The following is a 72,089-nucleotide window of genomic DNA, read 5'->3' on the forward strand; positions in this document are numbered from 1 at the left end:
ATCTGAGCTATACATGAGACATGTTGAATACTGTTCAGGCTTCCGCATGGAACTTCAAGCCTAAATACTATTCCAGGGAGTAAGGCTTGAGGACTCCAATGAGAACCTGGAAGGATCACAGATGCTGAGGTTCTAGGACTAATCCAAAACCCAGCAAAACCAAAGGATGCCTTTCCACTGTCCTTAGCGGCCTTTGGAGCATCATCCGCTAAATGTGCAATCCAGTACCAGGTTATGCACGTTCCCTTTAAATTTGGAAGACTCTTTTTGAATTGTAGAGTTGCACTGGGAACAAATGCATATGGTTGTATAATATTGATCCTGAATATATAAATGTTGGCCATCACGCAGAAATATATGCGTGGCAAATAATCATGTGATCTTTCTCTTAATAAAAATCTGATTTTTGAAAGTAGCATAATGGGCACCTAGTTCCCTTGGGGCTAGTCTACACTTACCAGCCGGGTCGACGCAGTGAGTTCGACTTCTCTGAGTTCGAACTATCGCGTCTAATCTGGACGCGATAGTTCGAACTCCGGAAGCGCCGCAGTCGACTCCGGTACTCCACCACTGCAAAAGGCGGTGGCGGAGTCGACCTTGGAGCCGCGGACTTCGATTCCACGGCGTCTGGACGGGTGAGTAGTTCGAACTAGGGTACTTCGAATTCAGCTACGCTATTCACGTAGCTGAACTTGCGTACCCTAGTTCAACCCCCGCCCTTAGTGTAGACCTGCCCTTGGATTCGTTTGTAAATCCCAACCGCAGGTGCTAAAAGTTGTATCCTGACTCCACCCAGCTGTATATGTATTCTAGAGACTAGCTCAGTCTCTGTCAGGTACTTATGGGGTCCCCCATGAATATAGGACCGCCTCATTCCACCCACTGTGGGATAAGGAAGCGCGATTATCCAAGTTTTATAGCTGGACACCAGAGAGACGGTGTCATTTGCTTCCAAGAGTTGTGCAAAAATCCTGTGCCCCAGCTGGAAACAAAGCCGAGGTCTCTCACTCAAGCCCCAGACTAGAGACCTAACCATGGACCCAACCATCTTACCTACCCGTCTGGCCTCACAAGCAGAGATACCAATGTTATGGGACAGTCTTTTTGTTAATGCAGCCCACCCATTGTCGTTCCTTCCTCCAGCTTTTTAGACAGGTGCCTAGTCAAAGAATCACTAGAAAAGGAGCCAGCTCTCGGGAGCGAGGGGGGCACCAGGAGAAGGAAAGCGCCTTTGGATTAAAATTGCTCAGGTAGAAATAAACGACAACAGGAAAAGTCACCACAAGGACACCGTGTTTGTATTTCCCATCAGACGTAGGGAGCTACGATCAATAGTCAATATTTAAAAGATAGGGTTCTCCATAACGCGCAGGATTTATTTCCATCTGCCTCGCCGTAGTGCATCCCGATGTGTGGTGTCATGCTGGATACAGGTCAGTCGCAGTGCTGCCTGTATCTCACTCCTGGGGCGTTGTGTGGAGTCAGGTTGTGTAGTGGTTTCACTTCAGAGCTGTTGTCTTCTGTTATGTCTGACATTCACCCTGGTGCTCAAGGGAGAAGAAACCGATCCTGTGAAATCTAGGCATGTGAGCATGTGATTTCAGCTTTAAATAAATTCGCATGAGAAAAGCAGACGTGAAGGTCCGAGGCTGCTGAAACCTCTGACTGTCCATGTCCAAGCGGAACGTGTTTGTCAGTTTCAATATTTGATGCAGAGCCTTCCTCCCGCTCCTAAAGTTCTGCTCGGGGAGCAAGCAACCTCATAACACCCCAAAGATTTTCTTCTGTGGGTCTTCATATTTTAACCCCCGCCACACCTGCTTTGCGAGGTGAGCGACACTGCCGCATGCTTAATGGGGGAGTGAATTCTCTGTTTTGTGGCTCTAGATTTGGAAAGCGCCTGTTGGGTCATTACACTAATTGAATCTATTTCCCCATGTTAAGTTCTCCTCACACCTTCTATGGGTCATCTCGATTATCACTTCAAAGGTTGTTTTTTCTCCTGCTGCTGATAGCGCATCTCAATTGATTGGCCTCTTAGTTGGTATGGGTACTTCCACCTTTTCATGATCTCTGTATGTATAAGTATCTTCTGTCTGTGTGTTCCATTCTATGCATCCAAGAAGTGAGTTGTAGCACAGGAAAGCTTATGCTGAAATAAATTTGTTAGTCTCTAAGGTGCCACAAGTGCTCCTGTTCTTTTTTCGGCTACAGACTAACATGGCTGCTACTCTGAAACCTGTGCATTTTTGGGTGCCTCCTTTCTGGGTGTTCTGACTTTCCCTTTTCAGGGGGCCCTGAGTACCCAGCCTGGACCAAATGGACACATTTTAAGCCTCCGTTTTGAAGTATGTTCTCCTGGTGGCCTTTATGTGTGTGACTTGCTTTGTTTTAGACTCATCCTCACTGATCCATCCCTTCCGTCCCTACTCACACTGATCACCTCTCTAGGGTGGTTTCATAGTAACTCCTATGGACAGGTTTCGGCCTCTAGGCCTCAGTTCCCTTCTAACCCAGCAAGGCGAAATATCGCTGTTCCTAAATAGACCCGGGCAGTCAAACGCGAGAATCCCGCCCTTGCCAATGGGTTGAGTCCTTTTCAGTTGCTCAGCTCTTCTCAGTCCTTGTTACTCGGAGAGCCGCAGAATGGACGGCTCATCCAGTCCTGAGTCTTCTTTGGCACTGGGGGGCGGTTCCCGGGAGCTGTGAGACAGCGGGCCGAGTACATCCAGGAGATGCTACAAACAAAACCAGTTCATACCTAGTGGCCTTTGAAAATCCCAGCCCTCTGCTTCTCCCTGTTTCTTATCATGCGCCTAGGCAAATCCGGCATTAACTTCGCAGCCCCTCAGACTCTCAAATGTTTTGCCATCCTAGTCACCGGCTCACACGCGAGCCGTTTACTAAGGTGAAAAGTAAAGGCTATCTTTAAAAAAACAAACCCACCCCTCAAAACCTTGGAATCTCTCTCCCCACGACAGCTGTAGCCAACGTCCCGTTTTAATCATGTGCAAAATGCTTCTGAAGAGTGCGTTTGAAACAAGCGAACTAGTGTCTAATGAATCCAATGCCTCTCGGATTAGAGTGAGAAATTCGTCATTGGGAACATGGAAAAAGTCTGGCACAGAGGTTGCCTTTTTATTTGAAACAAAAGTGATGAACTCAGAGAAAGAAAGAAAGCGGCACAGCAATCATAGTTTCCATCCACAAGCGCATGTCTATAAATAAATATGCACGGGAAATATAGATTCCAAAGTATCAATGACCATCTGTATCTGTTCACACAGATATATGCGGGAGAGCACGTGAACACACAAACAGCTAAAACTTCTTTTCAAGTTTTACATTAATAACGTGTGAACAACTGACATCAGCAAATATGGGAATGATTTAACTAATTTTAGCCCTCACTTTTCCAAAACACACAACCACTTTCTTTGCAAGGTTGCTCCATCCTGTTATGAGTGTGGCTACAAATATTTTTCATATTTCAAGAGATTAACAGGCCAGTTGATGACAAATCCTGAAATGAAGTCTTAAAAATGGAGAATTCTGCGCTCGCTGTCTCTCCACTCAAAAATTCCCGTTGGAGCATTGTTTTCCATGAAAATTTGCCCGAATAAGGACCCAGGGTTTCGGCCCACTGAATTTAATGGGAGTGTGGGGTGTGCAAAGAACGCAGGACCGGGTCCAAAGTGGAGACAAGAGAGATGGGGGGGCTGGAATAATTTGTATGGGGAAGGGCGCTGAGAGCCATTGAACCGAACTGTAAACTCTGCATAGGAGGGAAACTCTTTCCAGCCAGTGGGTGGTGCCGCACCCCCCAGCGCCCTTACTTCCAACACACATGCAAGAGAAACTGCAACCCCTAAGAGGGAAAACTTTAAAGGCAAAGTTCATGGAGCCTAAAAAGTCCTTGCAGGAGGTTTCTCTTTTCTTTTTAACTTTATAGTTTATTCCATGATCTCTACCTTTCTAACTGATCCCTACATTTGCTTTCTTGTCTGAAATTGTGAAGGTGTGTACTCAGGGGAGATAAAGATTGGCTATCTAGATTAATAGATAGCTATATAGGTGTGAAGAAACATACATATGACAGGAAACTAGTTAGTTTATTTTTAGAGTGGATTTGTGAGTGCAGATTATATAAACATTAGATCGCAAGATGGATACCTAGCTATACATATGGATATATATATCTGTATAGGGATGCATCTCTCGATATAATTCCTATATAGATGCATGCTATCAAATGTGCATGTACTCTGCTCAATACACACACACACAGGTATCCAACTAGCTAGCTAATGTTTATATAATCTGCACTCACAAATCCATTCTAAAATAAACTAACTAGTTTCTTGTCATATCTATCTATCTATCTATCTATCTATCTATCTATCTATCTATCTATCTATCTATCTATCTATCTATCTATCTATCTATCTATCCCCATACACCCCATCTATCTATCTATCTATCTATCTATCTATCTGTGTGTAAGAGTGAGTGAATGAAGAAACTAGCATGCAAGTTAGGTCATTTTAGAATGGATTTCTCTGTTTGTGCGTATGTATGCCAAGTACTTAAACATTAGACAGGTTGATGGACAGATATCTATATAGATATAAATGCATTGAAATACATACTCATGACAAAACACTAGTAAAAAGTCAGATTATTTTAAAATGAATTTACGGTGTGTGCCGACTACATAAAGACGAAGTTACTTGATGGATAGCTAGATATAGATATGGATACATAGATATGTGTGTATATATATATATATATATATATATATATATATATATATAGGACAAGACACTAACACGAAAATTAGATTATTTTGGAATTAAATGTGTATGGCTATGTTTAGGTTAATACGAAAGATATGCGCAAGATCTCTCAGAAATCTACTTTTCAGTTGATCGAGGAGCGATTTTGGAATGATGAAATACTCAGAATTGGGATTTTTCATTTGCACTTCTCTGAATCGGTGTCATGGTTTCCATTTCACGTAGTCCTAAATTTTAATTCTTTGCTTCTTGGTTCTTTCCCCCACAGACAAGACAGCCGCAGGAAACATGTAACTTTGCCATCAAAGGGATTATATTATTATGTTATATTGAGTTACTTTCAAACCAAGACTAATCCGGACAGTGTCTCTGCAAACTGCCAACGAGCTCTGAACTGGGGAAGTTAAAATGAAAGGAATTAACTGTTCTGGTGTGGGATAGATGGACACATGAAGAACACCAGCTCGCTTTTCTAAATAAGTTATTTAAATTCTAATCTTGTTGATGTATTTTCTGTGGAGACTCATGGCAATTCTTTTCCTATCAGCAGTTTGCTCTTTAAGAATCACATATTTAAACATAATTTGTATAGGGTAGAAATGTGTACACGATTTAAACTAATTTAAGGGCACGTATTTCCAATCCTTGGCAGCATATTTGGATTCACTTGTAATGTTCCCAGAGGAAGAAATCTAATGTAAATCGTATCTGACACAATGTAACCACTCTCTTTTGTTATAGGGTGAGATTTTAAAATCCCTCTAACCACAGTGTTATTTACTTACTTACTTACTTATTTTACTAACCGACAGCGCAAACAGCTAATTAATAGGCCGATGACTAAATTCATATGAGTCCAGCGATTTTTTTAAAAGCAGAGCTATCTATTAATTTCATTGGTTACTGCTGCTTCTATTTAAGGTCCGTGATTTGTTTTTTTAAGTTTACATGCAAAACTTGCCGAGAAATATAATTAAAAGTCTGCGTTCTTATTTCTATAATGGAGAAAGCGTTGCCATAGAAATTAAGATTTATGTCTTTATTCTTGTTTGGTTTTAGTTTCAAGGGTATATTTTAATCCACTTTGCTTTGTTGTAGTTGTTGTGATGATGATGATGACTGATGATGACGTATTGACTTTCAGCAATATTTAGGAAACTTCCAGGAAGTAAAATATGTAGCCATCACTCTACTATTTTGGGACAAGACACGTCATAGTGACTTATAACGGTGGTCATAGGATCGAATATTCCACTGGAGTAACAGTTTACAATGACAAGATAGATTCTACATTTTGATATTATTTTTGCTTGTAATATGTATACTTGTCTATCAAGATAGATGGGTAGGAACCCACAGATAGATGCACACATTGCATATAAATAAAGGTTTTTGGTAGCATCACATCTTAGTGCACAAAAACATTTGGCTCAAAGACCACAGTAAGTTACTAGAAAGTGTCTTTTTCCTAAAACACCACAACATTCCTTATAAATATTAATTTTTCGAAGTTTCCTGATGAAAGGCAAGAAGAACATAGAGATAGGATTGTAATTTTTTTTAAATAATACCTCTACCGTGCAACGCTTTCTCAGCTCAAACATAGCACGTCGTTTGCAATAGTTTAATATTCTTGTTGAAAGGACAATTTGAAACTTGACTTCCGTGACCATTTTCATAATTCCACATTTTGGGGATTCGGGCTCAAATGTTTTAAGAGGACTATACCAAGTTAATTACTCTTGTTTTATGATGCATGCCTCAAATAACTATCTGAACGGAAATGCTTGTTAAAAACATACTTGACAATTAAAAGATGAATGGAGTCTTAAACTTTGTAGAATTGGTCCGTAGAATTGTGTTCGAATTATTGGTGTGAGAGTATGTTGTCTATCTACCTGTCTGCGAGGTGGCACTGTATCCATTTTCCTGTCCTCTGGAAGAAGCAGCTGGGCGAGCACTGGGGAAAAGAAAATACAACGTATGTACGAAATAAGAGCAGAGATGATAAAGAGGAATCTACAAGAAAGACTGAAAGAGCCTAGGCCGCCTCTATGGAACACTTCCAAAAAGCGATCCGAATAAGTGGCTACCACAAGCAAAAGCAGTCAACCAATGAACAATTATGTCATGATGTTACCCCCCTATCTACCCAGACAGCCCCTAAACCAGGGGTGGACAAACATTTTGGCCCGAGGGCCACATCGGGGTTGCGCAACTGTATGGAGGGCCAGGTAGGGAAGGCTGTGCCTCCCCAAACAGCCTGGCCCCCGCCCCCTGATTGCCTCCTTCAGAACCGCCAACCCATCCACCACCCCCCGCTCCTTGTCCCCTGACCGCCTCTTCCCAGGACCCCTGCCCCCATCCAACCCCCCTGCTCCGTGTCCCCTGACTGCCCCGACCCCTATCCACACCTCCACTTCCTGACAGCCCCCGCCTCCCCCCCGGGACTCCCACCCCCCATCCAACCGCCCTCTGTTCCTCGTCCCCTGACCACACCCTCCCGGGGACCCCGCCCCTAACTCCCGGGATCCCACCCTTATCCAACCCCCGCTCCCTGTCCCCTGACTGCCCTCCCGACCCCTATCCACATCCCCGCCCCCGGACAGGGCCCCCAGGGCTCCCACTCCCAACCCTCCCTGTTCCCCATCCCCAGACGCCCCCCAGAACCTCCGCCCCATCCAACCGCCTCCTCCTCCCTGACTTCCCCCCAGACCCCCCGCTACCTTACCCAACACGCCCCGCCCCGCTCTCCGGCCCCTTACCAGCAGCAGGAGCTGCAGCCGCGACACCCAACCAGAGCCAGCTGCGCTCCCCACGCTGCCCAGCGGGAGCGGGGGGCCAGAGCGCGGCCCGCGCTGCAGCGTGGCTGCGGGGGAGGGAGGACAGCGCGGGAGGGGCCGGGGACTAGGCTCCCCGTCCGGGAGCTCGGGGGCCGGGCAGGGCGGTCCCGCGGCCCGGATGTGGCCCGCGGGCCGTATTTGCCCACGTCTGCCCTAAACTATTCCCTGGCAAATCAATTTACCGTGACTTGGGGAATCTGCAGCTGCTTTCCGCACGGAATTGGACTGTGACTTCTTCTTTCACTTTTTCAGCTGCGCAAAAATCCCTGCACAGCTAGTACTGCGCACCAAATTGTGCCAGGTACCGCCTATCCCTGAGCTAAGAACATAAGAACATAAGAACATATAAGAACATAAGCTGCGCTTGGTTCTCTTGTTAGCTTGGCCTGTCGGCCAGCCACGATCCTCTAATCCTTACTGTCAATTCCTCTGGTCCTCGTCCGGGGTCCAGTGAAGAACAAGCGGTTGAAGTCGTGCCTGTAAACCCAGGTGTGGACTGGAGGCTGGGTTTGCAGAAGAAAGAGACCCACTGTTCCAAAAAGGACCTTTGATCTTTTCACGATGAGTATCGGTCACTTGCAAAGCAATCAGTTCCTCAGAGAAGGCAGCCCAGCAAGATCCATCTCTGCTACAGACAGAGGCATGTCCCGTGGGCTTGGCACTGTGAGCCTTTAAATAACAAACTCCTGGTTTGGGGCCAGCTTTATAGCGTATCTCCTCGAATTTGTCTTCGTCTGGAAAAGTTTTTACACCAGATGCAAGTTCTATCTATCTATCTATCTATCTATCTATCTATCTATCTATCTATCTATCTACCTACCTACCTACCTACCTACCTACCTTGTTCCTATTGCTGTTTATTTTATTTTATTTTATTTTATTTTATTTTGCTGCAGCTTAAAAGGGATGTCATTGACACCCTTGCTCTTAATTAAAATACACAAATAATTAGAAAGGTGAAAGAGTGGCCCACTAACCTCTTTACCACATAAGAATAGCCAATTAGCACTTTCTAAAATCTGGCCACTTCATATCTCTCTCTCTCTCTCTCCGAAGTGGCCGGATCTTTCTTTCTTTCTTTCTATCCCCATGCACAGCTATCCACATCTATCTATCTATCTAATTTGCATATATGTGTGATTATCTCACTCCCCCTCTCATTCCCACGAAACTACCACCAGTCTCGTTACCCCCCGAGAGCTATTTGCACTTCCAGATCTGAAATAACTGGCCTGACATTTCACTATGACCGTCTCAGAATGCTACACTCTAGCGAGGCGTTCCGTACCTGTTTTCTCTTCTCTGAAAGTGTGACACGGTTGACATCAGAAAAGCGGCTACTGGGTGACGATCCTAGGGGTGCTCCTTGTTCTGCCTCTCTGGGTTCTTAATTCTTATTCTCATTATGTAAATAGTATGGACGTTGTGGGGTTGGTCCCGCTGAGCCCTCTGATCAGATCCAGCAAAGCATTTGCTGGCATTTTCAAAGGCGAGCTAGGCGCTCAGATCCCAATGGGATTCAGGCGCCTGACTCCCTTAAATTCATCTGAAAATCCCAGTTTAAAGTAATTGATTTAGCCATCCCATTAAAGCCTATGGAAACAGTCACGAGGCCTGGGTCAGCTATTCTGCAACACATTCCGCCCCCCGCCATCCGGATAAGAACCAACCATTGACATCAAGAGCAAAGATGGCAGGACCTGACCATAGGACGCCAAAGCTGATTTGGGTGCGGCACAGACACATTCTTCCAATGGCTACTGCGCTGAACTGTCTATTCGACCAGCTCATTAAAAGCTCCAAACACCGTAACCAGGTTTAGTGCAATATATGCCTATATGGCTCGCAGTCCAGGTGCACTGCTCCTATCCACTCCAAAGAGGAGTGGAGTTCGCGATCAAGAAACAGTTGAGGACCCAGACTTTTGGCGTGGTGGTAGCAGAAAGCACATGGCTCTACGCGGCTCAAGAGACTAGACCATAGATTGCTTCATACATTTATCTGAAGCTGGTGGACCTATTCCGAGAATAGGTTGTGGTGCCTTGAGCCTGTCTCGCTGCCTTTATGGAGCTAATAGAGAGGAATCTGGATAAGCACTGATCTTATTGCCTGTTGGTCCGTGGATAATAGTGAGACAAGGTGTGTGCGCGTGTGTGTGTGGGGGTGTTAATATCTTTTACTGGACCAACTTCTTTTGGTGAAGGAGACCAGCTTTTCAGCTACACAGAGATCTTCTTCAGATCTGGAAAAGGCACCAGCCCTGGTCTCTACTAGAAAATTAGGTCAATTTAACATGATTGGTCAGGGGTGTGAAAAATCCACACACCTGAGTGGCGTTGTAAAACCAACCTAAATACCTGTGTAGACATTTAGGTCAAAGGAAAAAAAATTTCCCTCAACCTAACTACTGCCTCTCCGGCAGGTGGATTATCTAAAACGACAGAGGAACCCTTCCAGCTGACGTAGATAGTGTCTACACTGAAGCCCTATAAGCGCTAGTGTGCCACTGTAGCATTTTAAGTGTAGACAAACCCTCGGAGTGTCACAACTAAATATAAGGTGGAACAGACTGTTTGGCATAAGTAGTTAACTCCTAAGGGACCTTTCAATGTAAAGTGGCCCATTAACACTCCCTCGTCATAGGATGGAAAAAGGGGAGCAGGCTAGTGGGTTACAGATTGTTGTGATAAGCCATAAGTCCAATGTCTTTATTCAGACCATGATTTTTAGTGTCTGGCAAAGTTATGAATTGATGCTCCCAGGTTTGTCTTTTGAAGGCGTTGTGCAGGTCAAGTATAGAGTTTTTGTTGGAAGTGGTCATCCCAGAGTGATATAGGGGTTTTGTTTTTTTATAATTTTTCTATGTGAGTTCATTCGAGGCCACATTGATTGTTATAACATACTTGTTATCGGGGCATTTACTGCACTGGATGAGATACACCAGATGTTGTGATAGGCATGTGTAGGACCTATGGAGCTTGAAAGATGTGTTGTGGGGCTACTGATCATCGTAGCAATTTTTGCCTCTGTTGTTCTGGCAGGGTCTGGTGCCACTCTGAGTTGTGGGCCCTGGTCTGTGGGGAGTTGGCTTCTGATAATGAGTTTGATGATGCTGGGAGGTTGTTTGAAGGCTAGAAGAGGGAGTTATGGAAAATTTCTTTCAGGACGTGGTCCCCATCATGTGTGGGTAGTAATTGTTTAATGATACCCTGTATGAGTCCCAGTGTGGGGTGGTAGGTGATAACTAGGGGTGGGTGGTCAGTATTTTTTTTCCCCTGTATTGAAGCAGATTCTCTCTGGGTATTTGGGTAGTCTGTTCCCTGATGAGATCTACTTCTCTGGTGGGGTGTACTTCTTTGGTAAAGACAGTTTTAAGTATGTTAAGGTATGTATCCTGGACTTTCCGTTTGGAGCATATTCTATGGTTATCAGAGGGTCTGGAAGTAGATAACAGATTTCTTGGTGTGGTTGGAGTGGATGCTGGGTCTGTGAAGGTAAGTAGGTTGATCCGTGGGTTTCCTGTATATAGTTTTCTGTAGGATTCCATTGCTGAAGCTGATGGTGATGTTCGGCAAGTTGATGCTGGTGTGGGAGTGTTCTAAAGAAAGTTTGATGGAAGGGTGGTTGTTGAAGTTGTTATGGAAATCTATGAGGCAGTTAGGGTAATCTGTCTAGAGGATGAAACTATTATCAATGTATATCAGGTATATCACTGGTTTTGTGGTGCATTTGTCCAGAAATTTTTCCTCATGGTGGTCCTTTGAAGAGGCTGGCCTACTGGCAACCCATCCTGGAACTCATGGCTGTTCCCATGGATTGGACAAAGTGTTTTTTGTGGAATGTAAAATTGTTGCCGGTGAGGATGAAGTGCATGAGTTTAGTGATGTGTTTGAGGAGGAGATCTGAGTGTTGTCCATTGTCTTGTAATATTTGAGGCAGCAATGTCATCACAGAGAGGGATGTTGATGTATAGAAAAGTGACTTCCTAACTGTGCTAGACACTAAAAACCATGGTCTGAATAAAAACACTGGCTATACAGCTTATTACACAATCTGTAACCCACTTAAGCACCCCTTTTTTTGTCCCATAACTGCAAGATTGTTAACAGGCAACTTCACCTTGAATTGTCCCTTAGAATAAATGTTAATTACTTATGTTAAATAGCCTGTTCTACCTTGTATTTACCTGTGACACTCTGAGTACCTTTCCCAGACCCGAAGAAGAGCTCTGTGTAGCTAGAAAGCTTGCCTCTTTCACCAACAAAAGTTGGTCCAGTAAAAGATATTATCTCACTCATCTTGTCTGTCTGGGAATCTGAATAGTTATTTGTCAAGTCCTTGTTTATTCCATTCTCCAAAGCTTTTTTATCCCTGAAATTCACTATAGTTTTCTCTCCTCCTTTCCTCTCCTTTCTCTATGAGTTCAGCCTGGAATTTCCTCCTCAGACACCAGTGTCCTAAGGCACTTAAGGAAGAAGGGACCCAACCACAACAATCTCCTGTCACGAATAGCTTCCAAGAGGTTGGGGAGGTGACTTCTAACTTCTAGAGAAAAACTACAGATGCCAGTTCTGAAAGTGCCTGAATGCGTTAGGAGCATTGATTCAACTGGAAACTGATGGGTTTTTATAATCCTGGGAGGTTCTTTGGTGAAGACCATCATAGTAAAATCAGTCAATCAAGCAATGAAATAAAGCTGTTACCATCCATGGTATCATAAAGGAACTAGGCTTGGAAGGAGCAGCAGACTGCCTAGGCGTTGCTGTACTCAGCATTGCGATACCTAACTGATTTAGGAGCCTAAATCTCATTTTCAAAAGATTTAGGCATTTAAGAGCCAAAATCCCATTGGGGATTATGAGAGGACCATTTTCCATTTTTCTCAATGGAAAGGGTTCTCTTTTGCTCTCAGTTGGGGGATTCTCCTTTGTTCTAAGGAAGTGGAGGATGAGGAGGAATTCTTCATTGTTCTCAATAGAAGATGCAGGATGTTGGATGCTTTTAAAAATCTGGCCATATATGCATCGGGTGAAGACAATCCATGGGTCATAAACTGCTCATGATCCCTGCCAAACTCCCACTCGTCTTAATAGATATGCAATAGATATCAGTGGATGTCAATGGATGTACAATGAATGTCAATGCATATACCTTTGACACAAGTATCGCTTCTATGACTATGCAAGGATCTAGTCCTCATTTGGGCCATGCCCTCTCTTCCATCTGTGGAAGTAGCAGAAACTGCATTTTGGAGGAGGGAGGGGACTGGGAGCTGGAAGGGACATATATATTTCCAGCAAAGAGTCTTGTGGCACCTTATAGACTAACAGACGTTTTGGAGCATGAGCTTTCGTGGGTGAATACCCACTTCATTGGATGCATTTCCCTTTCCACAGCGAAAATGAAGAGGGAGCAATAAAGGGTGCATAGTTTAGTAAAACAACAAACCACGGAGGTTGCAATTTATCTTTTCATGGTTGATAGGGAAAAAAATCCCATAGTGGTGCTAGTTCACAGGCTACTATGGGAGCCAAGGTCCACTCCACACACAGCAGCACTGTGTATGCAAGTAACGGGGCCAGGGAGCCAGAGAAAAGGCACATAGAACTCAATACTGGGAAAGAGCTCTTGGGTCATCAAATCCAACTATTCAGGTGATGTAAGTCCCTTCATACGTTTATCAGGCTGTCTAGCTGTGTTGTTTTCCCCACTCCTCCTATTGCGGGGCTATTTCAGACCCTCCCTTTTCTGAGGGTGAGAATAGAAACCTTCTTATTTCCAGCCTAAATTTATTCCTGGGCAGTTTAATCCCCAATTAGTTCTGGTGCCAACATGGTCATTTAGCTTCAAGAGATCTTCCCTCTTCTTGGTGTTCACTCCCTGGAGTATTTCAAGGGAGCAGTCAGATCCCCTCTCCGCCTTCTTTTTGCTAGGCTAAACAAGCCTGAGTTGGTCTCTCCCCTGATCTTCTCTTCCCCCTATGCAGCCATGTATGCCTATACCATACACTTATGGCTGCAAATTCCATTTGATTTCTAAAGGCAACAAGAACAGGTGATGTATTTCCCATAGTTCGACTGAATGCGTGTGAGTGCATGGATGGCGAGGGGAGGAGAGGGGGGAGTGCTGGCACCCTGCTTAACCTATTCCAACATATGAAGTTCCATCCACAACTACAGATAGCTGAATGTTTCTGCTAAACTGTGTCCCATTCCTATCGCCACATTAGGCTTCAGAGTAAACAGGCTATGGAGATGAATGGAGACAGTTCCTATAATACCCCCTACAGCCTATTTATTTGCGGACCAGCCAGCACCGCCTCGGTTCACATGCCAAAGGCCACCCCCAAGAGTAGAACTAGCACCTCCGATTTTCATGAAGAGACCAGATCCCATTTAGTCGCATCAATGAAGTGGCCAGATTTTCAGATACTGCTCCTCCCCCCACCCCAAATACGGGTGTGGAGAATTCGCCCCTTCCCCACTTTTGATAACAATGGTGAGTTCCACCCTTCCCCCCCAATACGGGTGTGGGGGAGGGGTGGAACACACCATTGTTATCAAAATGGGGAAGGGGCGAATTCTCCATGTTCTCAATGGGGTTGGGGTGGAACGGGACACAATTATTTTCAAAGGTGAGGGAAAGGGGGTCTCCATTGTTCTCAGTGGGGCTGGGGGAGGGAATCTCCCTTGTTCTTAATGGGGACAGGAAGAGGTGGAACTCAACAATATTTTCAAAGATGGGGAAGGGGCGAATTTTCCATTGTTCTCAATGGGGGGTTGTGGAGGTGGAACTCAAGGTTGTTTTCAAAACTGGGGAGAGGTGAAGATATTCCTTGTTCTCAGTAGAGGTGGGGAGAATTCTTCGTTGTTCTCAGTGAGGAGGGTTCTCCATTGTTCTGGAAGGGAAGGTGTGGAGTTGTTCTTTGTCCTCAGTGGGAGCTGCCGGCAGTTGAGTGGAAAATCCAGCCGCTTCATATAGGTACCTAAAAGGGAGAGGAGCTCTTTTTCTGAAAATCTGGCCCCTTATGATTTAAAGCTTAAATCTTGTAGAAAATTACGGAGCCTGCAAAGAAGCCCGGATTGTGCATGATCCTGGTAGGGTTCTATCTAAGTGTCCAAATTCCCCTGATGTGCAAATGACCAGCGGCATCTAATATGCTGTTTCTAGCGCCTCGGACTTTGCTTTTGCTCCGATTCCTTCCAAGTCGCCATATCCCATCCCAGTCCCCCACTGAAACATTAATGAAGTAATTACTAATCTTGTGTGGATCACCTATATGGTGCCCTTTTCCTCTTGTGGTACATGCTGGGATCATGATGTCTTTGGGGGTAAGGATGGTCTTCCTTCTTCTGTGTTAGTACATTACCTAACACAGTGGGCTCGTGGTCCATGACTGGAGATCCTGGGTATATACGAATAAAAATTATTATTAATAATAAAATTAATACTAATTAATAAAGAAAAATAAATCGCTAGGAGGCTCTGTCTACCACATAGGCTTTTGCTGCTGAGTTGGTAGAATGCTGTGCAACATAATTGTCTACTTCCACCTTCGGCCTGCTAGGCCCGGCCTTTGGATCCAGGATGGTCTATATGAACCTTTGAGGTTATAAACTCAACTGTTCAGAGGAACAGTATGAAGCCTTAGGTTCTGCCTCATAATGAAACCTTTAGCTGGCCCAGTGTCAATTATTTCCTGTTTTCCTGTGCATAATAGCCCAGGACAGAATCTGGCTGAATATTAGCAAATGACAAAACCTGTCGATGTGAAGTAAATACCTAAGAATTCCAGTGAGAGGCTGGCACTTAAAAGGGGCTCCCATGCCGCTGTTAAAGGAATAAAAATACAATTAATAATTCTCTGAACTTTGCCAATAAACTTTCCCCTCATATATTTGTCAGCCTCACCCTGTCCCCCTTTACCTTTACAATATAATGGAAATGAAACACATTTGTATCTTGATTAGTTCATTCATCAATCCAAATCGGGCCTTTTTGTGAGATCTCATTGTGCACATGAAACTGGCAAGAGCAGGGAATGTGCCGGACAAACTGCCCCATAAGAAGCTCTCTACTAAAGTTCTGAGCCCAGCCAACTTTGCTAGGTATGGCACCGTTTCTGCCTGACGTTTCCTGCTTTTGCCAGTTTCATCTGGACACGGATGGCACAAAAGTTCCCTTTGGATTTCTGAACGCTCAGCAAACATTGCGTTGAGAATATTCTTTGGAACTGGATCCTACAGACGCAAAAACCTCTCGGTTCAGGGTGCCTAATCGCTGCATTGCCTACGCAGTCCCAACTTCCACTGCATTGCCAGGCAATGAGAGATTTGCCTGAATAAGGAATGGGGGAAAGACAACAGCATATACTTCAGTGCTATGATTTCAATGGCAGCGGCCTTGACAATTTCCTCACTCTGAGGTTCTTCTAAGTGTAGTTTCACTGCTCCCTAATTTTAAGCTTTTCAGTACTACCTATTACCCAAAACAAGAACACGTAAGTCCGAAAAAAGATCGTGTTATTTCATTCTCTGCACATATATTACCTTTTCGACAGAGCCTTGATTTCCTGCTATTTGTCTAGTAAATGCATATCTGAACACGCTTTTGGATTAGTCAGTGATTTTAATCTTTCCTCGGTGATCTTTCTTTTTGTATTGTTTTAATCCTGCACAGAAAATCATTTGAATATCCTTTTATGTTAATATTCTAAGATTGGAGAGGATTACACTAGGCAGAAATAAGAGTCACTGTCCCACAGAGAAGAGGTATATTCCAGGCAGATAAATAGGGATAATTGCTCTATAAATTACTTGTACAACTTTTCCTGCAGAAATTCCTTTCTGAAATTGAATTAAGTGGAAATCCAGTCATCTTTATATGATACAGCTCAGACAGAATTCCATTTCCACGTTCGTTTGTGAGGATTTTGTCTCGTTTGATATTTTTCAGAGCTAGATCTTCTCAATAGAGCCCCTTTCCTGAACAACTTTTTAATTTCTTATCAAGGGTGTGTCGCTATACGAGTTCCACCGCGGTAATGTAGAATGTTTGTACATTAAACATTCTGTGTATTGAGTTACAACATTTGGTTTAACTTTATGCCGCTCTGCTCCATTACAAAAATGGATCTAATCGAATATAATCTGATTTAATCGGAGGCATTTTGAAAAAAATCATCTAGGAATTTTTTTTTCAAATAATTAACTACTGGAAAATATATACTTCTTGGAAGAGAAGAATCTGTGCTAGGTTTCGGTCTTTTGCAAAGGTAAAAGGAAGTTATTCACAGATTTAGGGTGTTGGATTCTCCCTCCCTTCACAATTTTATATATTTTGTTCTGTTTATTTGGCCGCAGCTCAAGAAAAATTCATAACATCCTGATTACACTTGCCCTGCTGGAGAAGCAATCTCTGCATTTTAATTACTTCATGTGAGCTTCATTTAGGTTTAGTTCTGTGTTGACACCAAAACAAACGTCAAGGTTATTTGCCCTACGCATGTTCCCCAACAAACTAAATTGTCGTGTAACTTTATTGCTACGTGAGACCGGCTGTGCCCACTACAATGTGTAGATTACACGGTTAAGATTTTAGTGCGTTAATGGGGACGATTAGCTATATTTTATATAGTAGTGTAGGTACTACTATTAGCAAGTGTAATTCAAAATCACCAGAGCTCAGTTTGATGGCTGCTGCAGGGGAAGGAAGGAAGGAAGGAAGGAAGGAAGGAAGTTTTTTGGGACACAGTAATTAGATGGGTGATCACATCAGAAGAAAATACAAATATTCTTTGCAGGCTATGAATTTACGCACTTCGAATACCCAGAAACAGGTTTTCTTTTAAATAAACCTGTTGATCCGAAAAGATTTCTTATTTCGAATTTGAAGCCAGTGGCATAACAAAACTATCTTCTCAAAAGAATCCCCAACACCTGAGCTCTTACTAACTAAGCAAGGAAAGATAAATATACCTATGTAGGTTTCAGAGACTAACAAATTTATTTAAGCATGAGCTTCTATGGGCCATCTTAATTATCACTTCAAAAAGTTTTTTTCCTCCTGCTAACGATAGCTCATCTCAATTGATTAGACTCTGCCTGTTGGTATGCATACTTCCACCTTTTCATGTTCTCTGTATGTATAAATATCCCCTGTCTGTGTGTTCCATTCTATGCATCCGAAGAAGTGAGCTGTAGCTCACGAAAGCTCATGCTTAAATAAATTTGTTAGTCTTTAAGGTGCCACAAGTACTCCTGTTTTTTATACCTATGTAGGATACTGTTCCTGACAACACTCTTCTCCAGTTGACATTGTACAAGGGCTATTTCTCAGGAAGTAGCATTTTGTCTAAGCTACGTAGATGTCTCCACTTATTGGACAGGAGTTATATTGGTTATATTAACCAAATAACACACCATCAACTCATTTTCTCCCCCACTCCCACAACCCACTCACATGTTCATGAGTTCTATAAAGTTTTCATCGTATACTTTCTAGATCTTTATTCATGTTAGGATCAATTGTTTTACATGGAGATGTTGTCTCTTCCTTTAGGAAATGAAAGTTAAACGCCACCTCCAATTCCACTATATTTTGAGTTGAAAAGAGGAATCTAGATCAGATACATTTTGATTATGATGTCCTTCACTTAGGGCCAAGATCTGATAGCCTTACTCATCTTGGGTAATACTTTCCTCCCTCTTCTGCTTGGGACATTTGATGGTGTTAATCAGAGTGGTGAACAGGTGAAGATAACACTAAGCACTTTTAATTTGTCCCTGAGATATGAAAGTCAGTCTTAGTTAACCGTTGTACATCATCAGCAATCCGCAGAAGTCAATTGAGTTCAACAAAAGCAACATTATTGCGGAAGGGTAATTCTTTCCTGCCGTGCTGAATTATCACGAGACTGAAAAGTCCCAACTGTATATTAACGCTTTAAGAAAACAAGTGCGGAATTCGGCTTTATTGTGGATTTTTAAAGGGGAAAAGGAAGAAGGAAAAACATTAGAAATCGAAATGGCACATAGCTACCGCAAATCGTGCGCTATTTTTCAGGAAGATTATATTCGTTAATATAAATTAGACTACTCTTACAAGATTCGTCACTAAAATTCAATTGGAGAATAAAAACGACTTTTTATCTGACCTGTCCATGTCCTTTTCAGATATGAAGGGCAGGAATTTTGAAGATTTGAATTCAGTTGTTGGGCGTTTTCATATTGGGCCATTCCGGGGGTGGGGGGGGCTGAGACAGATAATTTCACTAGAAAAATATTCATTCTAAGAGTTTTAATTTTTTTCTGGGAATTTTCAAATCAAACAATTGGAGATCGATCTCTCTCTCTCTCTCTCGATCTCTCTCTCTCTCTCCATCAAATCCGTCTGCCGTTATAAGAACAAAAGTTATTTGTCTCAAAACTGCATTAAGTATCAGAGGGGTAGCCGTGTTAGTCTGGTTCTGTAGAAGCAGCAAAGAATCCTGTGGCACCTTATAGACTAACAGACTGCAAAACGTCTGTTAGTCTATAAGGTGCCACAGGATTCTTTGCTGCTTCTACAAAACTGCATTAGAAAGTGACACTTTCCCCCACCCTCTGGCCCAGTTGATATCCTGCCATCTGACTTACATAACATGATATTTCACCCTAAATTATCAGAAAAGTTCCAAATCTTAGCTTAGCGCCAACCCAGTCTATCCCTCTGCAGTTACAAGGCAATAGGACCTCATAAGTAACCCTCCATGCTTCTTATGCATGTAAGCACAGCACGTCCTGTATGCCTCGCACCAATTCACCTATATGTGGAGAAGACTTTTAGGATGCTTTATTGTTTTTGGGTGTCCAGTGTGTATCCGTAAAGTTCAGATTCCCTGTCATTGTGGCTCTTCCCCGTAGGAAATAGCGAGTAAATAACACAACGTCTTAGTTATCAAGAAGTCAAATAAAAATAATCGTAGATATCTGAATAGTTGGGAGTGGGGGCAGGGATGGCTCTGAAAAGTCCTGCTCAAACTAAGATCAAAACATCAGTGAATTGGAAAAACTTTAAATCGGAGGGTTGCTAGAATTTAGTTCCTTAATTCTTCTGGATATTTTAGAATAAAAATTATTTTTAAAAAGATCTTTTAAACATTTCTCATTCTTTTCACTTCCAGTGCGTGTGTATGCGCGCGTACACAGGCGCGTTGGAAGTGACAAGAAAATAATGCAGATAGTTAGCTAGCTATTTTTTAAAACGTACACGTATATATTTATCCTTACATTCACATATATTCTCTCTCTCTCTCACACACACACACACACACACACCTGCATTGAAAGTGAAAAGAGTGCAAAATGTTTAGAAGATCTCTTTATGTGCTTTGGGAATTATTTTGGTTGAAGTTCTCTGGCCTATGTTATACAGGGGGTAGACTAAATGATCACAGTGATCACTTCTGGCATTGGAATCTATGAAAAATAGGTTTTATTTTAGACTAATCAGATGAATCTTGGGACAACAGTCTAGTAACCCTCCGATTTAACATTTTCCCAGTTCGCTGATGTTTTGAACTTACTTTGAGCAGGACTTATGGAGGCCATCCTCGCCACCACCATCTTTTTTATCCTCCCTCAACAATTATTCAAATATATATGATTATTTTCATTTTAGTTCTGGACAGTTAAGACGCTACTTATTTCAAGTACCACTTCGTATTAATCAGAGCCACAGCGGCAGGGAATCTGAACTTCAAGGACACACATTGGACATCCGATAATAACAACAATAAAGCATCCTGTAAGTGTTCCCCGTCTATATTTGAATTGGTGACTGCATACAGAGCATAGTGTGCTTATACACGCAAGAAGCATAGAGGGTTACTTATGAGTTTCTGCTGCAGGGGGGTGGACTGGGTTGGCAATATGCTAAGATCTGGAGCCATTTATTTAGGATGAAATATCACGTTATGTAAATAAGAAGGCATGATAGCAAATAGGCGAAGGGGAGGGGGATTTGTCACTTTTTAAATACAATATTGAGCAAAATACCCTTTTTCTTGTAACTGAAGACAGACGTATAGAGAACATTGTGCAAATCTGGGGAGCTGTTGAAAATTCTCTCTGTCTCTCTCTCTCTTTCTGGGAGAGAACCATTACACTTTTCGTAACATGGGTATTTAGTGGTAAAATGTAACTAAGCCTGGAACTGTTGCACTGTTTTACTCTTAATAGTTAATATAAAATGTTCTTGGCAGGTTTTACTTTGTAAAATAAGACTACAACCTCTTAGCCTACCGGGCTCTAGAATCCCATTGCGTTTATTATCAATATTGCTACTTTCCAGATAAAAAGTCGGGTGTGAGATGAAGAAGATAAAAGCACATTGTGATTGAACGGTGGAGAATGGGAATAAAACCTAGAGACAGATTTTGGGTTGGGGGGAGGAAGGGATTTCCGTGTTAACCCCTGGATGTTCCCGTTTTAGCTTTAGTACATCTTACTTTTCGTGCTGTCATTGCTAGATCCTCAGCGAAAATTTCTACCCCAAAAAAGTGTAGAGTGAGTCAATGATTTTAGGAGCAGAACTTACTCCCGTTGCAGCGAGACTTTTCTTTTGTCGCTTATTTTCTGACGCATATTTTATATATAACGCATAACAGAGCTCCACTTTTGCAAACAGAGCGGTATATCTCCATTAACTTCTATCAGAGTGGTAGCCGTGTTAGTCTGTATCAGCAAAATAACGAGGAGCACCTTAGAGACTAACACATTTATTTGGGCATAAGCTTTCGTGGGCTAAAACCCACGGATACACGCAGTGGAAAATACAGTAGGAAGATATGTATACACAGAGAACCCAAATAAATGTGTTAGTCTCTAAGGTGCCACAAGTACTCCTCGTTCTTTTTATTAACTTCTGTGTTACTTTCCTGCTTTCACATTAAATTTAAATGAACTCTGGAAATATTTCACACTAGTTGGTTAGTCGATTATTTAAAAAATAGCCCTAAGATACTTCATTTTCACATCAAGTGGACAAAAATAAATATGTTCTTTTTGGGGGGGACACACACATTCCTACATATTTCTAACACAACTGACTTTGAGTAAAATTTGGTATATCAAGCTGCTGTATAATGAGGAGAATTTGCGTTTTCTTACATTGGACTGGTCCTGGCTTCGAAGCAGTCTTGTCCTTCGAAATGCATCTTGAACTATGTTGGCATCAGGATGGGGGAGGGGAAACAAATAAACCAAACCAAACCCCAAATCATTGAAACCCCAGAATCAAAAGTTCCTCTAGATTTCTGAGAGCTTGGTTTTAAAATAAAGCAGAAAGTAGAGTCTACTTCTAAAGTGACGTGAGACTGTAAAGAACAGCAAGGTACCCGGATTTCCTTCGCTCCCTCTGAAGAATACGCAAAGAAAATGATGAAAAGTTATAAAAGCCCTTTCTGGTGATCGTCTTGTTGACACAAACACGACCAACACGGCCCCGTCTCTTTGTCCGCGGTGTAGGCTACCGCCTCTTTTAACTTGGAATTGAACTTGGACTTCCGATGAGACAAGGCCCTAAATGGAAGGAGGTATTTTATTTGTCTGCCTCTGAACCATTTCCTACCTGCTTTATCTGAGCTGTGTTAAAAAGAAGGCAGGAGGGCGAATTCACAGGATCTGTGTATTTTGGATATTCCCCGCCCCCTAACCTTGCAAATACCCCCTCTTTCCCCACAGTCTTTTGTCCCGTCGATGAGACCCACATATCAAGAGGAGGGTGGAAGGGGGGATGAGTACAGTTAGTCTGGGGGGCAGAATGCAGGGAGATGGAGGCGTTGTCTTCATGCAGACGCCTGTTGGCACTCGGTAGTTCTCCCCTGGACGTGCTCTGTAAGAGCTTCCACACAGCAAGAGCAAAGAAGTGAGCGAAGCTCCGTTTGGGAGGCGGTTGTCATAGTGGTTGTGATGGGTCAGATTATTATGACAAAGGTATTTTGTTTATTTATCTGTTTTCCCAGGTGGCGCCCAGGAGGTGTAGGGGGAAGGGAGGGCGAAGGAGGCAGGGGGAAAGTGGAGCCCAAAATGAAAGGCACCGTGAATAAAAATCGCACGACTGGAGATGGAGGAGGAGAAGAAATGGAGACTTGGTTTTCAAAGTCCCTCCACCAAGCATTTCCTAGAGGCAGATCTTCCATGATTGAAACTTTTAAAGATTCCCCCACGTTTTTAAGCATAGGGTCCTAGAGGGAGGATTTGATGATAGAATATAAGACGAAAAGTTGGCAAGGTTGGGAAAAAAGCACAAATAATTCCTAAAGAAAATGATTATATTGAAAGCAAGCTATCAGCCACAAAATACGAGTGGCCTGTATGAAACCATCTCACTCTGCATCTGCTAAAGCAGGTTGCAAGAGCGTGAGCCGTTCCGAGAAGGAAAGACAGAATCACATAAGGTTACAGTCAGTCCTGGCCCACTTCCATTCAAACCAGTTTGACCCAACACGGAAGAAAGTAACCTGCTACCCTATTTCACAAAATTCCCTTCTTCAAATGATGCCCAGTCTCTCTCTTTTTAAAACAAATTAATGATATTTTTATGTATTCTGAGTCTGGCATCTGAGAGCACCTCCAGTCGAAGACAAGATTTTTAGGCGATTGTGGTAGATCTCTTTGAGGTTATTCTTTTTAAACCTCTGTCAAGCATCTCAAAAGGATTCTTTTTAATTGTATTCATACTTTGATCACAACCCTTCCAGAATGCACAGAAGCTTCTAAACCCTAGACACAACCCCAAATTCCCGGATAGTTATACTAATTCAGCCAGGAACTGAAAGAAACAAGACCGTTAATTTTCTTGAGAACGTAATGGAACAGAGAGCTCACCCAAAAGTCTGGAAAGGTATTTCAACTTTGGCTATTATATAAAGCACATTAGAGAAATCCTGGGAAAGCTTTTCTTAGAAACCACTGATAGACTATTAAATGCAATGTCATAGTTTGTTGACTACATTTGATACGCCAGTGGGAAAATTATATACTGATTCCAAATTTTGGCTTACCACGAATTCTATTTTCCCCTATGGCTCAAACCCCTATGATTATACCACCTCCTTTTTGCCCTAAACACATGATGGAAATGCAAGATCTCCTTCTAAGCCTATGTATATATTTTATTTGACATTGTATTGGGGTTCTTAGACATTGACAAAAATCCAGCTGATTTCTCTGTAATGTAAAGAATATATTTGCACAAAGCACTCACAAATCACCAACGTACCTAAGTTCAGGGAGATTTAAAATCTTTCAGATCTCAACACAAAGTGTGGGGGGGGGGCGGTGTATATTGATTAATTTCTTCTTAGCCTTTTTCAATCCCAAATTGAAACAAAGACCCTTTATTTTTATTTCTATCTCATCAAACCCAATTCGTTTTTCTTGAAGGGATGAATAATTACAGATAGTTTTATGACGAGCTGCTGCTGTTTGTACATTTCTTATTAGCCATCATTTTCCTTGCCTGAGAAAGCAATACTTAATTGAAGACTATGTTAGATGTAGGTGCGTATTTTCTGTGGGACTTTTTAGGCTATGGACTCATAAAATAGATCATTATTTTCATGAACATTGTAGCCATTGGACAGAAAGTACATCCACTCAAAACTCTGTCTTTTTAAAAGTTTTGCAAGTCTTTGCTATTTAATAAGCATAATACATTGAAACATTAAACCCTCTGGTTGAAAACTAAAGTATACCTTGTCCATCTGCAACACTATGTGTTTATTTCCAGCATATTTCTTTTGGAGGGGAAAATAAATGAAATTCCAAAATTAATGCATAGTGGAAGGAATGCTGAACTAAAACAAAACGGGATCAAATCTTGGTATGGAATCATTTGAGGACTAGCTTGAATTCTCAGTTCTTGCAAAGCAGCATTGTACCAGCTAAAAGAATATTACTTACTTTTCTATGGATTGTGAAATTCATCTGGCCATCACTTCTTTTCTACTGGTAAAATATAATAATAATAATAATAAATAATAAATAAAAGCCTCTCCCTGGAGCCCCAATACATAAGAAACCAGAGACGCCTGATCAAAAGAATCGATGTTTTTATCAGTGCCTAAAGCTTCTTAATTTAGTTTCTTTCCTTCTTTAGGTCCATTTCTACTTACCAGGAATCGCCCCTTGTTAAAGTAAAAAGTATTCTCCATCATAAGACATGATATTTAACCAAAATATTCAAGGTTCTATACATAATGAAGATGATGATGTGAGGTCATAAGTCAAGCTGTTTTGATTTTGCAACATTTGCTGCCATTTTTCTGATCAGAAAATTCTGAAAATTGACTGGAGAGCCGTCAAAAAACCAGAACAAACCACAGCCTACCGCCCAAAGCACATATCTGCTTTTATTTCTAATTGCTCATTTTGCTTTTGAAGATTTGTATTGATGGTCAGCAGCAGGCTACGCAGTTTCATATTTGGGGGGCGTAAACGTTACTGAGCAGTTTTAATTCAATTAGCCCACTAGAATTTACTCTTGGCGATCAATCCACAGCTTGCTATCTGAGGCAAATCAGCCCGTTTAAATGAGATAGCACTGAGCAATTGTAGGACATTGAAATGCAGCTCCAAAGCTCAGAGAAGGGAACGCAGGGTGATCGCCATAAACCGCTTTGGAAAAACCTTACCTCCTTCCCGAAAAAGAGTTGGGCTTTTTCTCTCTCCTGCTTTTCTTTTGCAGTTTTCAGAAATCACAGTTTAATTGGGATATTGTGTTCCTGGACCCTGAGCCGGAGAATTTCTGAGTCCCTTCACCCCCCGCCCTCCAACCTTGTTGTTCTAATTTTCTGTCTGCAACACGCAATAATAAATTGAATTGTAAAATTCGGCGTTTAATTAAATCTATATTTCATTGAAACAGGAACTGTAAATGCCTTTACATAAACCTGGAAAAGATCGCGCTATTATTTGTATTTATTACTTTGCCCGCTTTACTGAAGAAGTTTACCTTAAATCCTTAATGTTTATAAACTGGTTTTCTTCTGCGCTTGGTACACGTTCTGGTCAATAATTGATTTCTCTCTCCATTATAATACATGGTATATTATGCCTTTATTATGCTTATAATAAATCTTTAAAATGTAACATTTAATCCTCCTTACACACCTCATAGACAGGACCTAGGCTACACAATGTTAACTATTTCAGACAATATTCAAAAACAAAGGGTTGCAAATAGGTAAGGTCCTTTGGTAAGGCGAATTGGATTTTTGCTCGCGCAGAGGGGGAAAAAACAGTTTTCAATTTATGTATAACCTTTTTGTTGCTTTTATATCCATCAACCATCTACACCAGGGAGGTATTTTCTCCTGGAGATTTCTAGATGAAGTGAAGTCATTCAATGGAATGTAAAGTGCAGGGATTTTCGTGTGTGTGTGTGTCCGTGTATTTAATCTTTCATTTAAAAAATTGCACGCTGGGATATTTGCCTATGGGTTTTAAATAGTTTTGATCCTTTTAAGGGGTTGCATCCCGGATTTCTTTTCTAGAGCAAGCAGGCACAATTCCTTTGGACTGATACTTTCTCGGGGACTTTGCAAGTCATTTAGACGTTATATGTGAAGTTCATTCTTGTCTGTCTAGACATTCATTAGGAACTGGGTTGTCTATTTTGCCTTGACCTTGGACTTCGACTTTAAAAAAAAAAACTTTAGGCAAGGATTTCTGAAAATCCCCTATTGAGGACATCGCGTTCCCGTAAGAAAACTTAAAGTTTATTAAAAGCGCAGCTTTCACATCTTCCCCTAAAATGCTACTTTTCTGATTGGTTTGAGTTATTAGAATATTTGTTTTTTTCACTTCCTGTAGATTTTTTTTAATGGTGAAAAGACTTCACGCTTCTTACTTAGGAAAAATGCTACTGAAAAGATGCGAATAACTCTCGGAGAATGGGTATTTAAAAAACCCCGCAATTAACATGGTATGTAAACTATAGAACATTTACCGTGAATAAATAATATTTATTTAATACACGTATTATTGTAATTTTGGCCTTTTTTAATCTTACCTACACAATACACCGCTAATTCAGATATGGAATTTTATGTCTCTATCTGACTGTTTCATTCAGGAACATTCAATTGACCAACTCCAGAATGCAAAAATCCTCCGGCAGAGGAATATCCTCTTTAAAAACCTTAGATAACATTAAAAGCGGGGGATAATGCAGAAAACCAGGGTTGGGTGATTAGAGTCCTCATCTTCTAAAAATGAAAAGAAAAACCTCGTCTAACTTTCTCCGGCGGCTTTCTTATTCCTATTACACTGAATTGCTTTGTGAGTTATTTCTTATCAATTATTTTTGGGGGGTGGGGGCGGGGAAAATCAGCATGAGTTTCTTGTTACTTTTTCACGCACCTAAATTCACATTCTGTCCCATCCTTACAAGAATGAAGACTGAAATGACCGACTTCTCAGAAATGAAGTTAGGGAACTTTACTTTCCAAGGACGGGGGAGGAGGACAAGACCACATAAGCATCTTCCCATCAATCTCTCGCCAAGTAATTTGCTATTCTTCTGTTTCGTCTGTTTAATTATAATCCATCTATCTTGGATCCTGTTTACGTTTTATAAACTGTAGTTGCATTTATTGTCTTTTATGTCCACACACAAATCAGCACTGGACCATTAGACCTGCTCCCCTTTGTTCCATAACCCACATTGTTGCTGCAATATTTATTACTGAAGTATTAAACATTCATAACAGGATCTGATAATATAATCGCGGCCAATCCCCTTAAAACCTTCCCAGTTTGTTCAGCACGAAAGATTAAGTATTAGTTGTCTGGATTAATAGAAGAAAACAACAGGATAAAGCTTTCTGGAGGCATCCATTATTACAATCTTATGTTGGATTTTTTTTCGTGGTAGCTGGGTTCAATACTAGAAAAACAGCTGTGGGGGGGGGAATAGAAAGGCACCTGGCAAAGAAATATACAACAGGTTAAACCTCGCAAATCCCATGTTTCGTCCAAAACCAGATATTCTTTTCTAATATTTTTAAAGTGATGATCAGCCACATGTGTAGGTCGTATACCCTGATTTTGAAGCAAACGGACCAGCTATTACTTACCACGCGCGCACTCACACATACAAACACACCAAAAGGGAATGGATTACACACGCGTTACAGTGGAGTCGAGGTCTTTTTTTCCGCTAATATCCCAGCGGGCAACAACAATCAAAGCGTCTGAAGAATTAAAAATAAAGCCCAAAAGAAGATTTACCAGGGAAGGCTAAGCTATTAGACCGACCGGTCCTGTTAGTCTGTTAGAAGTCTATGGGCGATGGGGGGTGGAGGGGAAGGGAGAGGGAGAATATTCTACTATTGAGATCAGAGATTCTCTCCCCCTCCTTCATTCCATTTTCCTTTTGATGGTGCTGGTGTTTATATATTTTTCCCCATCTAGCTCCCACCTAATAAAGGAGCCGTCTCATTCCTTAGCCCCCAAGGCATGCAAGCAAAGAATGAAACACTTCAGTGAGATCACATCCACTGGCGGGTTTTATTTTATTACATTTTACTTTTAAAATGTTCCCAGTCCATCTTTTTTTTTTTTTAAATATATCCCTGAGATTTTTGAAGGCAGTTAGAATACAACGTCATGTCTAAGTCCAGCTCTTTGTGTCGGCCAAATATTGAGTTCCCATTCCCCTTATTTAGTCCTCGCCTTCATTACAGTCAGTGGGTGTCACCCATTGCCTTTAAAGATTTCTGTTTCTGTCCCAGAAGCAGCCAATGGGAGCTGCCTCTTCCCTTCCCAAAGCCGGGAGGGACGAGCAGATAGGACTGGCTGAGGAACACGTGACCGAGCCAGATTTATTGAGAGCGATTTGGAGGTCACGTGGCCCGGAGGATTTCTTAATGAACGGACCCAGCTCTGCGCATGCTCCTGCGTAAACAATATGTGGGGGAAATTAGGTGTCTCTGGTTGGGAAGACGAGTTTTAAAAAGCGCAGGCAGACCATGATATGACGACTTCACTGATCCTGCATCCACGCTGGGCGGATACCTTTATGTACGTGTATGAGGAAAACCCGAATGAAAATAACCAGAATAAAACCCCAGCCATGGAGGCGCTAAGTGGGAACTGCCCAGCGAGCCACTGCAGGGATATAATAACTTTGGGTCGCCATTCCAGCACCATTGGGACTCACCAAGGTTCTGTCTACACGGATATATCCGCTCCGGAAGCTGCCAGGCAGTGCCCTCCGCCACCAGCTTCTTCCAACGCCACGCTGGGCTACGGCTACCCCTTTGGAGGCAGCTATTATGGGTGCAGATTGTCCCATTCTCACAACGTGAACTTGCAACAAAAACCTTGTTCCTACCACCCGGCAGAAAAGTACCCCGAACCCAGCGGTTCCATCCCCAGCGAAGAGCTACCTTCAAGGGCCAAAGAGTTTGCTTTTTACCCCAGCTTTGCCAGCTCCTACCAGGCGGTCCCTGGTTACTTGGACGTGTCAGTTGTGCCAGGTATCAGCGGCCACCCCGAACCGAGGCATGACGCTTTGCTTCCCATGGAAGGATACCAGCACTGGGCTCTTTCCAATGGTTGGGATGGGCAGGTCTACTGCTCCAAAGAGCAATCACAGTCTACCCATCTCTGGAAGTCACCTTTCCCAGGTAGGCTGTTCTGAGCTCCGGCATGCTTGTCTGCTTACTAACCGCCAGGTAAAAAATCGCTTTGGAATGCCTTCTGCGCAGTCCTATGTGTATGAACACGTACGGGTAAGTAGGTGAAGCAATCATGCTTAGATCAAAATACATACCGCGAGCTTGAGGTTGCTTTAAAAGTAAGTGTGTCAGTTTCCTTTCATTTTGTCTCCCCTGCGTCGCCCCACCCAGCTGGGTCTGTCGCTGTTCTTTTATTTTTAATTTTCTTTTCTCTTCCACCCAAGTTTCTGAACGCAGGCAGCGTAAAAGTGCCGGCTCACCTCCTTAATCTTTCCCTAGAAATGTTAGATGGCTTGTAATGGTACAGTAAATCATGCTGCAATTACAGAAATTGGTGTCAAGTGACAAATGAATCTTGTTAGCGAAAGGGGTGAGGCGAACAAAAAAACAGAGCAATGATTCCCCCTTCCTCTAGTTAGAAGTCTTGGGTGACTTACAGCGTGCAAAGCAACCGGAAAGCTTATGAGTTTGGGAGAATCTCCTCCGCCTTGTTCTCTCGCTGCTTAGGAAATAAGTATCACCGCCTCTTACAGGGTTCCTTCCTCGCAATTCATATCAAGGCCTGGCGATCTGAATGAATGCACTGCAGTAAAGCAGAAGTGAAGGTTTTGTGTCCCACACCCAAAGCGCATTTATCTTGGAAAAATATTGGTACCTGAACCCGGCTCCATTTCTCAGCAATGATAACAGAGAGGCCGGATAGGCAGCCAGAAAATAAAGTAGAATGATATGGCATAATGTAGGGTGTTTTGTTTTTTTAACCGGATTGAAGGAAGGAAGAAGGACGGGGAATCTCCGAAATCCCTTTTAGAGCTCGTTGGGTTTCAATGGCTCTTTTGGAACCATTGATTAAAGTGCTTTCTTTTTCCTGTTTAGAACAACAATAACAACAACAACAACAACAAAATATCTAAGTACTGGTAGGGAAATAGCTGGCTAGCAAATTCTTCTTTTTCCTAGATATAGTATTTTGTGTGAAAACCTGATGACAGAGATCCACTTGCCAAACCTGGAGAAAACTGAACTCTGTCTAGATAACATTCAGGAGAGTGTAAACTTCTAGATAAAAATATGTGCGTGGCTGTTTGTTTTTCTTTGGGGGGGAGGTTCGGTGAAGGCAGAGAGTCTACTCACCTATAAGTGATTTTTTGGATGTTGGGTTCACTGATCCCCGTTTCATTTGTGGGCTGTACTGATAAATTATGGAGAATTTCCAGGGGCGGGGTGTGTGTGTGTGTGGGGGGGTCCTAATACTGTATCTTTGGGCCTTTATAGAAGTCCTTAGTAGATGTTACTGGAGCTGTCATTCTTATAGCAAACAACCAAAAGAACAGCTGTGCAAAATGTTCCAGAAAGACGGTGTTGTGTTGTTTGTTTTTTAAAATCCATTATTGTCAATTATAACAGTGGACTTTTGATACCTGCCTAAATTCCTGGTGGAATGGAGTTTGCGCTGAATAGTCTGCGATTCTTAGTTTAGTGTCTTTGTCACCCTTACAGAGATAAAGCGCCTTTTGTCATCTCATATCTGGAATTCTTTTTTTAAAATGATTGTGGTTTGCAAGTGCAAAGCCCGAATACGATTCATTATTGAGGGTTGGCAGTGAACAGCCTTAGAATAAGGCAAAAGTGACTATGCAAGCTTTGCACGCGTTCAGATTCCCACTGAATCTCTGGTGTAATCTCAGTGGGTAATCTTTCTTAACAGTTTAGGTGCCTCTCAAGAAAGGAGAGAACCAAGATAACGTGTTACCTTTCTTTAAAAAAAAATGCATCAACCCAACCTGCAAATTAACAGCTGATGTCGAGCAAAGTCCAGGCTTTTTCAGATTGCAAATGGTACCCGCGCTGCAGAAGACAGACTGTACAGAGTACACAGCAAGGAACTATTTGTTTGTCCAAAGTGCTGCGATCTATCGTGCGGAGCCATAAAAATCATAATTAATGAGTGCACGTACGCTGTCTGGTAGTAATGGTAAAGCGAGATATTAAAGTTTACTTGAGGTTAAAAAAAAGAAGGGAGAAACTTTAAAACCACACCTAAAATTTACCTGGTATGAAGGTCTATTGGATTTGTATTGCAGGATATTTTGTTAAATTAATTGATGCTCTTTGTTTATATGTGAAAACCCACCTAGAAAATATCTCTTGGAATACCAGTATTTTTTCCACGATAATCTATCAGTGAGTCAGACCTCCTCCCCCTTTCTGTCTGTCTTTCTCCTCCATTCGGTCCCAGGGAGTAGAACTATGTAACTGCTTTATCTGTCTCATCTTGCAGATGTGGTACCTCTCCAGCCAGAAGTGAGCAGCTACCGTAGGGGCCGGAAGAAAAGGGTCCCCTACACGAAAATCCAACTGAAAGAACTAGAAAAAGAGTATGCAGCCAGCAAGTTCATTACCAAAGAGAAGCGAAGGAGAATTTCGGCTACCACCAACCTTTCTGAACGGCAAGTCACTATCTGGTTCCAGAACCGCAGGGTCAAAGAGAAAAAGGTAGTTAGCAAATCTAAGACACCTCACCTTCACGCTACCTGACAAAGAAATGTTTGAGGGGGTGGGGGGAAGACAGAAAGAAACACATAAGAATATTTATCTGACACGTCTGTTTAACAATAACAACATGCATTCGAACTCTTTGATGTTTCAATTGGTTATTTAAAAACAAAACAAAGAAATAAACAGCATCTTTAGTTTATTCCTCTGCCCTCTTCTACCGTCCGCCGACTGTGAATATCAAATTGTCCTCAAGCATCCATCGAGAACGTTAACCGTGTACAGTATATTAAATGCAAATGTAGATTCGTTATGTTTCAAAGACATGAATCCTGAATGTTATTTTGTAACTCTGTATAATCGCCTAGCCTCCTCCCCCACGCAAGTTCTCCAGTGCACAACCTTTCATATCTCTGGCTATTTCACGCACTGATGTGAAATGTATGGAGAGCCTCATCCCTGTAGCAGAATCCTGTCATGTTACATTAGCTGAATATCCTTTCGCCGCACAGGACCCCCTAAAAATAAGGCTGCTATTGTGCGAAGAGAATATTTTTATTATTATGACTATTCTGTATCACTTGCAAAAAAATAACAAATACTAATTTAGGTCACTCAGGAAATGAAAGTGACTTGCTATGTAATACATTTTTGAGGGTAAGTTCTCATTGGGGTTTCTATATCTCCGCCATCAAACTGGAATGTCTGTTTTTTCGCGGACAATATGGAAAGTGCCCCATATTGTCACTGGTTTGGTTTCTTCCCCTCCTCCCCCCCTCATGTAAATCGGCTCATTATCGACAGTGTTCTTCCGATATGTAAAAGCGATCATTTTTTATGTCTTGTATATGTATATAATAGTGTGGTGTCCAAATGATATGTACTGAATGCAGATCACATTTCTTTAAAATAAATATCATTTTTGCTTTGAGAATGGATTGCTGCCGAGATGTTATTATGGGTATTTATACATATAGGTGTGTATCTATTTAACTCTTTCAAGGCAGAATCAGAGAGTTTGGGATTTTACACCATTGTAATCTCACGCCAAAGTAAAAAGAATGACGCCCCAAGGCTAAGACCTGATAGGAAAACTGCCAGAAGGGTGCATTTTGACATGTGTATGAAGAGCAGAAGTGCATTAAAGGAGTCAACACCTAGAAGCCAAAATATGGGAATATAAGGAGTTGTGTTCCGATGCCTTATCTCGAAGGAATATGGTATAAGCTTGTTTCAAAGGGGTAAAGGAGTAGTGGTAAATGGGATGAAAAAATATGCTTCAATCAAGCAGACGGGGTGCCGTTTCAGAAGTGGGGAAAGGGGAAAAGGCTCCGATCATTTTGTATTCCTGTGCCAGGGAGCGGGGGAGAAGATTTTTTGAAGATGCTTGTAACCTAGCTCCACATACTCACCATGAGAATGCTTTGCTCAAAAGGTGTCTTTTGCTAAACCAGTTTGTCTCAACCCCGTTCAGAGATAAAAATCTAAACCCTGCCTTACTGTTACTAAACAAGTGGCAAGATCGTAATCCGTAGCCTGGCTGCATTGTTTAATATTCCAGGTAAAAGGCTGCCTTGGAACGGTGTATACTTTCAGAAGTGAGCAACTTTAAAGGAAGAAAGCTTTTTAAAAATATTGTACAGTAATTTGTTTCCATAGGCGGGTCACAATATACCTTAATATCCCTTGAAATTAATTACCTCGTTAAATTGTCAAAGGAAAAGACAATGTTATTTCTGCTTAAATTTATATTAACTAGTGTATATAGTTACATTTAAAGGGTACGAAAGCTAGAAAAAAGCAATAGAATGAGGTGTGTATATGTAGAATGTATAGAATGTATATATACAAAGCATATGTATGTACGTATAGAGATATAGATATGATACCTGATTTATATATATCAGCGCTTGTATTAAAATAACGCGAGCAACACACGAGCACGAGCGCTATTTTAATGCATGTGCTGATTACGAAGTATATAACGCATTTATACACGGCATTCATGAAACCCAATATACTGAAATTCTATAACATATTTTAAAGTTTCTAAAGGTACCTCCAAATATACTTATAGGCATGGAACATTCCACAAGAGTTTGTGTGATCACTGGCTGTATTTTATAAAGGAGGAGATGAAACAATGCCAATAGGGGTTCTTGAGTTGAAATGAATATTTGGTCATTCTCATCGCTCAAAATCTTCCTCCGTCAGGTGTGTGAATGAACAGAGGATAACTTTTCTTAAACATGCGGTCATTCCTGAAATGGTTTATTCCAGGTAATTAAATGGGCTTTTCCATATTTATTTCCGATATAATGCTGATGATTTTTTTTTCGTGAGGGTGATGGCTTACATATGAAGGAATAATTTGGAAGGAAATGTGAAGATAGATAGATAGATAATCAGCACTTGTGTGTGTGTATATATATTAAGATAAGCGAGGGGCATATATACAGATATATGCTCCTCGTTTATCTTAATATAGACAACTATTGAAAATGCACCTCCATTTACCCAGGCCGCAGATGAAATGTTATGAAGTCTGTATCTAAGCACTGTTCGGACTTAGGGTTTAACATGGACACACTTTCCAAATTCATCTTTTAAAGCATTTTCTTCAAGGGTGGGTGTGCGTCGTATAAAACCACACTCATTTCAGACGCATGTACACGCGGATAGATACTGATATATCGTGTAGATACTGATACTGTGCCGATCTATCAAAACACAACCTAGACTGCGCCGGGTCAGACCTGCTGTTCACAGAAAGAAGTGTAGAACTCTATAGGCTTCATTGGAGTTATGAGGCTCGGGGAGACTTTTGTAATTTGTATTTAACCAGATTGGTTAATTGTTTTTTGTGTTATTAGGGATTCCTGTGAGAAATTTTCCACTTCTTAAAGTTCTTTTCACCTAAGGCTTCAGTCCCTATTAATTCTGATTGAAAAATCTATCTATCTATCTATCTATCTATCTATCTATCTATCTATCTATCTATCTATCTATCTATCTATCTATCTAATCACATTGGGTATAAAGACTATATAATAAGCAAAAGAAAAAAGAGAACGTGCGTGATTGTCATACAAAGGGGCCTGGCTCGTGTAAATTAAAATTGGTTTGGACGATCGATAATGAAGATGTTATGACAATAGATGCTTTCCTATCATGTTCAGCATTTCTCTGGGTGTTTCCAATTGCCGCGTCCCTCATTCCCCTCTTTTTTCACACTCCCTTCATTAGAACATATGCAGTTAGAGCAGAGGCTCTTGAACGCAGACAAAATTGAGGCGCTCGGTTAAGGGCTAGGGTTTTCAGAAGTTTCAAGGAGTAAATGTATTGGGTCCCATTCTGATGGTGAGAGCTCTTCGGGCAATAATCCAGAGGATGTTAAGTCATAGGGCCAAAATTCCTCATTGCGTGTGTAGGCCTGTCACCACGCTCCACTTGGAGTGGTTTGACATTAGTGTAACCCTCTTGCCTTTGGTACGCTTAGCCCTGATTTACACCGGTGTAAGTAAGATCAGAATCAGGTCCTTCTAACAACAAAGAAAACGAGTGGTCTGTCATGGATAGAAAAGCCTTTTAACCCTTTCATTGACTATTTAATCGAGTGCAATTTTTTTCCTATATAATTTTGTCGTATGAGTTAAGGAGACGGGGTTTGGAGGCTAATAGAACGAAAACGAAGTAACTTCTAAGTGCCCTACAGGCTTAGATTCACCCCCGCCCTTTTTTTTTCTTGCAATAATAACAATCATGGGTGAATCAGAACAGCTGGTCATCTTCTTACAAGGTAATTAAGTATGGAAGATTGCGATGGAAAGAAAGACAGAAACAAACAAACACGCAGGTCCCTCACTATTTTCTGTGATAAACATCAGCCGAAGTTGTGTCTTAAACCCATTTCTGGTGTAAATTTTCAAACACGCACACATTCTCAGCTTTCAAGACTTGCCTCTTTGAGATTTCAAACGTCCGAGGTATCTTTGATTATTTTATTTATTTATGAAGGAACTCGGATCAGAAGGCCATGACGTCAGCTCTGGATTACCCTTGACCGTGACTAGGCGGTCTGTTTGACCTTGACATCATGAGTTTCGTACATATTAATCAAGAAGACCACAGCCTTGATCTTCTGGCAACCAGTCAGCAGTCAGAGTTCTCTAAGTATTCCCTGCTTCTGTTTACAGATAAAAAAAAGGTGTCATTTGAAGTCTAGACAGACGGGCTAATGACCAACAATAAAAGCATGAAAAGGAAGTTTCACAAGTTTTGTCTTTTCTTTCCTTTGTATCAAGTAGTTTGAATAACTTCTTAACCACGGTCTTTATAGTGAAATGCTCCTTATTTTTCCCCCCTTTTCCTCCATTTTCAGTTTTCATAGTTCTGGCTCACTCACTTTTGAAGAATAAATTGCTAGTCTCGAGGGAAAATGTGGTTTCACATCATTGAGTTGTATGTTGAGGTAAGTATAATTGTCAGTGGGTTGAATAATGATAAATGTGTATCTGGAACATGGAAAATTTCCAGTCTTTGTTGAGATATTTTTAATAGTAAAAGAAGAAAATAAAAGGAATTGGCCTCTGTATTTGTCCAGTAATTCTTTTAAAAGTAATATCTAGCTAGCTAGCTTTCACAAGCTTCTTGTTTTCTGCTCATTTAGAAATATGAAATGTCTCTTGAATATGTTTCAGCACAGTAACAAAGGGTTTTGAAACCAATGTGTTCATTAGCCTTTAAGAAATATACATAGAGAAATTAATATGTTTATTGTGATGCACTTTGAATGAAAGTTACTGTCCTGTGGGCATCTCAAACTCTTTTGGGTGAGAATTGCACCATGGGAAGATTTAATAAACCTGTCCTAGCCCTAACTTCTTCACCAACCCTCACCCACCCACCCACATGAAGAGTAAAGAACATAAAACATGTTTGAAAACATTCTGCACGCTCTGAAACAGAGTTTATCAAGACTCTCTTGAATCCTAGCACATTAACTAGCGTGTTGGTACACGGTCCACGCCATGAAATGACAGTATGCAGCGCCAATTGTGATTGTGAGAAAAGTTGAGCGTCATGGACAACATAAACTTTTCTGAAGTTGCCTTACAGAGGATGTAGGCATCAGTTTACATTAATCCAGCAGGAGAATGATATCCTCTGCTGGCAGTGTTGGGGAAAATGTAGTGGCATCGTAAGCATTTAACTATTAAGTGCACTGAGAAGACAAGAGCTATGTAGGTTTTCTTAATCGTTTAACCTGATTATTTAAATCAAAACAAACACAAGTACTCTGCCTATTAAATTGAATTAAATCAAAGGACAGCTAACTCTGGACATTTTTATACAGCCACATCAGATAGTCTTCGATCTTTCGATTTCCCTCCCCCGCTTCACCACTATGTATTCCATTTTACTATCCTACCCTTGTAAAAATACTTTCCCTATCAGAAATAGCCAGTAATTTAAATTCTATGTAACTGGATTGAAATAAGGAAAGTCCTATAGATTTACCTTATTCAGTGCATATTTTATTCCTCTTTTAATTTATTTTTCTTTAAATTCTTTCTTCTGGCCATGTGACTAACTTGTCATTGATTAAATACCAAAGATATTTAACTCCTTAAAAATCCAGCATGTTTTGCAAGAAATTCAGCTAGGAAGAGAAAGTAGTTGCTAGAAATGTCCAATCAAAAAGTCACATTTTTAGATTATTTCATTCTTGTTAAAAATAGAATGAAATATGCAATTTACTGCAATATCTTTGGGATAGAACATTTCCAAGAGCGAATTACGTTTATTTATGCTTTCTTGGGGGCAAAGTGAGGGATAAATCCTTAGTTCTTTAAACTTAAAATGTAAATATCTTGACGGGGGCCATATTTAATTTTTAAATTACGGATCCAAGGGAAACAAAGGAGTATATTCAAATGCAGGGCGCAGTTGAGATAAACCCTGTGGAATATTTAGAGAAGAAATCACAAGGCAGTGTAAGGGAAATGGTATTTCACGAAGTACACACATTAGGACCGAGCTGGTTTGAAATCGGAGAACTGCCAAGGATAATAAAATATTAATAAATAAGAGAACTTGGAGGACTGTGCATGGGGAGAGGAGTGTAACCAAAAGTTAAGGCGTTTTCTGCCTCTTCTTTCCACTTGCAGTGACTGATGCTCTTTCGAGACATTAATTTGCATAAAATGTAGATCCTATTTACTACACTAGACAGTGACCTTGAACTGCCTGGGTGCGATTTCACTTTGCTTCGTCTCTCTCTCTCTCTCTCTCTCCTCTCTCTCTCTAAGTAGCTATTCCTAATTTCTAGTTAGGTTAATACTACGTATGCCGTAATATTAAAGTGAAGCTTTTCTACTTCCTTGCTTGGATGAGTTTCTGTCTGAGGAAGAAGGGAAATAAACATGTGGCGAAAATTATTAAATATTTGTGTCTAGGTCTCTACCTGCAGTGGGGTTGATTTTAAAGAGGTAAGGCCCAGTGATTCCTCACTAAAGGTAAAACAACTTTGTGAACGCTTGGGGGGTGGGGAGGCTTAGTTCTGATATTGTTATTTCTTTAAGGACGGTAGAAATACAATACAATACAATACAATACAATACAATAATCATGGTTCCATCTGAAAATTCGTCGTGTCCGTAGGGAAGCCTCGGATATACTTGGTACAATGAATTGTCGCTTTCTTAAATTAGTAATATAATTAAGAAATATTAAACTCGTATTTAGAGTGTTTTATTTTAAGCACTAGGGTATGTAATTACATTGCTTTGCAACAGCCATCGGAGTGAATTTTAAAAGCTTAATCATTGTTTTTTAACTGAAAATGTATCTTTCATGGAAAGAAATCATGGTAGAAATACAACAGCTTTAATAAATAATCGCTAAGTATTTATTTTCTGTTGATCTGTCTGATAACTGTAAAAGGGACGTTGACTCTCCAATGATATAATGAAGAAATCTGCTCATGTTTCGAAATGAAGGCCATTGGGGAATATATTTATGCTTCTCGCTGTAAATATGCTAACTCATTTTCTAATGTGGAAGTCCGGCGAACAGTTAACAGAGTGTTTTAAATATTTTTTCTGAATGCACTGATCTCACTAGTAACAAAATCCCCTTAGGTGAGATTCTAGCGCGCAGTTTTGGATTCACTCGATGTAAAGCCCAGTATGGATACCATAGTCTGCTTTTTGACATGTTGCATTGGGGGTTGCTGCACAATGTTCAAATCAGAGATAAGAGGATGACTGAAGATGCATCGGCGGCTAAATGAGAACAAAGCCATGTTCCTTACGTGCACCGCCTTATAGCGAATTTCACGGAAAAAGGCCAAGAAATAAGAACGAGTTTTCTTTAAATAATAATTTAAAAAAAAATAGCCGATTCATATGGCAACCTACCCAGATCACATGCTCATCATCGTATAAACGATCACCTTCCACAGTTGCAAAGCGTTCAAAATGTGTTCTCAATCGAGAACGATGTACTTGGAAAAAATTCAAGCAGCTTTTTAGCCGTACCTGGAAAATAATTCCTGGAAAGCTGAAAAATGTGCTAAACTTTCATTCCAATAAAACAAATCCGATAGCAGAATTTATCACTGTGTAGACTATGTGTATATGAGGGGCTGCACATAGGCACACATATTCGCCTATATATATATATATATATATATATATATATATATATATATATATATATATATATATATATATATATATATATATATATATATATATATATATATATATATATATATATATAGTGGTTTTTTAACATTTTTGGAGCTCACCATTTAATACAATTACCAAAGAAAATCCGATGTTTGATTAAGACGTCATTTTTCTGCAGAGCTGGGAGAGGTCAGTTTAGCTTCAATATTTTCCTGGGGGAAAATGACTTTGTATTCTAGTAGCCGCTCAAATAGAAGACACTTGTTTTGTGCTCCATGGGATCTCAAAAATTCGGGGTCTGCCGTTCAACTCCTATGTGTTTAACATTTCTACCACCTCCCACGTTAGTTCATTAAAAGCTTTTTTACCTATACAGGAAATTTTACGGTAGTTTTCCGGTGTCCCTGCGCTTGGAAGTTGCTAGCAGGGAAAATTCCAAAGACATAAAAAATCCTATATATATTTTTTTCTTTAAAAAAAAAAAAACCAACCCCAGCCCCTTCTCGATCTCTAGAGCGTCTTCTCTTTGCCTCTTCCTGGGTCCGGGGTCCCTTACAACCGACTTTTAAAATAATACTTTGTTTCCCAATGTATTTATTATGCACTGAGATACCCCAAGAATGTTTGTCTTATATCTCCTGGCGGCAGCATTTTCCTACAACCGACTCTCTTCTGCAATCCCCGAGTGAAGAAGACCCTAGTTGTCACGAAGACACAACATGTCGTTATAAGAGGGCTAAGAACCGGATGTCTTTTTTTTCGTGTATTTATTTACGGAGCGCCGGTGGGAGTTTTCGGTAAAGAAGTTTTCTTTACAGAAATGAAGGCAGAGGAAGAGCGATATTTCCCTCTTCTTCTTTTGTCTTGCCTATTCGGCAGAGCTCATTAACAAAAGCGACTGGGGATTGATGAAGTTATAGGCTTGTGATTCCTGAATTGAGGACTGTCCCTAGCAGGGATGGAACTCGCCTTTCCCCGGTACCGAACGCCAGGCAGGAAACATTCCTAGTGCTCCAGATAAAGCTGTAAAATATCTAAGCGGGTGCAAATATGTTAAAACTCTTTCATCCCATCAACTGTAAATATGACCCTGTTGCGGTTCCAATCATTCGTCTCCTTAAAGAGCCCGTAAACTTTATATGACACAATATCTAATAGTAATTTATTGGGAGATATTGTAAATTTCAACGGTTTTACTTAATAAAGGGGCTAATTAATGAGAAAATTGCTTAATTTTGCCAGCTGTTGGAGGAACCCTAACTACAGCTGGGGGAAGGGTGTCATTTATATATCTTGAGATGGTGTCTAGGTACATTTTTACAATACCTGGGGTTTCTCAGGCCAGTGCTTAAACCCGTGGCTTTATTTTATAAAATGTTTTATGATTATTTTTTTTCTTTAAAAAAAAAAAGCGCGTATAAAAACGAAAGGCAGAACTTAATGTTTTGTTTTGCCTCCGACTGCCAAGGGTGGGTGGCACCTCTCTCCAACGCGAGTTGGCGCCCACGTGACCCCGCTCCGACCAATGGGGTGGACCTGTAGGTTTAACTATGTTTAATGTCAGATAGCAATAAACTAGAAGCTCTTGGTCAGGCCCGCGGAAATGGGCGAGCATAATCTCCTTAATCCTGGGTTTGTGGGACCTTTGGTGAACATCCACACGGGAGACACCTTCTACTTCCCCAATTTCAGAGCTTCCGGAGGACAGCTGCCTGGCTTGCCGTCTCTCTCCTACCCGAGAAGGGACAATGTTTGTTCTTTGCCCTGGGCATCCTCAGAGTCCTGCAACGGATACCCCCAGCCCTATCTCAGCAGCCCCGTGTCCATTAACCCTTCTTTCAGCCGAGCGTGCGACCTAGCTAGAGTGGAGGAGAGCAAATGCTACTACAGGGAGGCTTGCTCCGAGACTGCCAGCCTCAAGAGGGAGGATAGGGTCAGGGACAGTGCTTTGATGCCACTTGAACCTGGGATTCCCAATGGAATGAGCGGTACTTTCAGCAAATATGACTATCCGGCGTCTGAGACTGTGTCCCACGACCCCCCTTCTTGTCAGTCCTTGGAGTCAGACTCCAGCTCATCCTTACTCAATGAAGGGAATAAGGGCTCGTCCAGCGAACCAGCCACAATGGTCTCGCCTATCAACCAAGGAAGCAATCTGTCCACTGGTGGTAAGGAAAAGCAAAGCAAAGGAATATCTGTGTGTTGTTATGATGTGTTGTAAGGCTCTTCCGCGGCGGTCCACTCTTGTGGATCGAATTCGTGGAATTAGCAATGGGATCAGCATGTCTATTTGTGCAGAGACCACTAGGGGTAGCACTCAAATGCCTAATGTTTTATTAGGTGCTGCTTCTTTTAAAAGAAAAGGCTATAAACATGTAAATATCCCATAAAATAGATAGCGACTGCACAGATAGCCCCGAATATGCTCGTTGAGATTGAGTGCATCAGTCGCCCTGTATAAAATGTTTTAAGGCTTGACAAAGGTGTGCAGCGGGGTGGCTGCCTGGGAGCTGAAAACCTCAGTACAAAGGTGGTGCTTAAAAAAAGGCAGACCTGGGTACATTGGAGTTGTCATGTCAGGCGAAAGGATACCACACCCAACACGCTGGTTTCTACCTGTTGGCTTTCTCTTTATTGATCCCCCCCCTTTAAAATTTGTAAAGCGCCATAAAAATACCCCTAACCCCCCGCGGCATCGAGGCGCCATAAAAATGCCTATAGTGGTGCCTTCCATTATGTATATTCTCTTCTGCAGTGAAGCATTTTCAACAAAGTTTAGCTGATTTCCATATGGTAGGTTGCTTCTTGATCTATCGTGTGTCCAAAACGTAGAACCATGTGTGACTTAGGTCTGTTCATTAGGCTTGTAACTAAAATATAGATCCATGTATCAGTATTGTATGCAAAAGTTAGCAATATGTGTCTCTCACGTATCTAAGACACAGATCTATGTATCAATTTTGTATATAAGAAATACGTCGTTGTATACAATATACCAATCAGATAAACAAAATAACTCTTAGTTAAATATCGTGCACCCAATATGTAGGCTTATGGGGCAGTCTGAAATACATACCTGTATCTAACATATAGATCTGTATATCCACCCTAAGTAAGAAATAGTTCTATGTGTCTAGCTATGCATCAGTCTGATCTATCAAGTATTGCAGACCAAGATTTATGAATCTCTCTTGTGTCAGACACCTCTGCCTTATGCCAGCTGATGTTGCTATGAGGTGAGCGTTACAAACTGTGAATGCAGACGAGGGGCAGGGAAGTGGGGGAAAGATCCTATCTTGGAAGCCGACTTTGTTTCTTCCAGTGTATTAAATTCTCCTTTCAATCACACGTCCTTAGGTGCTCCTTGGTACCCGATGCATACAAGGTCCCGGAAAAAGCGAAAACCCTATTCCAAGCTGCAGCTAGCAGAGCTGGAAGGGGAGTTTATGGTCAACGAATTCATTACCCGCCAAAGGAGGAGGGAGCTCTCAGACCGATTAAACTTGAGTGATCAGCAAGTGAAGATCTGGTTCCAGAACCGACGCATGAAAAAGAAAAGACTGCTTCTGAGGGAGCAAGCTCTTTCTTTCTTTTAAAGTTCGAAAAGCGTCCATGTTGGTTAACCTCATAGACTCTCTAGTGTTCATCCTAGCTGGTGGTCCCGGGACTTTACCTGATCACTCATAATTTTCTTTAAAAAAAATAATCAGCCAGCATATATAAATATGAGAATATGCATCTCCTACACTGGATCTGTTGGGAAAGACCCGATGTGAATGCGCAACTCCCCAACCCACCCACCAGCCAGCGTTGGTTTCTATGGTCTAAAAGATTGTCAGCAGCATTGAGTGTAATCTGAGTGTGATGTTGAGTACAACCCACCATCCTTTCATTGACAAGCCGAACAGGTATGGTTTCCCTCCAAGCAATAAGGTTTGTTGGGTTGTGTGCGATATTCCCCCCCGCCCTCGCCCCCCGACTGCTCTGACATTGGTGTTGGTACCTATTCCAGACGGCATCAAAGATCAGGCTTGGAACCAAGTCACTGCCCTATATTGTAACTGAGGTTTTAGGCTGGGTCTTCATGCTCTGGAGCGGTGTGGCTCCTTCATTCAGCTCCCGCCCATTCTTAGGGTGAACGGTTCGCCAGTGGTACATATTTCGAGACCTATTTTCACTACAAGTCGAGGGTTCCCGGCGAACAAAGTAACAGGATTGGTCAGTATCTATAGGAAGAAGACAGAGGGAAAGAATGTATAGCAGGATGGAGCTGGTTGTCCCTGAGCTAGCAACTTAGCTCTTGATACACGGCGCTTCTTGCATAGTGCTTTGCTCAAAATAAATGGGATGGTATTAAAACTACTCCAGGCCCCGCACCCATGCACCCAGCCACACACTACACCGAAAATCCTTCGACGCAAAATGGAATTTACTTCCAAATGAAACTGAGCCTTTCAGAGGTTCCCTCCGAAACCAAAACCAAGTGCGTTTTCTGCACTGCCCCCCGATTGTATTCTTATTAGCTGCTACTTCAAGTCATGTTGTGTGCTTAAACAAAACTCCGCTGCAGGAGTATTTGTGCCGTTTTAGTGTGTTTATTGATGGCGGCACAGAAAAGAAAATACCCTTTTGTGGCGTTCACCCATGGCGTCAAACTACACATATACTTTCTCCCTAGAGCTGTCTTTTAAACATGAACTTCATCGCTGGGTTTTTATTTTAGAAATGAAGGAGCAGGTTTTGATTATTTTTTTTTAGGATGACTTCTAGTCAAGTAGACAGAAAACCACAAAAATCAATGGCCGCTTTCCCTCGGAACCCAGTGACACAGTCAATTTTCCACCACCCGCAGTTCTTCCTTAAACTCAGACACTCCCCACATTTATAGGGGGGGCGAACCTTTTATTTAGGAAAAATGTGGGGGAGACCCGGTCATTTCCCCCTTCCTCACACCGTTCATATCTCTTAGGCCTACTGCGCTCCTCCTTCACAGAGGGGCTAGCTGAATATTGTGTGGATTGTTTTTTTTATGTAGGTGTGTTCCGATTTACTGCAGAAAATTAATAATTGGCTTAATCATAATGTGTGCATTCCAGCAGCCTTGTACATAGTCCCCAGCTTTATTGGGAAAAAATGTAGCTGCAGCCCTGGGCAGATATTTCATACCCTTCTGCCCGCAAAGCAATATTTAGAGGGGGTGGTGGACATTAGTTACTAGGGTTAAGATAAAAGGGGAGGCTGCAGCTTAGATTTTTGCCACTACAAGCTTTGCTTCATTCGTTTTATATAGGATGGATTAATTTTATTACAAAGCAACGTTCTCTGGGAAGCCTAAATTATTACCACGTGCTGCCGGTTCTCTGCGTTCATGGTCATGACCGAACAGTAGTGGCAAAGAATGCCTTTATTTACGAGCTGCAAAGGACGTATCCTAGTCCTTAAAATGCCTCCCGGTTTGAAAGCTGGCTTTTTCTTCAGCTCTATTTCCCATGTCTGTGCCAAAAACATCCAGGAGAGCCTACCCCTCCATTCACCTCCCAGCGCCTTCACCTCACTGTCCCCCCCACCCCCATATGTCACCCCTTTATATGAAGACCCGTTTTCAAGTCCTCCCGCGTACACACACCTTATACACAAAAGAGTTTAAAGGGAAAGACGCAGCCTCATGCAATACTGTGCAATAAATACTACGTGCAATGAAAAACGGGCGAAATGTGGAGGAATTCTACCTATTTGAAAGGATCCCAAAGGATATATCTCCAGTCCTGTAGTGACCATTTATGACATTTAATTTGAACAGGATGCTCTTTAAAACCGCATTATCACTAAATGATATATAAAGACATGCAATGGATCATATGTGCAAAAGGGTATTTTCGATCAAACTGAGGACCCTGATCAGCGGATATGTAATGTGATGCCTTTGAGTTTTGCTAAATGCAGAGGCACCAAATGTATCGATATTTGCTTGATTTATTAACTAAAGAATAGCTCACCATTTCTGTCCCTTACAAACCCAGGACAAGTTAATTCACGGAGTAGGAGAAAGGTTGCATTTTGAGGGTTGTGGAGACCGAAAGGTATTAGGGTGACAGGTCATAATGCAGGGCTATATTTAAATATCAAAAATCACTTTTGTAATTCTTTGCCCACGGGAGAGCATTTTCCGTCTATACAGAAGGAGAGGGCTTCCTATATACTATGAAACACATTGGACAAGCCACCAGCAAGAATTTAATACTTGACAATTGCCCCCATGACATGTGTCTGGTTACAAAGGCGATGTTCATCGCCACTCAATGGTTTGAAAAAGAAATCACGTGGTTATAAATGTTAAAAGATATAACATATATGCAATATTCTCTTTCAGACTGCTATAAAATATTATTCGGTGAGACTTCTGTTTGTCCTGTGTTAGTTCCCTGTGTATGTGGCACAGTTTTCTGCTTGTATCTCTAGAGTAGTTTATTGCGGTTGTTAATATGCATCGTTTGCAATATAGTCCATATGTAATGTTTTTTACCTCAAGCTATTATACGTAGGGCCTATGCAAATGTCTGTCATAGCACGTTCTGGCTTTATATAGTCATGTAAAAAGTTGCTTCACAATAATAATTAAAAAATGAATGTATTATTATGTGGTTTCTGATAATAAATAAAAGTACCCAAACATCTAGTTGGTGATTTACTGCTTACTATTAAAATTAGTATTAACCAGGAAGGTTAATAAAAGAGTAACAAAAATATATTAGCCAGCACTGCCGTCTGTGGATTATAGATCATCTTTTCGTAAAAAATAATTAAATGAATGTGTAAAATACGTTGTAAAAGGAGAGAAATATCGCTTCTTATGTTGCTCTAAATATAATTAGAAAAATCCTGGGGAAATAAGGAGTATAAGTTAAACTCAGAATTAGTATTTTAATGAGAATATATTTGTGTCTATCCCATTAATTGGAAGCAGATTGAACTGGGATGCTTTCTTTAAAAAACTGGACGGTTTGTATATCGAATAATTAGCATCCTTTTGTCTTTTTGAGAGGGAAAAAGACGTCAGAATAAATATGTTTCTGACAGCGATTTTTTAACAATTTGACATACATATATTGTAGAAATATTTTAAAACCTGGAATTATTATTATCATTATTATTATTGTTTTATTATTTTATTATTATTAATGTTGATCTTATTGTGTTTTCTTCATAACTGTAGGACCTGAGCAAAGAAAGCAATTTAATTAAAAAAACACCCATCAGGTTAATTAAAATACATTAGGTTATGATTTTATGTGTATCTCTAGAAACCAAGATTTATATTTAATGGATTTGTTGACATTTCTTTTCTTTGGGGCAAAGGTAAAGTTTAGCTGCGGTGGGACAAATGCATAAAACCCCTTTTAAAAGATCGATAAATGATATTTCTCCCCACCCACCCACCCCAAAAAAAGTTCCAGTAGAAAACCCACCAATGGAAGGTAATAGTAGCTTATAGAATTGGCTTTGCTGACCACTCTCTCACCCCCGAAATCCATGTCTGTGATTGCTTAGCATAGCCTACCCTCTCTTGGAACAGAATGGAGAGACACCCCATTGAATCGCAGCATGATGCAGTTTGAATAGGGTTTACTGTGAAGGAAATACAGTGGACATAGCAAACAATAATTACTTGTACTGGGTTTAATACAGTTTCCACACTTCGTAATAGAGTGCATATTGACGCATAGAAGCGGAGTATGTGTGTGTGTCTTCCAGTAACAGTGCTATGTTAAAAACTACAGGGGTTTGGGGGAGGTTCTTTATTTTCCTCTAGGGTAGCTTGATTGGGCCCTGGAATAAGTGTGTATGTGTGGAAAATAAAAGAATCAGGCATTATTTTCCCTCATATTTTATAATATACCTGCACGATCTTGCTATCCTTAGTGCATCCTGCAAACATCCCAACGAAATGTGTAAGAAATTTCCCTGAATGAGGATTGGGTTTGGAAAACATGAGTATGAACAAAATATATTCGTTTTAAAAGTCCAAACGATTTGCCCTGTATATAGGTCTCTATAGATGCCTAGGCATACGCGGTTCATGTCAACACAAATACATACACTTTCCCGTTGACGTTTTTGGAGGTGTGCGTGTGTTTTTCTGCATGTTGGGTACGTACAAACACTTCATACATAATCTACTTGCCTGGTAATTTCTTTGGCACAGGAGAGCAAAAAAAAACCCCAACAACACTATCCCCCAAAAAACACGGTGTGTGTGTGTGTGTGTGTGTGTGTGTGTGTGTGTGTGTGTGTGTGTGTGTGTGCACTCTCCCAAAGAAATGAGAAGGAATGTGGATTATGGCCAACAGGTCTGAATTGTATATAGTGGCATAAATTGTATAGACAGTTGTGATTCGGTTCATCTTGAGAACAAATAGTTGGGTTTCAAAAGACATTTAAATATTCACCAAAATAGATAAAACGTATTTATTACCGGTGAGTGTGTAGGACAAATTGTTCCTTCGCCATAAAATTCTGTATTATTTCTAGGCTTCTTTTTTTCTTCAGGGATGTATTTCACAGCTATGGCTTTAAAATGAATTCATTATGAAAGGGAAAATTCCTCGTTTCTTTAACTGCAAAGAATAATTCAACTTCTAATAAAAAAACTTATATGCAATATTTCAATAATGCAGATACTGCAAAATTCTTCTGTGTAGGTTCAAATGAGGCGCATTCACGGTCAAATATTTTCAGCCTATATTCGATAGTGTGCAAAATATGCATGTGAAGAGGATTTGAAGCTATAATATATATGCTATTTTAATTGTTGTGCCGAAGATATGTCCAATTCCAATTATTTATCTATTTTTTCACTGAGACTTACATCAAAGCAACAAAGGATTATTCACCAGATCCACGCGCAGAATAAAATGAGATGGGACTCCTAAGAAATGGCTTTGAACATACAGTGCTACGAAGTGTCAAAGAAAGGTATATTTGCACCTCTACAGAATAGCTTAATCCTTATTTCTGGATGCCTAGAAGCCTCATTGAAAATGTAACATCATTATCAGTTTCCCTTTGTCTTACATCATACTTGTTCTAAGACAAGATTATAAGAGCACTGTTATATGTATAAGGCAAACTAGTCAGAATTACACGTGCAGGGGAAATAAAACATGCATGCAGAACAGATCCACCGTAGACGCACAAGTTAATTATTTGATTTCGGTTTATTAATTGGCACCCTGCCTACATAAATAAACAAATATACAAACGACACCACCACCGCTGCTGGAAAAATATATATATATATATATATACGCAGTCTAGCTTTCTGTACGCTTAGCCTTTTAAATACATTTCACAATGGTGTGTCCGGAGCATTCACAACCACCGCTACTTTGAAGTGGATAAGACATCTGAAATATTGTATCTCGCACTACCCAGACGCATGGGATGTCTTTCCATTTTGATGAATGGGCTATCGCCTGGGGGGTCAGCGAGCCTTGGTCATGGACTTAACGTAGAATCTGTGGCATATCTGTCTGTCTCATGGCCGGAGTTTGCCTTCCTCCTAGTCAATTTCTGCAGCCAGAGCCAAACATTCCCATGCTCTTCTGGTATTTTTTGGTGAGGGGGGGAACCCTGGGGTCTGGCAAGATACTCAAAAACAAGATAGACTTGCCATTTTTGCCACGTGGAGAGATCACACAGTTCACTCCATTATTTGTACTTCGGCGATATTTACTGTGGTACACCATAGCCCTGATTTCGCAGCAGGTAAGGCAGTGCCAGTCGTGATATTACTGTGATATTTTACAGCCCAGATAGGGACAATTGATGCATCGCTCCGTTCCGAAGCCTCCATTTAATTCAGGCCCACACAATGGGTGCTGGAACTAGGGGTGCCGGGAGTGCTGCCGCACCCCTCCACCCCCTCCCGGCTTGAAGTGGTTTCCAGGGTTTGCAGTTTGGTTCAATGGCTCTCAGCACCCCCGCTATACAAGTTGTTCCAGCCCCCCCTGGCCCACCCATAAACACACGGATAGATATTCAGCTCATAACACTGCGTACAAAAATAATGTTCTGGGCCCCCTTCCAACATTGTAGAGATGTTTGTGTCCATGCATGTAAATGAATTAAGATTTTCCTACGCTGCTATTGTTAAGAGGCTGTTAATTAATTTAAGCATATCATCAGGACGTATCTATTTGGAAGGGATGCTGTTTCGGGGAGTTATTATTACTCTTATTAAATTCATTTTACGCTCCACCATTTTTTCCAGTGTGCCTGGGCTAACCGTGACCCTGAGTGCCAATGCTTTAAATATTTTCATGATATATCATCTCTTTACACTGTCCCTCTTCATATGAATAGGGACTATTTTAAGTAACAAGCTCCGTTATCATTAATATGCCAATGAATTAATACTAAAGGATGTCTTTTGTTTATGGGTATGGGTCCATAAATATACAATAAAGACAGAGTGGGAATAATTAGCAGTGTTTACCCACATATGTCACCGACTCTCCTCCGAACCTTTCCATATCCTTGGAGAGGGAAATGAAATGCACTGCAAGTAATTAGTTTTAAGCAAATCATTTCAAATGGAAACTTATAGGTAAAGCCTAATGAACTGCGGGGGGGGGGGAGGAATCTTTTGTTTTATTACTTGGTAGGTACCAAGTAGACAAAGCAATATTTTACTGTTGAAAGAATAAATTAATTACTATATCTGTAGCTACAAACTACAATGCCTCCATGGATGACTGAATTTAAACGAGATATATGTACCCAGTCTCACTGGTATTGTTAACAAGAGTGATAATAAAGATGAAAAGGATAAGAATGATAGAAAGATCAGTAGATTTGTATTCCTGGCAGGAGGGTTTTTGAGGGTTTTCTACTGGATGAATCTTTGTAGTTCTCTGTAAAGTTCTTTTTTTTTTAAAGCCTGGCTTCATTAAATAACTTTCTTTTTATTCTGACACAGAAATGAACCATCAAAATCTGAAACTTTCCGAATAAATCCCTTTTCAAACAAGCCTTCTCTTCATCGTTGGGAGAAAAAGATTTTATGATCTGATTACTTTTAATATAAAAATGACTATTTTTGGAAATAAAGCATCTTTCGTGCTTTTGGAACTCTAGGAATTTAAATGGGTTTTTTGGAGCTAAGTTTTTATTGTGCTAGGAAAAGGCAGAAATCTTATTTTCCGTCCTCAGTCAAAATAAATCACCTTTTAAGTTTTATTTATGTCTGGGTGGAATAACAGGGCATTTGTTGAAAATCCTATCGTCCCTTTTAAAGAGTTTTGTTTTTAATTGTATAACTGAGTTACCAATGCATTACCACATATAAGCTGTCTGGATATCTCATTATATTAACCATAGCCAAAACTAAACTTCTTACTGGAAAATGAAATCGTGTTAATAATAGTATTTTGTGCCAATTGACCTTCTCAAATGTACATGCTTAACTGAGATATGTTGATAATTACAGGGTATGTGGAAATTCATTTTATTTTTATGATTAACTATTAAACTATTATGAGGTGATACGAATCTCTGCTAAAGGAAATCATTTCAAAATTAGGTGCGGAAAAACAGTTTGAATCCAAAGGTAACAAAGAGCAATGTCCCACAGACTGCAGATCCAGTTTTAAAACAGTATTGCAGAAGAACATTTATTTGATCAAACTATTTTCTAATCTATACAAAGAAGAACTATTATTTCTCCGCTATATCTTTGACAGTGGTATATAGACTTGGAGTTGAGTTCTTTCATATAAAATAAGATCTTATAACCACACACGTATGTAAATGTGTGGTATGTTTGTAAATGTGTGTGTATATAAACGCATATGATATCTGAATATATAAAATGCACATGTATCTATATATCCATAATGTCTGCATATGTATGGTGTGTATGTTTATTTTAAATATTTATGTATATGTCCTTTAGTGGATATGGTGGGTATTAATGCAAGAGTAAATATACATATACTTTGCACATACGTGTCCAGCTATGTGTGAGTGTGTATATGTTTCAGACTTGGGTTCCTAGCATTAGCCATCTAAATCAAGACTTGGGCACCTACTGAAGTGTCTTATTTTCCGAGCTCCTGAACTCCGACTAGTGCTCATTTAAGTCAGTGGGAACTAAGAAAATCAAATCACTTACTTAGGTACGTGAGGTGCCAAGTTTTAGGGTCCCAAGTTTGAAAAATTCTACCCATATGTCTTCTCATGTAAAGTAAGCTCTAAAAATACACCACTTATTATTTCACGTTCCCTCCTAAAACAAGGATTGTATTAGGTATTTATAATTGACCGTGTGTGTGTGTGTGTGTGAGAGAGAGAGATTATCTCTTTACACAGCGATTGTGAGTGAGATAAAGCAGGCATTTCTTTCTCTCACATACAAAGGCAGACACACACACACACACACATATGGATATATACTTTATTTCTGAGATATTTGGAAGTTTAATAATAAAGACCAGAACCTGTATTTTCTCAAATTCTAAAAAAAAAAAAAAAAATCTCGGGCCAGTGTTTTCTGGACTAAAATAAACCCAACAGATTATTTGAAAAACTAAGAGGAATTTAGTCTCGATAACATTTAGTAGTATCTTCCAAATAAAATGATATATTCTGGGTTGGGTGTTTTTTTTTTGGTTGGTTGGTTTTTTTCTTTTTCTTTTTTTTTCTGACAAAAATAGGGGGTCAAGAAGTACCCTACATGCCTCTTTCCACCTCTTAAAAATATTCTACGTGCAGTCCCCTTTCCCAGTCAGACGTAGGTTTGAGTTAAGTTAAAAAAGTTCTGTAGGGTTCTCTAGGAATACAGAAGCATAAACATACGACATCCTGGAATCAAACACGGCTTTTTTGTTTAAAGAGAGAAAGAGAAAGAAAGACAGGGGGAGGATAGAGAGTGAATTTGCGGTGCCTTACCGCGTGAAGCCGGATTTGTAAACAAATCACTAATGAGCATAGACATGCTGGAGAGTTTGCCTCTCGTCTATACGAAGAACCTTTTGTTGGTTTTCAAAGCGCAGAACAGAGGTTTTATTCCCCCCTCCTTTGTCCCCCTCTTGTTGAAGCTGGAGAATATTGCACCCCGTTTGCTGCTGGGAAACATCAGCAAAGATCTTTTAGCCGTTCTGCGAGGGCTTTCCTGCTCGGGGCTCATCTTTTTGTCGGATGACTTCTGTTTACAACTGTCTGTCTGGGCGGGCGGGCGGGGGGGGCGCCATTACAAAGTGAAGGTCAAGTTAGCATCCTACCTTATATGGCATACAGCGGTCCTCCATTTTCGTGTCTTTGTCAGAACAGGGCTAAATGGCAATGGCATGTCTTGGTCTAGTAAACATGTAGCTTTCTTTAAAAAAAAGACCCCTCTTTTAATTTGGGGGGCGTGGGGGAGGGGTGTCTCTCAGGCGCGGATGAAGATGAAGATGGGGGAAAGACTGTGGGAATGCGACCAGACTTCATGACGATCGCAGGTTTGGTCCCCTCCTGTCCCCCCACTCTTGGATTATAGACTTCAAACAAGGTCTCTCTCTCTCTCTCTCTCTCTCTCTCTCTACCTCCCAGCAAGATCCAAACACTTCTTCCATGGAGGAAATTAAACGTCATAAAGAAAAGTCCAGTTAGGCTTTAATGTCTCTCAACATGACCATTTTCTCCAGAACACAGTGAAGTTCACTCGGTAAGGAGGAGGGCGCTGGGGTGGGGTGGCTAAGAATTTCTTGCCTCAAAAATAGCCAAACCAATATATATATATATGTTTTAACATGTAATAATCATTAAATAGGGGACGAGGGTAGGAATCTACCGAGTTCAGAGACAATAGTTCGAACTCAGGCAAAAGAAAGCCTAGAAATGGGGACACTTGTAAGTGTAGTCTAATGCAGCAGTTTGCCTGACCCCAGCAGCTGGTTATGCTGCAAATTTAGCTTGCTATAGTTAGGGGTCCTGTACATAACGAGGCGGAAAAGGTGCATTTTCCATACTTAAAATCGAGGTTACATCCCAGACCCTTAACGCTAGCTACGGGCTAGGCGGTGAGCAAAATGCGATCATCGTTCAATAAAGTCGATAAGTCTTCCATGGATCTTCTAGTGCTCAAAATTATATACTTCCCCCCGACCCTCCTCCATCCGGAGCTGTTTTCAGTGTGTGCAAAACTGAGTACATTTCCCTTTAAAAAAAAAAAAAAGTCTGACCCATACAGTGTTCTATGCAAAATGGCAGGATTCAGAGACAGGGAGCTTATCCTTAAAGGAAAATATTGATAGAGCCCATTGTGGTTATTTACAAGCGATATCGCCAATATCTTAAGTTAGCCAAGAGAAACGCAGACTTCCAAACTTTGATTTCCTATCTTCCTTTTAGCTAGAGTGGCTGGGAATTCAGTCCAAGAGATGTTTGGAACTCAAAGGGATTCATTCACAGAAATGTGGAAAGATCCCTCAGACATTTTTTTTTCTTTTTTGTAAATAAACCTTTGATGGGGGGAAAAATGCTAGCAGGCTCTAGTCCATTAGATAAATGAATAGATCTCGCAATGACAGTTTCAAAAGCCACTTAATCTATGCAATGTGTGTCTGCATTTTCAGACCAATGCCAGATGTGCATCTCCAGCTTTATATACAGTTCTTGTTTTCCAGAACTCACTATAGTATATTGTTTACTTTGGGCTTGTGTGTCTTGGAGGGTTACCGGCGACAGCGGGTTGCTTCTCCTCAGCTGTATTTTGCAAAAGGGAGACTCAACAACAGTGGGAAATATGTTCATATATTTAATACTCTGAGCTTCCAAGAGGACTCAGCAACACTCCCCAGGATACCAGCACATGAACTATTTTTCTGTGATACCCGTTTTTTTTCTGGCCTCTCATGCCTTAGACGTTACATTTGTAGTAAAAAATATGCCCAACACTCAGCTCTTAAAGCATAAGGTAGGATAAAATATTTAATTTCCATCGAAGAATGAGCTCTCTCATCATCAATATCTCTATGCTATACATATTATTTAGATAGATAGATAGATAGATAGATAGATAGATAGATAGATAGATAGACAGACATGCATATGTGTATGTGTCTATATAATAGATCATTATAAGATATGGCTCTAAAATATTTGTGTATGTATATATAGAGAGATAAATACTTAGCTGTAGATAATTAGATATAAGAGTATACAACTTTTTACATAGTTATACATGTATTTGTGTGTGTTGTGTGGGTAGATAGACAGATAGATCATTTACACAACTCACATATGCGGTAGAGTGAAAAGAAAGGATATGTGTCTTTCGTCTACCAGTTTTGTATCCATAATTTACCTTCTCTCGAGTATTACTTGAACATGAAGTATTAAAGTCACATATATTATTACGTGAGAAATACGGGCACAGCAGGTTGAAAATATATATATTCCTAGAGGATGAAGTCGGTTACCATAACAAAGCCCTCATACTTTGTCCCCCATAGAGAAAAAGGATATGACTATTATCTATCATGCTTCAGCTAAACATCAGAAACTATTAAGAGTGGCAATGGTTGAAATGACCAAGAAAATGAACTTTTTAAAGAGCTCAGAGTTTGGGTTACGTTTGCATTTACGTGTGTACTCCTAAATATCTCCATTTATTCCTCTGTGCTGTCTAGATGAAAATAGGCGATAAATAAAGTACCTTGAATATTCTAAACATGCATATTTCTACACGGACTCAAGTTTTAGATCTAAAGAAAGACACATACAGAGAGACAGAAAGAGAGAAATTTGACGCCACAATAAAAATATTATCAAGGAACACTCATCCTTTATAACTGGAATGTATGTTGAATATATATATGGAATAAATGTCACCACAGAGCTAGCCCACAGATTTTATTTCATTTTCTTCTGATAAATGTGTTTTTTTTAAAGTAAGGTTTCAGTGGCGACGCTGATGTAGACTGAGAACTATTGAAGTCTATCCCATAAAATCTTGAGATTCTACTTTGATCAATGGTAGCCCGAGAGAAATATATCTCCGTACTAGCTGTAGTGAAAGATATGCAGGAACCAACATATAAAAATGGAGTTTTTTTAAAAAACTTATTTCCTATAAACTCATTGATTAAATACCCTCATGCTCGTGTGTGGACGTTGTACTAGAGCATTCTTGCGGATTATCCGCCGCACCTTTAATTCTCTATTTTCCATAATGTGGTATTTTGCTAAGAAAATGAGATACCAGCAGAATTCAAATGTTCTGTATCACATTATCCGACTTTTTTAGGAAGTTAAGTACATTTCAAAGTTACCAACTTGGAGCATTTGGGAAATTAACCATTTCTGGAGTGTCTATGTCTGTATTTTATATATATTTATTTTTATTTATGCAGGTAATTTTTAGCAGTTTTTTTGGGGGAGGGGGGATTGTGCTGGTTAACGGCGCTATTTGCGTTTTCAGAGCCTCATGACGACTGTATTTTCCAACGAGAATATGAAAGACTTTCGCCTATTGTGAAGTTTCACTGAAATTCATTAAGCCAGTATATGTCATATGCATTTGTAGCCGTCGGGGAAATTTAGTTCTGCAGGGGAGAAGAATATTTTCATCACTAAATCCTACAGAGTCAACATAGCTCAGCGCTTCTTAGCACCCAGGGAAGGAAACATACATTGAATTGGATTTCTGGGGAAAAAATTGCAAAGTATGCACCACACAATGAGTGTTAGGTATATTACTTAATTACTGCACAAGATGAACTATTCTTTGGGCCTTGTTGGAGTCCTTTCTGTATGAATCTGACACCGCTACCACATTTCTACCATACAATATCTGCTTTGCCTGTGGTTAGGAAGCATAGTTTATCTGCTTTTATCTTTATTGAGTCCACATGATTTTGAACTTGCAGCTCAGGTCTACAGAGATCTAAGTCCTTTTTCCCTTTGAATTGTTCACAGCTTATATAGTCTTCTTTAGTAGACTGGCTTATATCCAATTAAATTTATCTTTGCCATTTGGGGACAATAATATTTTCCTAGAGCTTCCCACTTGTAGCTATTGTCTCCAGCTTTAGATTTCCTGGAGACACATGCGGTCTATAGTAATCTGTTTACTGGCGTGGATTTGTACACTTTATTTTTTTTTTGAAGTCTATGAGTCTTGTTTTTAGGAAGTAATTGTAGTAACTGTACTGAGGGAGCGGGAGGGAGGAATCAGCTTTAGAACATCTGACAGGCCAAAGTCATTAGGCATCAGAAGTCTGAGCTTATTTAGCATAAACAAATCACATATCTGTGAAGCTGCCTGAAGATACATCGACCAACAAAATGATTTACACTCACTTTTAATGCATTTGCAGACAGATCGGGAAGGCATACAATTCTGAAAATGCTACTTTCCCCAATCCGTGAGCCAAAGTAAATTGTGATCAGCCGCCTCTACTAGGTAAAGATGCAATGTATAAATAATGCATCAGATAACTTGAGATCACAATTCCTTTTAAACGCTTGGAATGCTGCAGTAAGTGGCTATGGCTAAAATGGTAAGTCAACCCAGTACAAATAATATTTTATTTTCTCTTTTCCAGTTAGTGGATTCCATACTCCATGGCTCCAACAAAGAGCTCTTTATGATGACAAGTGCAGAAAAGTTTTATCCAGTGATAACTGGAATGTTGATACGATTTTACACTGCATAAAATAAATTAATTTTTGGGGAGGAGGGGAAGGAAAATCAGAATTTCCCAGTGGAAAAAAATGGATGGTTTATTGAGAATAGCTCAAGTACTGGGTTATCCTAAATCAAAATATGACTTAAGAAGTTTATATCTAAGCAACTTTCACAACCAAAAAGTTTTATTTCGCTACCGTTGTTAGGTTTGGCTCGTTCAGTCAAAACTACCCGGAGTTTACTTAAAGGTCATTTTAGCAACAAAGAGCACAACTTAGAAGTCTCGTGAAATGCCTATTTGCCTGTTGAAAACACTGTTAAATATGCAAAGTGTAGTCTTGATGTCAGGCAAATTAGTAGTCAGTCAAGGCAAAATGTGTTGGGTTTTTAAACACTTAATTCTTGCAATGGAATCGAATTGCATTTAGATGCTTGTCTGCAACAAATAGCCCGCTAGCTAGGGGAAAGGAGGTGAACGCTTCGCGCTCTCTGCTGCGTTTTCGTTTACTATGCTGATATGAGGAAACAAAATACACTACAAATATAACCTTAAGTAGGCAGTTCAGTTCATTGTAACCTCAAGATAGTATTCGAGCAACTTCCCTTCGAAAAATAAACGTATTTCCTCTCCTCCCCCACCCCTTAGGTTGTCTGTATGTGTATTTTGTTTTATTTTATTTTATTGCAGACTTGGCTGTGAAATGAACTCGATTAAAGTTCAGGGTCCCTACAGTTGATTACCCTTAAACTCATTTGACTTTTTTTTTTAAGGGAACCAGAAGGAATGCGAGTCTGCAGTCTTCATTCTGGCTTTTATGGTAGTCACTTTGGTGGTCAAATTCAAGTGCTATGACTCCACAGCTGTCTCTTCTGTGTTTCCTTGCAGGAAGCCGGCAAATCCTGCCCTTTAAACTGGATTTAAAAAACAAAATGGCAACAGGACTTGTTTTAGAGATATTTACCTACTAAGAGCAATAAATTATTCACACACCTATAGGAAGGAGCTCATGTGTTATACCACACATACGTTTTAGCGACGACACCTAGGACTTTTTTCTCTCTCTCCTCCCCCCCATGTCTTCTTTTTATTCAAATAAAATGGAGAAGAAATAATCTCTAAACGTAATGTCTAAACCCCGAAGATGAAATCTGTGTTTTTACTAGGAGCCTTTTCCCTTCCAGTGTTCGATTCTGCCCCATGCAGGTTGCAAAGAGGAGGGAATTGGAAGAAAAATAATTGCACTCATAAACAATAGCTTAACATTATTAGTTTGTAGTTAGTATTAATATTGGCCCATAAAAAGATCACTGACACTTTAATTAAAAGTTTTGCCCAAAATGACACCCAAGACATAAAATGGGGGCAGATTACAAAACCAAGACACATATCTCGACCTCATGAGTTCTTTACTTTGTATTTATCAGCTAAGGGTGCATTAGAGAAAAAAATACATCTCATTTTGAGATTATAGACCTATTTATATAGCTATATACACACACATCCCGAGATCACTTATAAAAAGAGTTTCTTTGAAGATTTTTGGATAGAAAAACACCAGCCTTGAGAAAAAATTCAAATATGTGTTTAAAAAAAACCAAGGCTCTGTTGCATTAAGACTGGCAACAGTGTTTAAATAAGGAAGAGTATGCATTCTTAGCATAAGAAGCCATCAAGGGATCCATAATCCAGCAATTGAAATCGAGACACATTGCAATGTTCAATACTTTTGAGAGCTACACTGCAATGCCCAATGTATTTTTTCTTTGTTTCTTAAGTGCTCAGATCTTAGCCCCGCTGCAAGACACAAACCTACCAATCTATTTCCTATCATTAAAATGAACTTTTCAAAAGCGTGTTGCTTATTAATGTCATTATGCTTTTCTATGATGGTTTTTTTATATATCAGCGTCCGCTTCCTTCTAGGACCTTGTGGGAGAAGTACTTGGTCTTTTCACTTTCTGTTAATATTGCGTCGAAATGAACCTACCTGCTGACTAAAATGGAAAGAAAAAAAGTAGACCAGCGAAAATGAAAACTGAGAATAAAAATATTAAATGGATTAAATGACTGCAGCTCCGAGCTGTAGAATTTATATCTTGCGTTTCTTGTGTTGTAATGTATTATTACTTGGATAGAGTTGTTGATAGTTTTCAAGATGAAATGCTTAGCAAAACAAAAACACGCAGAAAAATCATGTCTACTCTTCTCCTTCCTAACCATATTGTTTACTGATAGCTCATGTGTCTGTGCTTTGGTTATTTCTTGTTGTTGTTCGAATTTACTGCAACACTTTTTGACAAGATATCACTAATAAAGACATTTTACTCTGTGATGGTGTGTTAATTTTGTTAGGAGGTATTTAACCTGTCTCCAAAGAGATCCCACGATGGAGTTTAGTTGGGGGAGGGGGACCTCTATGTAAACAGCTGAATTTTTATTTATTTTTCCTTTAACTGAACAATAGCAAAAGAGGAAATAAAGAAAATTAACCAGGTGCTGTCCTGTAATTAAAAGAAGGGGAGGGGTGACACAAGGGATTGCATTATTTTCACAGATAGTGGAAAACACACACATCTCTGCATTTGAAATAGAAATACTATTAACATCATTTTTCAACGCAGTCCCCAGACAAATTATTTGCAACCCAGGTGAAAAGAACGAGTCGTGCACAATCAGAGTAGTGGTCACAGGATAGTTGGGTGCTCGGAGAGTTTTAAGTAGGCAAGATGCAGCTTGAAAATCCGAGCAACCCACAGTATCACTCAATATTGTCTGTACGTTCTACAGGTAACCCTTTCCATGTTATTTAAAGAAGAACATTTAGACAGACAATTGGTTGAAAAAACTCGCACAATGTCTGATAGCACTTTATAGCACAAGTATTTATTCCATCTCAAAACACTGGAAAATATAGACAAGCATGAAGCTCTTGAGGCACGAAATTCAAGACAAATGACTTTAATAAGAATCTCTCTTTTTTAATTCAGTTGGAGGAATAAAGGATGCTAGTAATTCTGTACTTACATTCATTGATTGACAATAAACACTTGCATTAAATATTTAATATGCCACTCTTCCATAATAAATATTTAACAAAACATTAAAGGAGGTTTTCGAATATTTATTAGGCACTGACTTAATTCATTTGCTCTGTTCCCTGATATATTACTAATTCGATATCAAAAGTCATTAAGCCAGCCTTGAAATGGCTCAGTTTTAGTCTCAGGTAACTTTAAAGTTTGAAACTTTACACACATTAGTATTGCTTAAAGGGTATATTCTCTGCAGTATATGCCACGTTGGTTTATGTACAGTTGGTATGCACATAGATAGAACAATGTAATTAGCTAATGTTAGAAGCTTGCTAATTAGCCACTTCCCCCCTTCCCTCCCAAATTATATATTCAACTATCATTTTAAAAGCCCAGTGGCACAGAGATATGTGTATGCCCCACTGTAGCAAGATTTTGAGAAATGTTTGAAAACTTACTTATGAATCTTCAGCGCATTCCCTGGGCTTTTTATTGAGCTTACTTAAAGACTTTACATTGTCACGCCTAAAATGTGACTAGCGTGGAAAGAAAAGAAAAGGAAAGGAAAAAAAACCGTGGAAAAATACAGTTAAAATATCTTTAAGACCCTCCCTCAGCTCCCACTCCCTCCCAACAGCCCCCACCCCCATATCCGAATCCTCGTGAAAAATAGAAAGCAGAATCCAAATCGGGAAGGAAAAAAAAAAAACTTCACAAGCCATCCCTTGTATTTGCCCTCTGCTTTGAATGCTTACAAGGGGTGTGCCTTAAAGAAAATGAATACAAAGCTGCAATTGATTTTCATAATGTTTCTGCGGTGTTTGAAAACCAATCGTTTGAACCTCTGAGATCTTACCTAAGTGAACCACTCCTACACATCTAAGTGCTCCAAACTGATATATGACAATATCTACTTTGGATCACGTGTTCCTTAGAGCGACTAAGACGGATAGCGCGTCATCTCGCCTTCCCAAATTTTTCCCCCTCTGCACATCGGATCCAAAACATCTATCTATAGAGCAAGAAAAGGAGAAAGATGTTTAACTCAGTGAATCTAGGAAACTTCTGTTCTCAATCGCGTAAAGAGAGGAGTGCTGACTTTGGAGACAGAGCAGGTTGCGCTTCCAATCTCTACCTCCCTAGCTGCACCTATTACGTCCCAGAATTTTCAACTGTGTCATCTTTCTTGCCACAGGCCCCCTCTCGCCAAATCTCCTACCCTTATTCCACTAACCTCTCGCAAGTGCAGCCAGTTCGAGAGGTCTCCTATGGTCTAGACCCCTCTAGTAAATGGCATCATAGAAGCAATTACGCATCGTGTTATTCCGCGGAAGATCTGATGCATAGAGAGTGTATCCCGCCTTCCACCATGACCGAAATGCTAATGAAAAACGAAAGCGTGTACAGCCACCACCATCCCAGCTCTAACCATCCTGCATCTACGGGATTCTACTCCAGCATGAACAAAAACAGTGTCCTGCCCCAGGGCTTTGACCGGTTCTTCGAAAATGCCTACTGCGGGACAGAGAACCCGCCTGAGAACTGTCTGCAGAAAAGCGAGAGCAAACTGGAATCCGACTCCCAGCCCAGTGCACTATCATCCCGCGGAGAGCAAGGCATAGACCCGGAAGACGAAGAGGAAAACACAAATCCAGGGTCTTCAGCCTCGTCTTCTTCTGTCAACAAGGAAGGAAGCAAAAACAGCAACTCGAGTAGGTAGAGCAGTAAATGGAAAGGTTAAGGGACTAGCCCGGTGTTTTGTCGGTCAAATTTTATGTGGAGTTTTATAAGCATTCAAAGGATTTTATTATAACCTACAAAGCTCTTTCTTCCAACGAGAAGAATTTTTACGATGGGAAAGCTCTTTGAAAAAATGGAGATGTTAGGCGTAGACACAGTATCTTAGAGTCTGTGAAATTTTAAAAGCACACCATCGTGGCAAATATTAACTTTGATCATGAACTTACATGAGCATTTTAAAAGGATTTGGTCCCGGGTTGCTGAGGGTAAAAGCCAATTGGGCAGAACACCGCTGTAGCTTCCTGTGCTTGCTTTTAGGCACTAAGATGCATGTAGATTTTTTTTTAATTAAAAGTATATGTTGGGTCTTTCTTTTCTCTCTCTCTCTTTTGGTAAGGGGGTGTGGAGCTAAATGCAAAATGTGCAACATTTTAATTAAATCCTGAGTCTCTATCTTATTTATTTTTAATTGCATTGATTATTCGTAAAGCCTAGTGGAATTTCTGTCTTTTGTCATTAAGGTCAGATAAAAAAACTCACTACATTTCTAAGAAAACTTAGAGGCGTATTTTAAATTCTGAAGCCATGCAACTTTTAAACTTAGCGATCACGGTGAGATTTTTTTCTCTCTCCCCTTTTGCTATTTGGTTTCATGATGAAAACAATGCATCCCTTTTCTTGCTCAGAGGCTAAATTCTATTTTACTTTGATTATTTTGGTGTGTGTGGATGCTGGTACTGAAGTTAATCAAAAACTTATGCGGAACACAATGTCTAGTTCCTACAGTTCCAACATTGCTCATGCTGTTTCTATACAAATAACAGATTTGCAGCTTGAACGTATGTTTTTCAACAGCTACAGTTTCTTTAAAGCCTGTTTAAATTAATTGCTGCCTACAGCCCCTAACTCTGCTTAAAAATATGTCTATCACAAAATCCTGTGCAGAGGTAGTGTATTTAGAACATAACTAGGACACAATCCTTAAAACCATATATAACCTCACCTCTGCATTATACTAACAATGGGCAAATATAACAGTGGCGAAATATATTAGCCCATGCATCTATAAATATGTATATGTATATCCATATATATGGAGTCAGATCTAGAGATGAGTCTATGCGTTGCATTTGCTTAGTATTTACATTCCCTTCTGTTTTTTTTTAAGGTGCTCCCCGTACAAGAAAGAAGAGATGTCCCTATTCGAAATTCCAGATCAGAGAGCTGGAGAGAGAATTTTTCTTCAATGTCTATATAAACAAAGAAAAAAGGCTTCAGTTGTCCAGGATGCTAAATCTCACTGATCGACAGGTTAAAATTTGGTTTCAGAACAGAAGAATGAAAGAAAAAAAATTAAGCAGAGACCGCCTGCAGTATTTTTCTGGAAATCCCTTATTGTGAACACATCTTTTTCCAATCCTCTCTGCTGGTGAAGTAGATCTCTACTAAGAAGGAACTCTGAAAGCATGGGTTGTGGTCTGAATCTACTAGCAACCTCAAAGTTTAAGCCTTTTCGTTACTTATATTTGAATGGAACAGTTCTAAGTAACGCAAGGAGTTCAGATATCTAAACGTTTAAAGGACTAGAAAACCATGGACTTTTTATTTAACGTTTTGTCTGAACAACTGGGATTTTTTTTTCATTTACTCATCCTTGTCTATTTGAATAAATCGCAGTGCTGTGTTATAATGATCATGGTGATGATTTCAATATGCAGTTAACATGTGCTATCACAGACGCGGCCAAAACCTTCCTCTATGGTTAATTTGGATACCTTGATTTGGGAGAGTGTGTGTGAGTGTGTGTGTGTGTGTGCGTGCACACATATAAATAGGAGTGTGCGTATCCACACCGACCATGTGTGTTCTCCTGCTATCCATGCCAAGAACTGTTGTCGAAACCTAATTTAAATATTCTGTTCCGTTGCAGCAAGAATGGGTTTATTTCATATATATATATATATATTCTATGCAGTCCCACTTTTACATTTTTGGGGGGTTGGGGGGAGGGAGGGGTGTATGGACGAGAATATATTTGCAATAACTGTCTCTAAGTGGTTTGTAAATACATTTCGTAATGCATTTTTTTCCCGGATCTAGAAGAACAATATCAACAAACAACAACAATAAGAAAAGATTTTTGTGTATGTAAAGTGAATTCCCGGGAAACTCTGTGAAATTCTGTGGTAAATAAAGATATTGCAAGCTGTTCTACATTATGATTTTATTTGACCATTTTATTAGTACTTCCCCTCTTTAAACCTCATTGCGGTCAGTGCGGTATGGACTTCCCAATAGAACTTTTAATACCTAAATGGTAATGACATCAAATATATATATTTGATACTATCACCATATATAATCATCCATCGTCACCTGGCTCAGTGCAATGTGGCATTGTCCAAATTCATCTGACTCCTCTAAGTTAAAGTTTACATTTGTTGGAGGGTTCATTGTATTCCTCACCGAATTTAAATTTTTATTGGAATTTCTTGGCCCAATAATACAACTGTGTATTTGGTTCCATGGGTCTTGCTCTGTTTTTCCGGATGTAATTAATCTTTTGCACCATATATTTGACTTTTGTAAGTGAGTGCAACTCTAATTACACAAACGAAGGTGCTGTATTTCCATAAAGTCAAATATAAACTGCCTTATACGTACAAAGCACAAATGCAAAGTCAAGTATTTAAATTCCTGGTTAAGGAAAACAAGTTCAATTCCCAGACTTTTGGTACAGAAGTGCATTTTATGTTTACACAAAGCCTTTTCCCTCTCCTGAGCGGACTAAAGAGACACAATTTGGTTTAAAGGAAAAAAGAAGTACAGAAAACGCCGTCAGTGGTTTGAGACATGTATGTTGTGTATATAGAATGGGGGGGTGGGGTGGTGTTGTTTCGTTTTGTTGCTTTTCAGCCTGAATTCTCATATCTCTTGATGTGGAGTTTTGTATGGGTAGGAGTGGGGGGAGAATTTAAAAAGAAAAAGGAAAAAAAGAACAAAAGAACATCAGCAAAGAAACAACACATTATATTCCCATACATTGACAATGTTCTTGTAAAATTCTCATAATTGCTTTTAAATACAGCCTCAGACTTTGATGGTGGCTTCTGATTTTATGTGACAGCGGTAGGGGAAATTGCAAGCCACAAAAATGTGCTTCGCTTGCACACACACAAAAAAAGAATAAATGAGAAACAACTTTTGTTTTCGTGATAGACCCATCCTCGTTACGCCATGGTATAATTTGAACGGCTGATGTTCATAGACATGTTTCTCATTAAATGAGATGGTTATAAAAAAAAAAGCTAGATGGCAAAGAGCTTCTTTGAATTTATGTTTAAAACGTGGAAATGTTTAAGGAGATATCCCCATGGCCTAAAACCATGCCAGCCCTTTGGAAATCCAAAACCTGAACCTTCCTTTGGTAGACAATTCCTTGATAGAATAGTGAATAAAATATGAAAGAGCTTTGAAATAGGATGGAGACCAAAGCCATGCTCCTAGCAGATGCAGCCACTCATTGATACAGTCGAAGAGCTGCCAAAGGAAAGGGGAAATTATTCATATAAACCCACCTTTCTTTAACGATTGTTTGCCAAACCTTTCCAAGGTTAGGAAAACTAAGCATAGGTGCAATGGGGTGCTTATCACGAGGACAGAAACCGCAGTTAATGCTCCGTAACAGCAGCCACTGTCCGGACAAAAGCTAGTAGTCTAGACATTGTAATAAAGACTGCAGCACTAAACAGCTTAATTTTTCTTAATTACCCCGTCTGGCCATAGGAAAAGACTTCCGCAGTAAATAGTAAACAAATAAGGGTGTTTTGCCCAGGGATTTTTTCCCTCCCTCCCCTTCCATGTCTTCAGCTCAACTCCAACACAATGAAACTCGAGGCCTAGTTCAAAGTTTTCGCGAGCTAAAATGGAATGCTAGTTGTAAAACCCAAGTTTATAGACCATGTGGGAGTTTACAACAGCATTAAGCAGCAGTGCCATGTAGGAAAAGGCTGTTAATGTTCTTTTTGGGGGGGAGTGGTTGCCTGTGTGTGTGTGTGTGTGTGTGTGTGTGTGTGTGTGTGGCGAGGCTAGGTGAGGAAGTGGGGATGGATTGGATACCACACTGGATGAATTTGGAAATAGTTGGCTTTGATTTGGTTGTCCTGTGATGTATTTTTTTTTAAATCGTCACACTTAACCGCAAAAGGCCAACCCTGCAAGTGGAGTTCTGTATATTGAGATTATGCTCCTTGTACCGGGGGAGGGGAGAGGAGAGAGGTCCACAGGAAGAAAAATGTGAATATATGATGTCTTTGAACTTCAATAAAGTCAAGTCCATCACCTTTAACCCTTTGTAATAAAGCGGAATCAGAGAGGCTTTCTGTGTCCCCGCCTCCTGAGAAAGAATTAGGGGGGCGGCGGGGTGTGGAACGGAGGAGAACCCACAGTTTTATATAAATTCAAATTTTGGGCCAAACGTGGCGTTTATGATGAGCTAATATTTAACTCAACCTCGCCGCGTTCATTGCATGTCGAAGAAGGTTTAACACACACACACACTTTATTATTGTTATAAACCTTTTGATATCTTAACGCATGAAAAGTTTTTATAACTTTGTTTGGCATAAAAGTTTTACAAGGTTTTTTTATTATTATTTCCATCTAATGTCCGTCACAATAAATGCTCCCTCATAGGCTGGGGGAGCTTGCTGTATAGTTACGTTAATGACACACAGACTAATTGTGAAGGACCTTTCCATGTGACGTACAAACACCCGACCTGTTTCCTATTCCTCCCTGGATTCCCTGCACAACATATTGGAAGCTGCTGTAGGTTACTTTGTTGTGAAATATTGCACAGGGGGAAGAAGGCGAGGGAGCAAACTTCTAATTGGCTTTTTGCAGAATAATAACGTACATTTAAGTTGGCTTCCATACAGGGGAAATCACTTCCACTTTTGCAGAAAATGCAGGTGATTTTTTGTTTTGTTTTAAAGAACTGCAAATGCACATCCAGGAATAAAGTGTACAGGGACTGTAGTTATGTTAGACATGGCTGTTCACACACCACGCACACACATATACATACACACGACACACACACATGCAGAAAGACACCAACCCACTCTCACATGCACACTCTCCTAACAGTTCTTGAGTTGAGGAACGTAAACTTGACTGTGTGATAAGTGCGGTCCTCTCAGGGCGAGTTCTCTTTGGTGACATGTAAATAAACTACTCTGTTGAGCAACTCCGCAAGACCAGCAAACAATAGCCATGAGGGAAAGCCATCCTGTTACCATTTGCACTTTCCTCATGGGTTTGACGTTGCCTTGGAATTTGGCAAAAATGGGATTAGAAAATCCGAAGAACAAAGACATTGGCTTTGGCAAGTGGATTGGAAGCGACCATCAATTGAGCTAATCTTCGCCTGTGGATCATAGGGTGAATTAATTTATTTGTGTGCGAGTAACTTTGGTAGGAGCCATGGCTAAGCCCGACGGAGAGCCAGGACTGTGTACAATGTAAATAAATAGCTTGCTCTCCCAGTTTCCTTGTCTTGGAGACTCTCGGGAATGGCCATTCATTTTTTTCCCTCCTGGTTTACCCCTCTTTTGGGTGGAGGGCAAACAATTTGGTGTTGAAATATCGTGCGGGCTCTACCATTGGGGAGGAAAAATCACTTTTGTAAAGTAATTCTGGTTTTTTAATGAAAGCATTTGTAACTGACACGAGAGTTGAAAAAAAAAAAGCCAAACTACTTCTTCTGGTTGGCGTGCATGGCTGAGTGCCTCTTTGCTATCAAAGAGAAAATTAAAACCTGACTTATATTATATTTTTTCCAAAATGGCGTCTCATTAAGGCCTTGCTTATCCGCCTTTAATAAAGTTGGAAAATATACGGATGCACAGCATATGTTAGATTTAAGCACGTTCTTCTGCTTTTGATAACTTCTAAATTACAACATGAAACCACAAGAATGTGGTTTGCAACCTCATAAGGCTTTTTTTAATCTTTAGTTTATGAATTAGAATATAGCATATAGCTGATGGAGCCCATAAAAGACTTTATTAGTTTGAGACAAAAGAACAGACTTTAATATAAACATTACAGTTTTTTTATGCGCTACAAGTAGTTGGGCAAAATCGTTCGTTTTAATTTTTAAAAAGAGGGCTTAATACCTTTCTAGGAATTAAGTGATACATTCTTAAACACATCGGTTCCACTGCTTTTAAAAGGTGGTTGATATAACCCGCATGTTTCTGTATAAATGGTTGTTAAAAGAGCTGAATCTCTTTGAATCAATTCAGTTTTGCAAACAATAAGTATTTAAGGAAACAGGAGTGTTTGTTTCAAGGTTATATTTCAGGCTGCGGACTTTAAAGATAACTAAAGTAACTCTCCGAATCTAGATAGATACGTAGATAAATATTCTTACACCCTCGTGCTATTTACTGTAATTCTGTTGTACCTACTATTAATTCTATATTCTCAGATCTAGGTGAATCTAGCAAAATAAAATGATCAGATCCTAGAACAATTCTCTGTAGTATATTTCAACCCAATGGGTCGGAAATTCACGTGTATTCAAATTTTTTGAATTAGCTTTTTTTTTCCCTTATGAAAAAGTGGAATTGTTAATATCCCACCACTCATCTAATGACTGATAATTGGTTAAATCTATATTTGAAACAAAAATGTTTATTGAGAAGCACTTGGCAGATGGGAATTTCAGCTTTATATACGCATTGCCGACGATATCAAAATACCAGCATTTTAATACAACTTCCTTCAGATTTCCTATGTGCAAAGACAGAATGTTTTGCTATTTTTCTAATTTAGTACGTTTTAACATTTCAGCAGGCACTTAAGTCTTTTTACTTTTTGACTTTTCCACACACTTTTTTTCACTAATTATATTATTTTCAAAGGAACACGCCCAAGAAGTAAAATGCACCAATTTCCAAAACCTCTCCTTTTAGCTTACAAATGTAATCAAAGAATGAAATATGCCCCCAAACCTCTGATATGAACAATCCTGTTGTTTGTGTAACATTTAAGTTTGTTAACGCATTTGGAAAATTACAGGACACATTCCCCATTGAATAAACTTTAAAAAAATCCTGGCACACTATTATTTTCTTCTGTCACCCGCACCACTCATGCCTGTATCTGAATTACTCTTTCAAATTTTCTCCTCGTGATCAAAGGGTAACCAGACTAAAACCAGTATATTAGAGTCTGAAGACTGCTATGTTGGGCGTAGGAAAACGTAAACACAGTTTTCAATGCCACCTCAAGGAACATAATATCATTCCATAATGCTATGACTTAAGTTACTCAGAAAGAAGGAAGTAGAATAAGAGGGATTGTAAAGTTTGATAGATTTCTTGTGGTGATAGTTTACAGTTTCTAAGCCAACATATAAAGGCGTGGGTTTTATTTTTGCATCACTGTTATTGTACTCCAGTGTACTTTGTCATAAATCAGAATTATTTCTGCAGCAACATGGGGGCATAATACCGGGAAGAAATACAAATTTAAGATAATCATTAAAGTGTTGCTACCAAATACTTCCTAGACGCGAAAATGAATGTTTGTAATAAAAATGTAAGAAAAGTTGGTAAAAATACAATGGATATAAGAGTCAATTCTGTGCATAACTCTCGGTTAAATAATTAGATTGAAAAGGGGGCAGGTGAAATAGTATGTGTATGGCTGAGATATTCTTTGTTAGAGATATTATACACGTGCATTTTAAATTCATAGGGCAAAGATGGGCTGTTTGAGTCTTTTCCCCCCTCCCTTAAAGACGCACCATGTGTGTCTAACAAAGAACACAGGTTCTGTGGAATCACATTCGCTGATTTCTTGATATTTTTAGGCAATTATCTGCCTTTGGAACTCAAAACAGGACAACCTCCCAGTAAGGACAATAGCAGAACATTAGCCGCTTGCTTCATATACATAGGCATTGAGGGAAAGGCACGCATGAAAAGGGGGGATCCCCCTCCCCGCCCCCCTTCACACACACGCACTCACAGAGAGAGAGAGAGAGATTTTTATGTGACATAGACTTCATTAGTTTCTTAGCGCTTGTATAAATAAAATACCACAGGTTAGTCCAAATGTCTATGTGAAACAGAAAGTTATCTAGGAACATGTGTACACATCTCTGTGAATCTATGGCATCTAGGTACATTTGCATCAAAGTGTGGTTTGTGTGTATGAACATTCAGCATCTATATTGTTTTCCTAAAAGTGTGTAAAATTCAAAGTAGGTTATTAAAGTCTTTGACACACATAGGCTCTCTCCTTTTAAGTTTTAATAGCGTTTGTTCGTATTTATTTTCTGTAATTAGAGGGAAGCATTTTTCCCAACGGGGGTTCTACTTAAGCTGATGAATTTTATTTCTTTTTCCATTAATGACCCATGTTTATCATACTTCTAATTATTTTTAACTTTAAACAATATTCGGTCTCCTGGAGAGGTCCTCTGTGTTCCTTGCTAACCTCGATTCTCTTTTGATGTAACAACAAAATCTATGCTGAAGTTTTTAAAATCATATACTATTTTTGATTGAACTGATTTTTCTGCATGCTGTTTTATTTGTTTCAAAAGTTCTTGAGCAGCATCTTGGAAAAGAGAGTTTAAAATCTTTCAAACGTTGCCATAAATTAATTGCTTTGGCAAAAGCGAGTACACAAAATGACTGTTAACAATGTAAATCTTTATTTTATAAACACAACATTTACACTTTCCTAAAATATGAGGTTTCCACGGTGGATCGTCTATTTCCAACAGCACACACAGATACGACATTTCCTCTAGATTCTATAAAGGCTTCTGGGTCTGAGAGAGAGAGAAAATTCAAATTATTTGAGGTTAAGTTTAATCTTGATTAGGGTTCATACAACGCATTAATATCTTCCTTTGACAAAAGCACAGGAATACATGGCAAAAATCAGGAAAACATATTTAATCTGCAGGCAGACAATCCAGGAAACTATAAGGTCAAATTCTGGTGTCCCAGAAATGCACATGTGAAATGTTTGACTGACCAGCATAAATTATTGGGTAGCCAGATCAGCTGCAAAAATAAAGTAGAAGAGGGGGGAAAAAGGGGGAAAAAGCAGTATAATACAAAATTGCGTTGGTCTTTAATTTCATCACCTATAAATGAGAAAATATTGGTTCCCATACTAAAGTTTTATTCTTTGCTTATAAATATTATGTGGAATTTTCGTTGGATATCATAAAACTGAACGATTTCTATCAAACTGTTTTTAAAAGACCTATGCAGATAACACAAATAGAGGCAATAAAGTCGCAAATAGCTTTCCAGGGGAACCAAATGGCGTCTGAAGCGTAGGAAACCTTTTACTATGTTGTATAAGGTGGAGGGGGAGCACAAAATTGTATAATGCAGTTTTAGGCTGTCTCGGCCTAAGAGATTTAAATTTGTCACACTGGAGGATTGAAGAAGAGAAGGTTGGCAAGTCTCTTGCAAGTTAACGCAGAGTGGAACTGTGAAATAGTTCTGTAACACCTTGGGGAAAGATGGTTGCAGAAGTCTGAATAATTCTACACTTTAAAGCGCTACAAATTACGCAAAATGGTCCGGTTCAATTTTTCATATTTCTATGTTATTTTCCCCCCCGAATTTGCTTCCTTTCCCCCTCCCGTTATGAAAGGTCGTGGGGGTAGCTTTTCTCCCCTTGAAAGTGACTCTGAACCCGTGTGTCTTTCCAATCGGTTGTAATGATCTTGAAATTCGAGGCTTTTTTTCTTTCTATTTATTTATACGCTAGTCCCATTCCTCGCCTAACCTAAAATCAGCGTTATCTAAGTAGGATTGCCTCCTCCCCTAGTAAAAATAATACACACTAAATCAATTTATTTTAATTGCTACACGACATTAGAAACTGTCCAGTAAAGAAATGAGGGAAAAGGAAAACACATAGGTAAAAATTCCATCTCTCCTTGGAATAGTAGTGATTGTTCTGTGGTCGTTAAGTTAAACCCACATAACAGTGAAATAGTTTAACAAAATGGAGAAGGAGAAATTATCTATCAAGAAACAAACT

The 72,089-nt window shown here is 40.0% G+C and overlaps 3 protein-coding genes and 1 long non-coding RNA gene across 4 annotated transcripts in view; 3 read left to right on the forward strand and 1 right to left on the reverse strand.

The window, feature by feature from the left end:
* The first annotated feature begins 28,582 nt into the window (after window positions 1–28,582).
* HOXC13 (homeobox C13) lies at window positions 28,583–32,685 on the forward strand. The gene is made up of 2 exons (XM_039514601.1): window positions 28,583–29,315; window positions 31,648–32,685. The coding sequence occupies exons 1-2, from the start codon at window positions 28,661–28,663 to the stop codon at window positions 31,902–31,904; spliced, it is 912 nt and encodes a 303-aa protein (XP_039370535.1). The 5' UTR covers window positions 28,583–28,660; the 3' UTR covers window positions 31,905–32,685.
* Window positions 32,686–41,159: 8,474 nt separating this feature from the next.
* On the forward strand, window positions 41,160–43,152 carry HOXC12 (homeobox C12). The gene is made up of 2 exons (XM_039515126.1): window positions 41,160–41,724; window positions 42,914–43,152. The coding sequence occupies exons 1-2, from the start codon at window positions 41,160–41,162 to the stop codon at window positions 43,150–43,152; spliced, it is 804 nt and encodes a 267-aa protein (XP_039371060.1).
* An 18,144-nt stretch (window positions 43,153–61,296) lies between these two features.
* HOXC11 (homeobox C11) lies at window positions 61,297–63,401 on the forward strand. Its single transcript, XM_039514626.1, has 2 exons — window positions 61,297–61,972; window positions 63,169–63,401. Exons 1-2 carry the CDS (start codon window positions 61,297–61,299, stop codon window positions 63,399–63,401), a joined length of 909 nt encoding a protein of 302 aa, XP_039370560.1.
* Window positions 63,402–70,711: 7,310 nt separating this feature from the next.
* LOC120391316 overlaps window positions 70,712–72,089 on the reverse strand; it is a 2,482-nt gene continuing 1,104 nt past the window's right edge. The window contains exon 2 of the long non-coding RNA XR_005591261.1: window positions 70,712–70,854. This is a non-coding gene — a long non-coding RNA (uncharacterized LOC120391316). The remainder of the gene's footprint in view (window positions 70,855–72,089) is intronic.

Source organism: Mauremys reevesii, linkage group 25, assembly GCF_016161935.1.
Source record: "Mauremys reevesii isolate NIE-2019 linkage group 25, ASM1616193v1, whole genome shotgun sequence".
Lineage (NCBI taxonomy): Eukaryota > Metazoa > Chordata > Testudines > Geoemydidae > Mauremys > Mauremys reevesii.

What these genes read in the sequence shown, in the direction of transcription:
- HOXC13 (XM_039514601.1), top strand. Translation starts at nt 28,661, where the DNA reads ATGACGACTTCACTGATCCTGCATCCACGCTGGGCGGATACCTTTATG. An exon ending in CTGGAAGTCACCTTTCCCAG is followed by an intron (nt 29,316 to 31,647) that starts GTAGGCTGTTCT and finishes CTCATCTTGCAG; the next exon opens with ATGTGGTACCTCTCCAGCCA.
- HOXC12 (XM_039515126.1), top strand. Translation starts at nt 41,160, where the DNA reads ATGGGCGAGCATAATCTCCTTAATCCTGGGTTTGTGGGACCTTTGGTG. An exon ending in AAGCAATCTGTCCACTGGTG is followed by an intron (nt 41,725 to 42,913) that starts GTAAGGAAAAGC and finishes ACACGTCCTTAG; the next exon opens with GTGCTCCTTGGTACCCGATG.
- HOXC11 (XM_039514626.1), top strand. Translation starts at nt 61,297, where the DNA reads ATGTTTAACTCAGTGAATCTAGGAAACTTCTGTTCTCAATCGCGTAAA. An exon ending in AAGCAAAAACAGCAACTCGA is followed by an intron (nt 61,973 to 63,168) that starts GTAGGTAGAGCA and finishes TTTTTTTTTAAG; the next exon opens with GTGCTCCCCGTACAAGAAAG.